The sequence below is a fragment of the Schistocerca piceifrons genome, chromosome 1, assembly GCF_021461385.2.
Source record: "Schistocerca piceifrons isolate TAMUIC-IGC-003096 chromosome 1, iqSchPice1.1, whole genome shotgun sequence".
Taxonomy (NCBI): Eukaryota; Metazoa; Arthropoda; class Insecta; order Orthoptera; family Acrididae; genus Schistocerca; species Schistocerca piceifrons.
In genome coordinates, this window is record NC_060138.1 from 1,141,693,322 (window position 1) to 1,141,765,410 (window position 72,089).

The 72,089-nt window shown below is 41.4% G+C and overlaps 1 protein-coding gene across 1 annotated transcript; it reads right to left on the bottom strand.

Moving 5' to 3' along the window:
• Positions 1 to 10,420: 10,420 nt before the first annotated feature.
• On the bottom strand, positions 10,421 to 56,566 carry LOC124795010 (trypsin-3-like). The gene is made up of 5 exons (XM_047259185.1): positions 56,479 to 56,566; positions 52,171 to 52,259; positions 44,132 to 44,267; positions 38,155 to 38,271; positions 10,421 to 10,697 (listed from the first exon to the last, which is right to left on the bottom strand). Exons 1-5 carry the CDS (start codon positions 56,542 to 56,544, stop codon positions 10,536 to 10,538), a joined length of 570 nt encoding a protein of 189 aa, XP_047115141.1. The 5' UTR covers positions 56,545 to 56,566; the 3' UTR covers positions 10,421 to 10,535.
• Positions 56,567 to 72,089: the final 15,523 nt, after the last annotated feature.

Genomic DNA, 72,089 nt, shown 5'->3' on the forward strand with positions numbered 1-72,089 from the left:
TGGTGTCTCAGAACTAGTGCGAGTAGTCATTGCCACACAGACAAATCCTGCTGGATGCCGTTTTGGACTTGGTTACTCGGGTGCATGATGCACTGGCAACGGAGCCCAATATTGCTGCTGCAGAAACTAATGATACTGTAGCCATGGCAACAACTTCAGCTCCACGGCGATACATTTCTCCTACGCTCACTGCCTCAGACGCCGACCTGCACCACTTAGTTCAGAACTTGGTCGCGCAGAGTGGCACCCTCATGGCCAAAGAGCAACAGGTACCATAGCAGTAGCAGATCCCGCTACCGTCGAACTGGATCGTGGAACCGGCAACGCTGTACCAGATGTTGAAGCAGTGCTCTGCCAGCGTCGTATGAGCCTATAGGTGGCTACTGGTCGAACCATTCCCGCTTCAGCAGCAAGGCGACAGTTTTGGCCTCCCTGCTCATGCCCAAATTCGAGCTGCGAATAGTCCTACGCACACCCTGCTGCAGTGCAGTATTCTGGCTGGCAGTGCGAAGAACCTCGTGGACACATGTTCCAACTGGTCTGTTATCTTCCAACCTACGCTAAGAGTCCAGCAGAAGGCTGAGGCACTGCCTCTGACCGCGACAAACAATTAAACCTGAAACGTCCCCTTAGGAAAATTAATGAATGTGCTGATAAACCTCTACGTTATTTGACTTTCAAACAGCTGAGCAAAACTGAACGTACTCAGACTTTACTCTCTTTACTTATTCTGATCAACACTAAACTGACACACAATATTTTTAACGCAACGCAATCTGACTTTCAAAAATCCCTACAAAAGAATGGCTCCTGACTAACAATAACCTATACCTTTCATGAATCACTTACCTCACAAAAATCTTCGTTACTCGAACTACTGCAATACAGCGAGCGCCAATACTGCCAGTTAAATAAAAGACTCTAACTACTGAAGGCACTAACTACTGATGGGCATAGTTAGCAAATGAAAGATTTTGATAGAGAACAAACAATGTATTTACCTTAATAGTGTTCAAAAGACATAATGTATGTATCAGTTCATGACATCCAGTATTACAAATTTACTGTCTCTGATGGACACACAGGGGATGCGCTCTCAAAATTCCGCCATCTCACTCCCCACATCCACCACTGCTGGCAGCTCACCTCCAGCTGCGCAACGCTACGCGCTGTTCACATCCAACTGCCCAACACTACAATAGTGAATATTCCAACAATGCCAACCAGCCACAGACTGCACACGACATAGTCATTCATTAGTTTTCCTAAGGGGACATTTCAAACCGTAGAAACGTACGGCATACACAATATAAATTTGGACCTCAGAATGCGCCGTGCATTCGTGCGGACATTCACTGCGGCTGACTTCAATGTGCCGATCTTGGGTGCAGATTTCCTCAGACACTACAAGCTGCTATTCGACGTCGCCAAGGCCCAGCTGATTGATTCAACAACGAATCTGGCGATAGTGGGACAGTGGAGGCAGGTCACTTTCTTCTCCATAAAACCAGAGAAGTCCCCTTGACCATACACAGACATCAGGGACATATTTCCGGAGGTCACTCTCCCGCCTTGTCCACCGAGGGACACTAAACATTCGACGGTCCACTAAGTCATAACTACGCCCAGTAAATCCATCTCATGCCATCCATGTCAACTCATGCCCAATAGTCTCGCTCTTGTAACGGCCGCATTTGAGGCTATGTTGCGACTAAGGCATAGTTTGACCATCTGCCTTACACTTAATCCCCAAGAAAGAAAGTTTGTGACGATCATTTGGGGACTATTGTTGCCTTACATTTTAGCCACTCGTTGGCAGGCTCCGTTATATTTAGCAAAACTGAATGTGTGAAGACGTTCAGGCAGATTGCTGTGGCACCTGAAGACTTTCGGAAAATCGGCAACTGTCGTGCTCTTTGAGCTTTACGAGACCATGTATATGACTTTCACTCTTCAGAATTTTGCCCAGACCTGGCAGCATTTTCTCGACGACCTCCTGATGTACAGAAAGTCGCCCAAGGTCCACTGCCACCACTTAACTACCATCTTTCGGCGCGTTATCGAGGCTGCCATTGTAATTAGCCCCTCAACCTGTATATTTCACGTCACACAAATTGAGTTTCTAGGGCATTTAATCACCCTTAGTGGAGCTACACCACTACCAGCCAAGACATAGATGGTCGTGAACATATTGTGCCCCGGTGGCACAAAGACTTATCCCTCTACATTGGTACAATACATTTTCAGTGTTTTTTAAAGTGCTGGAGATATTCTTTAGGCAGGGGAACCTGTTGTCTGGATTTATCCTAAAAAAAACTTACTTTTCCTACCAATGACAACAGGTATTTGACTATGTGTGGCCCGAGGTTGGAATACATCCAGCAAATAATTGAGGATGTAGGTTGCAAGTGTTAATCTTGGATGAAGAGGTTGGCACACGATAGGTGCACTAAGTGTTAACACATAGAGACAGAGATAAAAAAGGCATCATGAACTACAGTCTCAATTCATTTACACATCATCTGACGTTTAATGTCCGAAGTTCCATTGGCCTGATGAGAAGTACTCTCTGCAAGCAGCCACCACAGCGATTCAGTCTCCGCAGCGGAGGCCTGTTTATACTTCCTCAATTACTCCTCTCTACTTTGTTTATATTTCTGATACCTTATTCAGTTTGTTTACATAGTATGATGTGGACAGGGACTTTTCCTGTTATGAGAGGTCACAAGGAGAACTTCGTACTGTCCTCAAACAGCTGAAGCCGACTGGTTTGTGGCTACTGCTCAAGGCTGTGGCGACATCAGGGCGCCCATGGCGGAAATTTTGCAGCCGTGTCAGACCAATCAAGATACTTTCTTCAGTCGCATAATCACAATGGAAGAGTGCTGGGTGCATCATATGACACCGATCCAAAGCAGCGAAGCAGATAGTGAAACACGTGGATTCATGTTAATATACAGTATAATTAGCATATTAAACGTCTGTAGAATAATGCAAAGCCCCAGAGAATAAATAGTTACGAAAGAAAATGAACAATCTGACTGTGAGTAAATATTCTAATTATTTAGTTCCTTCGGAATCTATTGATTTTGATTATTCATCAAATTCTTCGAATTTGTAGCAGTATAATGTACAGTTTTACGTAATTGCTAGTTTTGCTTCGTTTCATGAAGATGTTGGCACAGGAGAATGTCTTTCATGTAATGGGAAATAAATGTGGAAGATTCTTTTCCCTTTATTCAATTTTTTCTGAGGATTAGTTGTGACATTGTCCAGAAGAACTCGTGAAACTAGTTTTGTCGGTGCATATGTTGTCAGCACCATTGTGGTTTAATGAACAACGCTGTTCTTAATTATAAGTGCCTTTCAATTATCGTGAAGTACATATCTGGCGTAGCGTTTGACAGCTCAGATTCTAGAAATCCAACTGTACAAAAGCGTGGCTACATACGACGAAGGCAGATATATATCGTAATGGCAGTACAATAAACTGGTACAATTAGTCATTGTAATACTGGCACATATATCTATATATATTAAGAACAGGAAGTTTTTGGAGGACGCTGCTATTTCTTATAATGGGGATAACCATAAAGTTTAAATTATCACCTTGAAAAAAAAAATAAAGGCACATAATTCAATTTTTCTTTGCTTACAGGTACATGTCTGGAGTCCTGGTAGACACTGAAATCCCTGCAGCAAAGTACCGGAATATGCCCCTACAAGAGCCAAAACATCATGGTGCATCTCATTGATGAAGTAAAGTTTGGTGCAGGAATTTGTTTTCTGCATCTAAAGGGGAACAACGCTACTAAAATCAGTGCTGATATGGCGGAAGTGTACAACAACTATGCATTTTCAGAGACACAATTAGATTAGATTAGATTTACTTTCATTCCAATTGATCCGTAGTGAGGAGGTCCTCCTGGATGTGGAACATGTCAGAAAAACAACAATACATGACAAATATTTACAACTAAAACAAATAAGCTAATGTACCATTCCACAGGTCCCAAGTGGAATGATCGTCATTTTTAATGAACACTAAGAGTCATTTTACAAATACTAATGCACTGAATTTAAAATAAAAAACGTTTTTTATTTATTTATAAGGTAATAAACATGTAATACAACTACTGTAATAGTTATTTACAATGAACACATTACTGCACTGAAATGGTGCAGAAGTTAGATTATACTTACACACACACACACACACACACACACACACACACAAATTTTCAGTGAACACATTACTGCACTGAAATTGTGCAGAAGTTATGTTGTACTTATATACAAATCAGTTGGTTTTACTAAGAAATTCATCAATGGAGTAGAAGGAGTTGGCCACCAATAAATCCTTTAGGCTTCTCTTAAACTGAATTTAATTGGTTGTTAAGCTTTTTATGGCTGCTGGCAAGTTATTGAAAATGTGTGTTCCTGAATAATGCACACCTTTTTGTACAAGACTAAGTGACTTTAAATTCTTGTGAAGATTATTCTTATTTCTAGTATTGATTCCATGAATTGAGCTGTTGGTTTGAAAAAGTGATATATTTTTAATGACAAATTTCATTAAGGAACAAATATACTGGGAAGCTGTAGTTAGTATCCCTAGTTCCCTAAACAGGCTTCTGCAGGATGTTCTTGAGTTCACACCACATATAATTCTTACTGCACGTTTTTGTGCCCGGAAAACTTTAGCTTGGCTTGATGAATTACCCCAAAAAATAATCCCATATGACATTATGGAATGAAAGTAAGCATAGTATGCCAGCTTTTTCATTTTTATATCCCCTACGTCTGACAAAATTCGCATTGCAAACAGAGATTTGTTAAGACGCTTCAGCAGTTCTGTGGTGTGCTCCTCCCAATTGAATTTATTATCAAGCTGTAATCCCAAGAATTTAACACTGTCCACTTCTTCTATCTTCTTGTCATCATATGTTAGACATATACTCTTGGGACACCCCTTACAAGTTCTGAACTGCATGTAGTGTGTTTTTTCAAAGTTTAGTGACAAAGAATTGGCTAGGAACCAGTGATTAATGTCCACAAATATTTTATTGGCTGATCTTTCTAAGACTACACTTGATTTGCTATTTATTGCAATGTTTGTATCATCGGCAAACAAAACAAACTTGGCATCTGGTAATGTTACTGATGAAAGGTCATTGATATACACAAGAAAAAGTAAGGGCCCCAAAATGGAACCTTGTGGGACCCCACATGTAATTAGTTCCCAGTTGGATGATGCCTGATAGACATGTATCAAGCTCTTTCCTAATAACACCCTTTGTTTCCTGCCAGAGATATAAGATTTGAACCATTTTGCAGCATTTCCTGTTACACTATAATATTCTAGTTTACTTAAAAGGATATTGTGATTTACACAGTCAAATGCCTTTGATAGATCACAAAATATACCAGTTGCCTGCAATTTTTTGTCTAATGAATTAAGCACATTTTCACTGTAAGTGAAGATAGCCTTCTCAATATCAGAACCTTTTAGAAATCCAAACTGTGACTTTGACAGTATGTTATTTGAGATAAGATGGTTATAAAGACGACGGTACATTACTTTTTCGAAAATTTTTGAGAATGCTGGTAACAGTGAAATTGGACGGAAATTTGATGCTATTTCTTTATCTCCCTTCTTAAACAGTGGCTTAACTTCAGCATATTTCAGCCATTCAGGAAATATTCCACTGATAAACGACTGGTTACACAGATAGCTTAATATGTTACTTAGCTCAGAATCACATTCTTTAATTAACTTTGTTGATATTTCATCATACCCACTAGATGTTTTTGATTTTAAAGATTTTATGATGGACATTATTTCTGTTGGGGTAGTGAGGGTCAAATTCATATTATGGAAATTACTTGAAATGTCTGGTCTAAGGTAATCCATAGCAGCATCTACCGAACCTGACAACCCCATCTTTTCAGTAACAGTTATAAAATGTTTGTTAAAAAGTTCTGCAACACTATACACATCTGTCACCAATGTATCATTTACTCTTAATGCTATTTGTTCCTCTTCATGTCTGGTCCTACCAGTCTCCTCCTTCACTATATCCCATATTGTCTTTATTTTGTTATCTGATATGACTATCTTTTCCTTGTAATATATTTGCTTTGACATCCATATTACAGTCTTTAATATTTTGCAGTATTTCTTATAATGTGCTATAGCATCAACATTGGAAATGTTTCGGATTGACAGATACAGTTTTCTTTTTGTTTTACAAGATACCCTTATTCCTCGAGTAATCCATGGCTTCTTTGTAGATTTTCCTCTAACCTTGGTAAGTTTTGGGGGAAAGCAGTGTTCAAATAAGGTAAGCACTTTATTAGCAAAAATGTTATATTTTTCATTCATGCCATGAGCACTGTAAACATCAGTCCAGTGAATGTCTCTGAGGAGTGTCCTAAAATAATCAATTTTTGGCTTACTGATTACCCTCTTGAGCTCAGATTTAACAGATTTTATATCCTGTTCAGTATTAACATTTAACAGAAGGAACTGCATGTCATGGTCTGAGAGGCCATTGGCTATTGGTTTTGTAATATAATTTTGTTCATTGGACTTTTCTATAAAGATATTATCAATGGCTGTTTGTGAGCAAGTGGCTATCCTAGTGGGGAACTTTACTGTGGGAATTAAGTTGAATGATAGTGTTACTAACTCAAATAAGTTCTTATTCGGAGAGTCTTTAAGGAAATCTACATTGAAATCACCAGCAACCACTATTTCTTTGTTTTTGGTTATTAAATGGGCCAGTACAGCTTCAAGGTGGTTTACAAACAGATTAAAGTTACCTGCAGGTGCTCGATATACACTTAATATTATGAAAGATTTTTTGTGAAAATCTAATTCTGTTGCACATGCTTCCATATGCTGTTCTAGGCAAAATTTATGAATGTCTATGTTCTTAAATTTATGACAGTTCCTGATGAATGTGGCAACTCCTCCTTTCTCCATTTCTGATCTACAAAAGTGAGATGCTAACCTAAACCCTGTAACACTTAAAAGTTCTATACCAGTGGTCACATGATGTTCAGAGAGGCAGATTATGTCAGCTGGGTTTGAAGACTCTAATTCATCTATGCATATAGTTAATTCATTAATTTTATTTCTCAGTCCTCGAATATTTTGATGCAATAAAGATAGCTGACATTTCACATTGTCTGAGTTAAAATTGGGTGGAGTTAAAATATCTGCTGACAGTTGAAAATTCTTAACCAATGGCTGTTTATGCTGATGTAATAAGCTGGAATTATGTTTTTTGATTTCTTTTTCAAACTGAAGGTTTGTCTCAGTTCTAACCTCTCTTAAAATTTGCTTTCTTTCTGTCCTCCCTACCCTAAAAAAGGGTCTTTTCTGAATCCTATAACCACTGGTATTTTACCACTCATGACAGTGCCTCCCCCCTTTAACTTTCCTGCTATTTCCCCAGCCAATTTACCCTTCCCCTTCCTGTTGAGGTGAAGGCCATGCCTAGTATAATCCCACCTACTGAGAGAATCAACATGAACCACACCAATGTGTGACCCCGCACCCGACATGAGCAGCCGTTCCAGCTCCAAATTAACTCTCTTGACAGAAGAGTTCAAATGAGGTCGGTCATGGCGCCCAAGAACAGATACAAACTCAACACTAGTATGCTTCGATGCTGATGCAATCTTTGCCAGGTCACACTCTATACTGTACCCAGGATTTCTGTCAATACTGTTACCTGCCCCACCCACTATAACCACGGTGTCTTCCTTAGTGAAATCTTTGCAAAGTGATCCTAAATCCTCTGTCACCTGCTCCAGACCAGCACTAGGTTTAAAAAAATTGGTGACCTGGTATTCTGATCCTAGTTCATCCTGCAAGAGTTGGCCAACACCTCTTCCATGGGAACTACCTAACAACAACACTTTCTTTCTCTTTTCTGATTTCCCTACATTCTTACTTTTCAATCTGCTGCTGAAAGTTTGTTGTGCCCTGTCTACACCTGCAACTGCTTGAGGCTCACCAGCTTCTAACTGAAGCAACAGGTCAAATCTATTTTCCACATTCACCATAAAGCTGTCAGACAAAGTTCTAGGCCTGTTCCTCCTGTTGCCTGTTGCCACTTCCCACCTCTCTTTACCCTTCTCCCTCCTTAACCTGTCAAGATCTCCCCTGGCCTTGTCTAATTCAGCCTGAAGGGCAGCAATTTTCCCCTCCTGTTCCAGTATCTCCCTATCTCTACTACAAATCCTACAAAACCACTGATGAGTCTCATTTACTTCCCCTATTCCCACGCCACTACAGTCACCCACATGGAAAAAACTACAGCACCCATCACACCAAAGCCCCGACCTAACAATTCTACGGCAAGTCAAGCACTTTTCACTCATGATAAACGTAATAGTTGATTAAGAATAAGTCAGTTAAATTACAGATAAACACGAAAATATGGTTACACAAATTTGGCCTATACGCAACTGTGTGTAAACAAAAACAAAAGTGCAAAGTTTCTGAAACAACAAGTTAAACTTTACGCTACTTTCCGGAAATGCTAGTTAAATAATGAAGAGGTAAGCTAAGTTAAATTGCTGGAGAGAGCAAGGAACAACTAAGCGAAATTCTATAGATTTGCTGCAGCAGAACGTAAACAAAAAATACGACTGTACGGTCTTTTCGCGTTTTCTGCTATATTACGTAAAGAAAAGTGAAACCTTTAATGGTACACTTAAACGGCACACTAATACACTTATTTACCACGTAATCAGTACTAATCTATATGTTTTATAATCTAAAATAACTTATCTTTACGAGAACACCAAAACTCGCGCTAGTCGCCTGGCTGCAGGGCTGCTTAGATGTGTTATGACCAGTCGAAACTACAATCAGTTGGCCATAACAGTGGGTTGTTTGATTGCTCTGGGAGATGAATCATTAGACTGCAACACACGAAATATTAGTTGACTTTATTACGTGAATGGTAAAAATATTTACTTACCTTAACAAGAGCGTTTGCCACACAAGTGCTTAAATATTTTCAACTGTCTTTGGCTATTAAAGCATCCCTTGATGGGTATGATCACAAACTCTTCTCTTGAAGTACAATGTTCAACGTTTACAGAAGTACTTTTCCATCGGTTACAAGAATAGCGTCTTAGTCCTACTTTATGATGTTGACTGCTTCAGTGGAGGTCACGAAGTGTGGCAGAGCGCTTCCATGCTCAGCTATGTATTGAACTCCGTATGAAGACGCTACCATTGTGAGAGAGAGGGTGTGTCTGTAGCCTCTTCCATTTGTCGTTGCTGATTGCAGTGGTACCCCGTCGACGTCTGTGGTATCGATGTACGTTGCCGACTCTGGCGTGGTACTTCGATCTCTGGTCGATACTACAGTGCAGAAGGTTTCAGTGTGATAAAACAACTCTGAATCACCAAGAGGAAATTGACAGGCCATCTCTCTCTGAAGAACCAGCAACTACATGAGAAATGGAGGCAAATGCTGACCAAAGACTGGATTATCATAAAAGAGGAACTAGTTAAATCAGCCAAGGATCAGTTTTCAAAACCTTGCACAATGGTTTATAGATGATAAAGATCATCGTGGCCCGCATGGTTCTGCAATTGCTCACACCGATTCAAAAATTCTGACAAACCGAGGCAGCAGCAAAAGGATGCAGCAGAGTTGAGACATTCAAGATGCTTTATTTACTTGGAATAGTGCTGGATGTATGATATATCACCGATCCAAAGGAGCAAAGCAAGTAGTAAAACACTTGGATTCATGACCGCCGAGGAAAGATCTGACCCAGTCATCATCAGGCTTGGTGATATTGAGTGTTTTTGGACTATAATATTATGCTTATAAACCGCAACAGGAGAAATATATCGAAATATCCTGAAGACGTTGACGGAGGCATCAAGGAGTATTGTCTATGGGGGGTTCTATATTGGAGGACAACGTTGCAGCTCATTGTACATGCAGCATAGTCACACAATATGGTTCTCTGGACCGTCAAATTTCTGTATTCTGCGAAGTGCATCCTGTGAGTTCTTCCTCCCTCCTCAGACGAAGAAACGATTGTGTGGCAGGTACTCCCACAGTGACAACGAGTTGGTTTTCGAGGCGGAACGTTTCCTGCAGAGCTCAAATGCAGACATCTACAATCAAGGTCTCCGCCACGTCATCCATCGTTACGAAAAATGTGTCGCAGTGAGCTGTGAGTATGTTCAGCGGGACTGACGCCTTCACCACTTTTCATGCTAACAGCTTGTTTTTTTTCCAGGTGATGACTGAAATTTGCTGATTGACCCTCAGAACTGCATCTTTTCACCTTGCTGTATAAGATTAGCATTAAATGACAAGCATTAAAATGTAAAGAATGTCAGACTAATCCATTGCTACTTACGAAGTACAAGATCGCCGATAAACAAATTTTATTGTCACTTGTACATAGTTGTTAACATTGATAAGATATTGTAATAAATTAATTTTGATCAATATTTTAAAAATGTAGCAAATACAAATCCAACGGCGCTAGTGCGGTACCAGTGTGCCGTTGGTGTTGTCGATAATCCAGTCCACGTAGCTGGAGACACGGGTGCCGACTGAGGGGTACGGAGGGGCAGCACACTCGTAGCTCCAAGACACCATCCCCACAATCTTTCCCTCGTAGAGCAGAGGACCCCCTGAATCACCCTGCAAAAATCACTGGATAAAGCCACCTGTTGTATGCGCAGAAAAACAGAGTATGGAAAGCTATATTCAGACCATTCTTAACTACAAATTTTTTCCACTGAAAGATGAGGGTCTACTGTAGTTCATATCCCTAAATATATGGTATCAGCACTTCAATCAAGATACTGATTACAGACTCCATTTTAGACTATTGTTTTATCAAAACAATGTATAACATACGTTCTGGAATCTACTTTGAGCTTACTTCTGCTAAAATGCAATTTTCAAATAAAATTTAATATACTCGCCCCAATTCATTCTGATCCTAACCTGAGTCACCCTACAAAAATGACTGAATAAAGTTAATTGTTGTATGTCCAGAAAATCAGATAGTGAAAACCTATATTCTGACTATTCTTAACATAACACATATTTTTCTAGTCGAAGGAACTGCAATTTATATTCTTAAATACAGGGTGTTTCAGAAGTGATGGTCAATATTCAGGGATATGACGAAACAAAAGAGGTCAAGTAACCATGGGATCTAAAATGCATACGTTAAGAGCTATGAGCAGTTCTTGATCTACGATACGGTGAAACAAATCTCTTCCTCAGCAAGCTCTTTGCTTTCCACATTTTGGGAAGTGGCAGTATGGGCCAAAAGACGAGAAAAAAGTCAGTAAACATGTGCTCTAAAATGGAGAGCTTAAAAGTTATGAGCACTTGTAAGTAGGCTGTTTATGTGTTTGTATGTTGGCAGCGCTATGTTGCGCTCTGCGTCAATAACTCTGACAGCACTCAGTGCACCGTGTAAGAGACTCTGTGGCTGATCAGACTAGCTGTTGGAGGTGAACAGCCAGCAGTGATGGAAGTTGCGAGTGAGTAGTCAGCACTGATGGAGCTTAGAGGTTAATAATTAGCAGTGTTTTAATCAAAATATTGTTACAATCATTTTACACGATGGATTTCTCAAAACATTGTACGATATGCCTTCTAAAATGTACTTTGAGCTTACTTCTCCTAAAATGTAATTTTCAAATAAATTTACGATATTTGCTCCAACTGGTCCTTATTCTATTTTATAAACTTTGAAATTTTTTTCTGCCACGTAGGAAAGAAAAGTCGCAAATCTAACTTTCAAGTAGTTAGCCTTTTAATTACTTTAATACATATCAGTAATGTCTACTGATATACACTTTTCACTGAGTGAAAGTATGTAACAAGAAAAAACCTGGTTATGTATAAGGATTAATCGTACATTTTAAGAGAATCTTTAACAATTTCGTATATATAACATACGTGATTTAATCTAGTTTTCCGACCTGAAAGATGGACAAACATTAAAGACATCGAATGAAACACAGAATTTAAATAATCAATTTCATTCTGAAATTAATTGTGATTTTGTAACTTCTGGACTTCATACAGACACGAACAACAATATTTGTTCTAGTATGTAATGTTGTATTGTTACTGAAGTATTTCATTTTTTGCAGTTGGTTTAATATTTTTATATTTAACATCATTGTATGTTAGTTTCTTATCCATTTTCAAATGATGCTGCTCACAGCGATATTACAGAAATGCATAGAGAGGAAAAGAAAGTATTGTGAAACAAAGCTTTAGATAATTGAAGAAATTATAAAACAATGTCTTCCTTTGGTGAAAAAACTTGATTCTAATATTCAAATGTCGTCAATAGCAAAAAAAAACCTTCAAGCTGTGCACAGGTATACAGGATGTTCCAAAATGTTGCGCACAAAACTGAAATATTCGATAATTCGATATATGGATCGAAGTAGACCACTTTGGAGCACGAACTTGTGGTCGTGAGAGTAATCCTGGGCCAACGAAAGTTTGCAATGTCAGGAACTAGAAAGACAATCTATGCAAAAACGCAGTGTGTTCAGCAAAGATAAAGTACTGCTTACTCAGCAACGTTCTACATTACAGAAGGTGATCAAAAGCAGACCATCAATTTCAGAACGTTGTAGAAAATCCTGGCACACTCTGCTAAGTGCACCAGGAACTGCATGAACTTCACCAGACCCTGCAAGTATCCGGGCGAAAAGTGAGAGTCGGCAAGTGACGTCAGGTAAACGGGGCTTTTGATTTGTCCCCACAAGAAAACATGATAATAAAATAATAGGTGTAAAATCGGGGAAACGAGGTGGTCATGCAATTAGACCTAACGTTTCAGTCCAACACCTGCAAGCCCTAAAGCCTTCCTCACATGTTACACGACCCAATGAAATTAATGTAACCGCCGCCTATATTCGACGTCGTCGCGCAGTAACTACTCACAGACGGCAGATGGCAGCACTAGAAGTGGAGAGTACATAAAGCGTGTCGATGGGACGCGGAAAAAAGTGCAGTCGTTTTCGTAGTGCGCAAACGAAGGCATTTATCTAATGTCCAACAAAATGAGACGATCGTTGTCTTGCGGGCTAACAGCGGGAGCATTTCTAAGACGGTTAATTTTGTAAACTGTTCACGTGGCGCCGTGATTGAACTCAGCATGACAAAATGGCGATCTACAAGACTGGCGTCGAGGCAACGGTGGTGCACCACGTGCCATAGATGACATGGATGAAAGAGGCTAGGAAGATGTGTACAGGCGAATAGAAGTGCAACTGTGAAACGACTGACAGCACAGATGGACCAAGAGGCTACCAAATGTATCTCCTCAACGACCATTCAGCAATCGTAGTTGCGCACGGGAGTCCCCAACAGTAGCCATTTTCATGCACCAGACCTGACTGCTGTTCATCGCCGAAGAAGGCTTGAATTTGGAGGTCAGTGAGACATCTGGGCATCCACTGAGCAGTGACAGGTGCTTTCCAGGTGAATCACTTTTTATGCTCAATCGGACGAATGATCCTTGGCGTTTAAAGCATGAAACGTTTGAAAGTGAACACTCGCAACACTGGTCAGAAGTTTCCATGGCGGAGGAGGGAGCGTTACGGTCTGGGGAATGGTTTCGTTGCATTCCCTGGGTGATCACGTCATTCTTGAAGGCAAAGTGGATCAACACATCTATCCTTGGGGACCATGCTTACCCCTACATGCAGTTCGATTTTCCTCGGCACGACTGCATCTAACAGCAGGAGAATACAACCTGCCATACATCTCGCAGTATATGTGGTCGATTCGAAGGGCACCAGAATGAGTTTACCGCACTCCAACGGCCACCAAACTTCCCAGATTAAAATCCTAATCGAGAATATGCGAGACACTTCGTTCGTGTCCGCAGCTCGTGGTCGTGCGGTAGCGTTCTCGCTTCCCACGCCCGGGTTCCCGGGTTCGATTCCCGGCGGGGCCAGGGATTTTCTCTGCCTCGTGATGACTGGGTGTTGTGTGATGTCCTTAGGGTAGTTAGGTTTAAGTAGTTCTAAGTTCTAGGGGACTGATGACCATAGATGTTAAGTCCCATAGTGCTCAGAGCCATTTGAACCATTTTGAACTTCGTTCGTTCTGTTCGCGCCATGGATCCTCAGCCGAGAAACCAAGTGCAACCGGACACGCCAATGGAGACAGTACGGCTCCACATCGCTGTCGGTATCTTCCAGGACCTGATTGACTGCCTTCCTGTAAGTCTCGAAGCAGTTAGCCTTGCAGGCTTTTCACAGGTGAACACATTAATGTGACTGGACAGTATACGACGAAATGTGTCTGTTTAACTGATGAAGAGGAGAAATAATCAACTCGCCATTTCCTGTTTCAATTGTCTATCTCCGCACGCACCCTTCTGCATTTTGTTTTCGTGGTCTTTGCTCTAAGTGTATCATTGAAGCAAGAGAATAATCATATAGTACGCAAAATGAATGCTAACTGGACGTCGTTTCACAAGAAGGAAGTCCTCTTTCTTGCAAAGGTGAAAATGTAGCACTCTCGTACTGACTGGATCGATTCGCTACAAAGACAGCAGCATGCTGATCGGTTGCTCCAGTTTCCTCATCCAATTACGAATACTCTAGTAGTTATGGAGAACAAGTCATGTGATATTTCAGCACGGATTCTTCCTGTCATGACACAACATTTTCCCGATGACGACCAATAAAAAATAGTATGAAGTACAAAAGCAAAACCTTCAACAGCCAGGATCGATAACTAATTTTATTTACGATGATCAGTTTCGGCAAATCTAAGTTGCCGTCATCGGATCTGTAACGCACGTCGATCGAAAATACAAGCATAAACAGGTGAGATATAATAGGTTGGTGTACAGATTTAAACAACATGGATATATAAAACATACTTTATGCAAGTACACATCAATAAATCTCCATCACATGTGCACTATATTGTGTCAAACCGAAACTGATCATTACATGAACAGGAAGTAAGTGATGCATCGGCATGCCAGCAATACAGCAGCATTTACATAAAGTATCATGTATATTGCACCGACTGCACAAGCTTATATCTACACAGCACATGAAAGACGAGTGAGAATCACAAGTCAGAAGGAAAGATATTACGAACTACAGAAATGCAGTCGTAACGTATAAAGCACAAGCAAAAAGTTGCCTCCAGGGAGTGCACAAAACAATGCGATATACATGAACGACTTTTAATAGTACACCCATTGAACTTTGTACAATACCTTATTAAAAATTAAACATAATTCCTTCTGAAAAATGAACGATTTAGGTTAGTTACAAAAAAATCATCACAAAACAAAGCAGGCTGTCTCCTTCATCTTGAAAACAAAAAAGTGAAAATCTTTATCTCATGATGATCATTATAACTCTTTAATAGTGAGTATGTCCTCCCCACATAAGGATGAGTTCCTCCACTCTGCGAGGCATGCTGTGGGGAGACCATCAAGTTTATCTTGGGGTGAGAGGTCCCGGTCCTCACAGGCAGATTCAGTGAGGTCCTGAAGATTGTCAGGTGGATTCGGACGCTGCGCAATGGCCACGTGCTCAGTTGCATTCGTGTCTGGGGACTGTGCTGGCCAATGCATTGGTTGATGTTTGGTCTTTGAAGGTACCGAGACACTGCTAGAATAAGGCGCGGTCTTTCTTTGTCATCGACTAGGACGATGTTGTCACCGGCTTCACGTCCGTAGGGCCTTTTGGAGTATCGGAGACCAATCAAATTGTCGTAGATGAGAAATTAGAGGGGTCTGCTGTTCCATCATTATTGCTGTCCACAACATCACACTTCTTCCTGCAAACGGGTAGACTTCCTGAACGTATCGGGGTTCTTGGTGTCGTCTAGCCCTTCTCCAAACGCGAACACTTCTAGTGGCCAGACGCAAACCAGTCCTGGTCTCGTCAGCAAACGTGACATTATTCCATTCTGCAAGGCTCCAATGTTGATGTGCAAGAGCCCAGGCCCTTCGAATGCCTAGGTTCCGTTGGTTCAGTGCAAAACTTCTCATTGGTCTTCTGGGATGAAAATCGCCCTGATGCTATCTTCTACGCTCCGTTTGGTATGGGATACGAATCTCTGTTGCCCGGGGGAAATAATATCCACTATTCGTCCAGCTGATGTTGGGCGCCTGCGACCTGACAGTTAGAGGTAACGATCCTGCATTGGTGATGACCGTTGCGAGATATGTCGTTCACATTTCCCGTCTCTCTGTATTTTTTCCGCGTCTTAGACGCACCACTTTGAGTGACACGTAACCGATCGGCAACATGTTGCTGAAAGTAAAGCTACTGTCCTGACTCTATCAAACTGTTGTATTTCATTACGTGGCATGTTACTGCAGTGCTCAACACAAACTGAATGAAGGTGTTGTTGATACTGGAATGGTCGTGGTGTGTCGCTGCGGCAGCGGTATGCTTGCATGACAGGGAACCGGACAAAAAGCATGCCAGTAGTAAACTCCGTCCAGTATTTGGGCTCTAACCAAATAATGCATGAAGTGCCTAGGTCAGTGAGACCTCTAATATAGTAGACTACAAACTTTTGTCGACTAGTGTAGTTGTAAGGCAAGTACAACGTGGGAAATACACCAATCAACCGAAAAATTGTGACCACTGATAACCGCGGCGCTAGATGCTGCTAGTGGTGTTGCGAGCATGTAAGGCGGTGACAAAAGGATGTATGCGGCGCAGGCATGAATGGGGATCACATTAGCGAAGATACGGGCTGCAAGTTGGTAAATTCATTGAGTTAAATGGCTTTGCGAAGGGCAGATTATTATTACGCTGGGCCTGTGAAGAAGTATATGGAAAATGGCGAAACTGGTCCAGTGTTCACGTGCTACCGTCGTGAGCATCTACGTAAAGAGGTAGAAGGACAGTGAAACTACCACTAGGCGCTAAATGGTTGGACATCCACAACTCTTCACAGAACGCGGGGTTCGGAGGCTTATCTTCTCTGTAAAGTAGGGGAGGTGGTGATTTGTGGCACCTCTACCGAAAGAGCAAAATGCTGGTGCACGCACAAATGTTTCGGAGCACACCGTTCATCGTACATTGTTGAACATTGAGCTCTGAAGCAGACCATCACTATCTGTTCAAACGTTGACCCCACGACTCGTCAATTACGATTGCAGTGGGCACCGGACAATCGAGTTTCAACGCCGATCAATGGAAACGTATCGGTTCTTCGGGCGAATTACATTTATGCTACACTGGGTGGTTGGTCGTCTCCACAAACGCCGTCATCGAGGTGAACGACGACTCGAAACGTACAGCGCGCCACAGCTGCGAACCACCTCCATCCCTTCGTGCTTGATGTCTTCCCCGAAGGTGATCCTTTACCAGTATAACTTCCCGTGCTTCAGAGCCAGAACCGTGCTAAAGTCGTTTGAGCAATATTATAGCGACCTCACGTTGACGTCTCAGCGGTCAGATTCGTGTGATGGAAATCCTGTAGAACCCATCTGGGTTGCTATCAGATGCCATCTCCACGTACGCAGATCAGCGGCCCTTCGTTTACGCGAATTACATGACTTGTGCGAAGACATCTAATGTCAGATACCTCCACGAACGGAGCACTAAATCGTCGGATCCCCGAAATCCAGAATCAGTGATGTATTTCGTTCCAAAGATGGAAAAACAAGGTATTAAACAGGTGGTCATAGTGTTTTGGCTCATCAGTGCAAATCGTCACTGAATAAGCTTACAGAAGATAACTCGAGGTTTAGATGCTGAGAATATAGAAAAAATGAAGTACGTGCCAAGGTGTATGTAGGTAACTAAAGGGAACAACTAAAATATTAGCCGGCCGGGGTGGCAGAGCGGTTATAGGCGCTACATTCTGGAACCGCACGACCGCTACGGTCGCAGGTTTGAATCCTGCCTCAGACATGGATGCGCGTGATGTCCTCAGGTTAGTTAGGTTTAAGTAGTTCTAAGTTCTAGGGGACTGATGACTTCAGATGTTAAGTCCCATAGTGCTCAGAGCCATTTGAACTAAAATATTGCATTTTTAAAACGCCGTATAGACTAAAAATCACAGTACAGTAAACAAACAACAGTAGAATACAAGGTCTAGGTGCTAACGTAATATTGTGCTCGATGTCTAAATATGGTATAATAAGCTACTAGTATAAGACCATAAATTAAGCAATGAATAAGTGTATACAAATAATTGTTAATATAGTGATATCAATAGAATACGAAAGTAAGTGTAATTAAATTATACACAGATATGGCCCTACAAGAAAACGGTAGCTAAAGGTCGAGATATAGAATACATATAGAGCCACTAGCACAAAGTAGGATATCGGTAGTGTAAAGGATACTGATAACATGTACACCATTAACGTGTTCAGTTGACATAAAATAAAAAGAAAGAAACACGGAACACTGTAACGTCCTAACGTGACGTGGTGTTCGATATCTACGTTGGATGTAATAAGTATCCAGTATGAACTCACGGAATAAGTAACGAATAAATGTATATAAATAATTTGCAATATCGTTATATATAAGTACAGAGTCATAAACAATGAAACCTAACTAGATGTACCCTAATGTGATAATGTGCAACCCAAAGTCTACACGATTCGTGGTTATAACCCGCTTTACGTGACTTGTGGTCATACCTCAATGTCTGAGTGGTAGTAATTTACATCGCACGACGAACAGCAGTAACTAAGAGTGCACCGGTGGTATAGATACAGTATCTTTGATTAGCAATCAAAACGTCTTTGATCCCGAGTTCGAACCCCACCACCGCTTAAATATTGAATGAAAATCATCAGAAATGGCGACCGAAGACTTCCGGCATAAGAAGTCACCCTCTGTCTGCCAACGACGTTGTGAAAGAGGACAGAGGAGCGGGCAGATGTTCAGGCCATTCTCTCGCCCTTGGAGTTGGAAACTGCCCCTAAAGACGGAAGAATGATCAACGGCGTGAGGATGCAGAGGGCAATGAAAACCACTGCACTGAAGACACATAGTGTGTATCCACAGGATATAGGGCCTGTAACTGAAGAAGTGTCGTGATGATTTCTCCATTGGAAAAGATTCTGGACTAGTCCCCCATTCGGAACTCCAGGAAGGGACTCCCAAGCTGATGTTGACCATCAGTTCACACCATGACTGGGGCGTCACGTCGTGGGCGATGCTTGGATTGGACAGTCTATAATTCGACGGAAAGCAACGAAATTTTTCCCTGGATAGGCTCTGACATCAGTTCACACCATGACTCGGGCGTCACGTCGTGGGCGATACTTGGATTGGACAGTCTATAATTCGACGGAAAGCAAAGAACCTGTAGAAGGGTCTGTTTGACGTGCAGGCAGAAAGGTAAATTTTGCGGTCTTAACTGCTACAGGGGGAACGCTTTGGAGGCCGATGACAGTGCACTTGTCGCAACATATTAGCACCTGGATATAATCACAGAAATGTTTTGGGAAACAGGACGACTCCGCGAAAACGGAGTGCCTCCCAGGAGGCTGCCGTTCCCCGATTTTGAGACAAGCTGAAAGCCATCTGCTGACCAAACCGGACGCCGCCGTGCTCGCCGGTCTCACCACTTTCCTGTGAGGGATCGAATAGCCTTTCACTCACAGAAAAAATCCGAAACTGACCCTATAAATTATAAACTAGTCGTTAAAGAGCTGAAACAAAAATCTTGAAGCAATAAGTATAGCTATCCTGGTTGGGTGCAGACAAGTGTAGAGATTTCGACACCTTCTGTCTTCAGTGCTGTCTTGTCAATGTATACTTTCCCTCATACCTCTCCGTGACTTTAACGTTCCTGTCTGAACAATATGGAAGGAACACTCATTCCAGTCAGAGCAAAATCCTTTCTGTCCCAGGTACATTACTTCGCTACTTTCTCGAAGTCCTTCTGAGTAGCAGGGAACTGACTGTGGAATAGCCTCCTGCATTATATTAGAAAACTGAATAATGTATTCAGCTTCGGATGATAATTATTTGGCATATCTGCTAAAGTAACAATAATAATTAACATTGTTCCTGTGCGCACTCTTTACCCTTGTACTTCCTTTTTTGCAGTCAGATCTTTCTCATTTTCGAGTATTCTTAGCTGGTGCAGTCTCCTTACATTTCCTTTCTCCAGAACTCACTATATCAGGAAACATCCATCTTGGACACACATAAATTCCTTTTTATATTTGTCGCTATCAGTACTATTATTATTATTGTTGTTATTATTAGTGACAGCAGAATTAATAGTAGAGGTACGGACAGTATTGACTTTATTAGTGCATAGTCAGTGCTATTTACTCACATTGTTACTATAGACACTCAAATCGAAATGGTTCAAATGGCTCTGAGCACTATGGGACTTAACTTCTGAGGTCATCAGTCCCCTAGAACTTAGAACTACTTAAATCTAACTAACCTAAGGACATCACACACATCCATGCCGGAGACAGCGTTCGAACTTGCGACCGTAGCGGTTGCGCGGTTCCAGACTGTAGCGCTAGAACCGCTCTGCCACTCCGGCCGGCACACTCAAATCATTTTAACACTATTTGTCAGTTGTTTCTCAAGCAACTATGATGTAACAAAGGCACTGTGTTATACCCTGGCCCAAAATAAGACACGGCTGATGGTCGTAATCAGATCGGGTTAAATTAATAAATACGTAACAATCATGTCATAGCGAAGGACTACACTTGTCTACTGAGAATGTTGAAATCAAAATCTTGATATATGTTCACGGTAACTTAGACAGATAGGAGCACTTCATGGTACGAAAAACACTGCCAAGAGACCACACAAGCAGCCCTCCACATACTGTTGATTAAGAGCCACAGCGGGTCATCGGTACACCCATCACCTTGCATCATTTAAACAGAAGTAAAACTGTGCTTCACTAAATACACACAGACCCCTACTGCTCCGTTCCTTCATGGTTTCACTCACTGAACACGAGCAGCTTTGCCTGCCGCTGTGAACAATGGCCCGTTGCGAGGTGGTTCTCAGATGATTATTGCATGTGGTTCCCTTCGCAATGTTCCGTCTTAAACTGGTCGAGATGAACCTGGGTTCAATGACACGAGCAATTCCTGTCGACTGTAAAAGCGAGTGTCATTGACATGCCGCGACACCTTCATTCCTTGTCAGTTACGACTATTTTACGGCCATTATTCATATGCCATGTAAAACGTGCTGCCAGCAACACACCACTCCTTGCACACACCGTGTCGTCACAGACACGTTCAAATATGAGGACTCGATTCTGTCATTCTGTCACGTCTCCACTTCACTGAAATGAGAGGAGAGTAATTTGCCAACTTGGTACCAGTTAAAGACTGTCGACAGAGCTCCTAAACTACCAATGATCTGTTTGAGGAATATAGATTACTATTTTTCCCGCTAAGTTTAAATGCTGTGACCGAATCCAACGGTATGGTAAGAAGTCAACCGACAGAGACAAGCTGGTATATTTCTACATCGACCCACGAGCTACCACGTGTGTGTTCCTCGCACACATATACTTTTCACAATCAGCCTGCTATTTACTTACTTTACAGGAGTCGTAGCTTACATCCTCGAAACGAGCAGTACAGATCTGCGTAGGGTTATTCCACACTGCCTCGCATTCCTCTTGGTTTACTATTTGAAGGTCCACTTTGCGCAGCTCGATTGGACTCAGCCCGTGGTACTGTGGAAAAGGAAGAGACTTTCCTTATGCTAGTGTTATGGTGATGTGTTCCAATTTTCAAAACTTACAATTTAACGTATTGAAATATGTGATGTGACTCACATCTAATATCTTCGATATTATGTCCCCTAAATTTTAACACGACAATAATAAATAAATAATAAAAAAGATAAATAAATCCCGTCTCAGATTGTTGGATTCTCCATCCTAGGTGGCGGACAGGGGAAAGCCTCCCATATATGAGTGGTACCGAGGAAATAAAATACTCGGGGCGGACCAAATACCAACGCAATTCAAAATTCAGACACGTCTGAGTGGAAATCACCGGTACTCTGGTCAGCATCTGTTAGCTCAGTGAGCCCGGCTGAAAATATGTTTCAAAGGCCTCAACTGCCTTTTGTCCTATCCGGTTCTGGTATTGACCAGACCAAACCAGTAAAACACAAGCAATCATTAACTGTGCAAGCTAATTCAGCTTTTCCCCAGGTGGTACACAATCCATCTATCGACAGAGGGCAACTGGACTTTTGGAGTCTAGGGAGTCCCGGCAATCACAGCAGATAAAATCTGGTAACTTCCCTACAAGCAGAAAACTTTCATTCGAACACTAAACATCAATACACTGATCCAGACAGTAAAATCACATAATCTTACTCAAGAAATCGACCGACAAAAATTTCTCATACCTGCTCTTCAAGAAACACGACTCACTAACAATAAAACCATGGACTACGAAAAATACGGGATCATCAAGAGAAAAACAAGAGAAGGTCGCGAAAGGCGCACCAATCTTCGGAATGGCCTTTCTTGTACACTAATCCATCATCAACTCTGTTAAAGAAATCGCACCCATCAACAATCGACCCATGACCATGAGCATTCAGAGTGCCAATAAAATACACTCCTGGAAATTGAAATAAGAACACCGTGAATTCATTGTCCCAGGAAGGGGAAACTTTATTGGCACATTCCTGGGGTCAGATACATCACATGATCACACTGACAGAACCACAGGCACATAGACACAGGCAACAGAGCATGCACAATGTCGGCACTAGTACAGTGTATATCCACCTTTCGCAGCAATGCAGGCTGCTATTCTCCCATGGAGACGATCGTAGAGATGCTGGATGTAGTCCTGTGGAACGGCTTGCCATGCCATTTCCACCTGGCGCCTCAGTTGGACCAGCGTTCGTGCTGGACGTGCAGACCGCGTGAGACGACGCTTCATCCAGTCCCAAACATGCTCAATGGGGGACAGATCCGGAGATCTTGCTGGCCAGGGTAGTTGACTTACACCTTCTAGAGCACGTTGGGTGGCACGGGATACATGCGGACGTGCATTGTCCTGTTGGAACAGCAAGTTCCCTTGCCGGTCTAGCAATGGTAGAACGATGGGTTCGATGACGGTTTGGATGTACCATGCACTATTCAGTGTCCTCTCGACGATCACCAGTGGTGTACGGCCAGTGTAGGAGATCGCTCCCCACACCATGATGCCGGGTGTTGGCCCTGTGTGCCTCGGTCGTATGCAATCCTGATTGTGGCGCTCACCTGCACGGCGCCAAACACGCATACGACCATCATTGGCACCAAGGCAGAAGCGACTCTCATCGCTGAAGACGACACGTCTCCATTCGTCCCTCCATTCACGCCCGTCGCGACACCACTGGAGGCGGGCTGCACGATGTTGGGGCGTGAGCGGAAGACGGCCTAACGGTGTGCGGGACCGTAGCCCAGCTTCATGGAGACGGTTGCGAATGGTCCTCGCCGATACCCCAGGAGCAACAGTGTCCCTAATTTGCTGGAAAGTGGCGGTGCGGTCCCCTACGGCACTGCGTAGGATCCTACGGTCTTGGCGTGCATCCGTGCGTCGCTGCGGTCCGGTCCCAGGTCGACGGGCACGTGCACCTTCCGCCGACCACTGGCGACAACATCGATATACTGTGGAGACCTCACGCCCCACGTGTTGAGCAATTCGGCGGTACGTCCACCAGGCCTCCCGCATGCCCACTATACGCCCTCGCTCAAAGTCCGTCAACTGCACATACGGTTCACGTCCACGCTGTCGCGGCATGCTACCAGTGTTAAAGACTGCGATGGAGCTCCGTATGCCACGGCAAACTGGCTGACACTGACGGCGGCGGTGCACAAATGCTGCGCAGCTAGCGCCATTCGACGGCCAACACCGCGGTTCCTGGTGTGTCCGCTGTGCCGTGCGTGTGATCATTGCTTGTACAGCCCTCTCGCAGTGTCCGGAGCAAGTATGGTGGGTCTGACACACCGGTGTCAATGTGTTCTTTTTTCCATTTCCAGGAGTGTATATACGATCATTAATACGCATGCGCCCACCAATACCGAAAAGAAGAAAAATCCCGAAACCGTCGAAAAATTTTGGAACAAGCTCGAAAAAACTGTGACCAAAATTAGGCAACACGACGTGAAAATCCTAATGAGAGACTTTAGCGCTCAACTCGGTACAAAACACTAACACTAATGGCACACGTCTGACTGACATATGCCAACAATTCAGCTTCAAAGTTATGTCCACTAACTTCAGAAAACCCCCACAAAAACAGAAAACATGACGACCCCCAATCCAACATGTTGCTGAGTATAACATCGACCATGTTGCCATCTCCTGCCCCTACTACAGAATCATCCACGACATTCAAGCCAGAAGAGGTGCGAACATCGACTCGGACAACCACCTCCCTTCTCCGAAGAGAGTACAACATAAAAAACCACATATCCAAAAGTTCGACGCATCTAGAATTCAAGAAATAAAGGTCACAGAAGAATGGAAAAAACCGACAAACAACTGGACCGACTTTTGTAGCAAAATAATCAGAAAAGCCGAATAATTAATACCACTTAAGAAAAAGCCAAAACACCTATGGTGGGATTCCAGCTGCGACCAAACCATCATCAATCGCCGAATCGCCTTTCAAAAATATAACAGCAACAAATCGCCGGAAACCCTACAACACTTCCTCGATATCCACAAAGAGACGAACAGAACTATCAGGAAAACCAAACGCAACTACATCGCTGAACAGCTCAAATCAGTTGAGGACAGCTTCAGAAATTACAGAAGCATAAATTTCTATAGAGCTTTCGCTAACAGAATTAAAGGTTACACAACACAAAATTTGACCTTCAAGAAAAAAGACGGTAAACTCGCACTCACCAACCAAGAAAACTACAAAGAACCATCCGTAAGATTCCCACACACACACACACCCCAAGTCACACGAAACACGATAGCGATCCACCGACACAAGAAGAAATCCGACACCACATCACAAAACTGAAAAACGGAAAGACGTCAGGAGAAGATGGAATCACCGCAGAACTACTGAAAAATCTCGGAATACGATCATTACAGAAAATCACACAGATCATTCAAGACATATGGCGAAGTGATGAACTCCCAGACGACTGGAAATGCGCTCTCATCTCACCACTTCACAAAAAAAGAAGACAAATCTGATGTGAATAGCTACAGAGGAATCTCCCTCCTTTCCATTCCTTACAAAGTCCTCTCCGCTTGCCTCTTACTGCGCGCACAGGAACAACTCGAAACCCTAATAGCAGGTGAATACCAAGCAGGGTTCGGAACACACACGTCAGGCACCGAACAAATTTTCAACCTCAAGTCTACGCTGAAAATTCGAGCTATACGAATTCTCCCAACGATTTACACATTTGTCGACTTCAAGGAAGCTTACGAATCTGTCGACCGACAATCCCCGTTTAATATACTCGAAGAAAACAATATGGATCCAAAAACACAACGGCTCATCCAACAAACCCTAACAGACACAACTTCCAAAGTCAAATTCAACGGGGAAATCTCACAACGTTTTTCCATCCGGACTGGCGCCCGGCAGGGCGATGGCCTCTCCCCACTACTTTTCAACATCTTTTTAGACAAAATCACCAAATAATGGAAACAAGAACTGAAAAATCGAAACATCTGGAGACCCATCAGGCTAGGAAAAGAAAAGGATAACATTGACGTCACATGCCTAGCCTTCGCTGATGACTCACGATCCTTTCTGGTGATGAACAAACAGCACTCCATCAGATTGAAGCCCTCAAAGATTGTGCTGAGAAAGTTGAACAAATTTCTTTTTCTAAAATCGAATTCATGGCTACAAAACACATCAAAAAACAAAATGTAATCACAAAATATGGCACAGTAAACAAGGTTAACCACTTCAAATACTTAGTAGAAATTATTGAGACTATAGGTACAGAAAGATTAGCACAAAAAACGCGGGAATTCAAAATGTGGAAAGCGTATGGGAACAATAAAAAATGCATAAACATCAACACGAAAGTTCGACACTACACGACTGTTATCAAACCTGAAACACTCTACGCCAGCGAGACACTAAACATTAATTACAAAGGAGACTTCGAAAATATCAAAAAGTCTTAAAGAAAATCATTCGTAAAATCCTTCACTCAGAACCCACAGATGAAGGACATCGTCTACAATCACACACAGTCACAGAAAAATATTCCAACATCGAAACCGATTTCCGCAAACGACGATTGAAATCCTACTGACACATCATGAGACTAGATGGCAACCGACTAGCAAAGAAAATTTTGAGTACTTACAGAGATAACAGTCTGGATAATGTTGTTGTTGTGGTCTTCAGTCCTGAGACTGGTTTGATGCAGCTCTCCATGCTACTCTATCCTGTGCAAGCTTTTTCATCTCCCAATACCTACTGCAACCTACATCCTTCTGAATCTGCTTAGTGTATTCATCTCTTGGTCTCCCCCTACGATTTTTACCCTCCACGCTGCCCTCCAATACTAAATTGGTGATCCCTTGATGCCTCAGAACATGTCCTACCAACCGATCCCTTCTTCTGGTCAAGTTGTGCCACAAACTTCTCTTCTCCCCAATCCTATTCAATACGTCCTCATTAGTTATGTGATCTACCCATCTAATCTTCAGCATTCTTCTGTAGCACCACATTTCGAAAGCTTCTATTCTCTTCTTGTCCAAACTATTTATCGTCCATGTTTCACTTCCATACATGGCTACACTCCATACGAATACTTTCAGAAATGACTTCCTGACACTTAAATCAATACTGGATGTTAACAAATTTCTCTTCTTCAGAAACGCTTTCCTTGCCATTGCCAGCCTACATTTTATATCCTCTCTACTTCGACCATCATCAGTTATTTTGCTCCCCAAATAGCAAAACTCCTTTACTACTTTAAGTGCCTCATTTCCTAATCTAATTCCCCCAGCATCACCCGACTTAATTAGACTACATTCCATTATCCTTGTTTTGCTTTTGTTGATGTTCATCTTATATCCTCCTTTCAAGACACTGTCCATTCCATTCAACTGCTCTTCCAAGTCCTTTGCTGTCTCTGACAGAATTACAATGTCATCGTCGAACCTCAAAGTTTTTATTTCTTCTCCATGAATTTTAATACCTACTCCGAATTTTTCTTTTGTTTCCTTTACTGCTTGCTCAATATACAGATTGAACAACATCGGGGACAGGCTACAACCCTGTCTTACTCCCTTCCCAACCACTGCTTCCCTTTCATGTCCCTCGACTCTTATAACTGCCATCTGGTTTCTGTACAAATTGTAAATAGCCTTTCGCTCCCTGTATTTTACCCCTGCCACCTTTAGAATTTGAAAGAGAGTATTCCAGTCAACATTGTCAAAAGCTTTCTCTAAGTCTACAAGTGCTAGAAACGTAGGTTTGCCTTTCCTTAATCTTTCTTCTAAGATAAGTCGTAAGGTCAGTATTGCCTCACGTGTTCCAGTGTTTCTACGGAATCCAAACTGATCTTCCCCGAGGTTGGCTTCTACTAGTTTTTCCATTCGTCTGTAAAGAATTCGTGTTAGTATTTTGCAGCTGTGACTTATTAAGCTGATAGTTCGGTAATTTTCACATCTGTCAACACCTGCTTTCTTTGGGATTGGAATTATTATATTCTTCTTGAAGTCTGAGGGTATTTCGCCTGTTTCATACATCTTGCTCACCAGATGGTAGAGTTTTGTCAGGACTGGCTCTCCCACGGCCGTCAGTAGTTCCAATGGAATATTGTCTACTCCGGAGGCCTTGTTTCGACTCAGGTCTTTCAGTGCTCTGTCAAACTCTTCACGCAGTATCGTATCTCCAATTTCATCTTCATCTACATCCTTTTCCATTTCCATAATATTGTCCTCAAGTACATCGCCCTTGTATAGACCCTCTATATACTCCTTCCACCTTTCTGCTTTCCCTTCTTTGCTTAGAACTGGGTTTCCATCTGAACTCTTGATATTCATACAAGTCGTTCTCTTATCTCCAAAGCTCTCTTTAATTTTCCTGTAGGCGGTATCTATCTTACCCCTAGTGAGATAGGCCTCTACATCCTTACATTTGTCCTCTAGCCATTCCTGCTTAGCCATTTTGCACTTCCTGTCGATCTCATTTTTGAGACGTTTGTATTCCTTTTTGCCTGTTTCACTTACTGCATTTTTATATTTTCTCCTTTCATCAATTAAATTCAATATTTCTTCTGTTACCCAAGGATTTCTACTAGCCCTCGTCTTTATACCTACTTGATCCTCTGCTGCCTTCACTACTTCATCCCTCAAAGCTACCCATTCTTCTTCTACTGTATTTATTTCCCCCATTCCTGTCAATTGCTCCCTTATGCTCTCCCTGAATCTCTGTACAACCTCTGGTTCTTTTAGTTTATCCAGGTCCCATCTCCTTAAATTCCCACCTTTTTGCAGTTTCTTCAGTTTTAATCTACAGGTCATAACCAATAGATTGTGGTCAGAGTCCATATCTGCCCCTGGAAATGTCTTACAATTTAAAACCTGGTTCCTAAATCTCTGTCTTACCATTATATAATCTATCTGATAAAACAGATCCAAATTGATTTAAAAAATTCCAAAATTTCGCTGACAGACAGCGAAGATTGAAACGTCTTCAGACATAAATTTCAAGTGACGACAAACCCAAGGTACCTGGAAGAAAGTGATCAGATGAACGTCAAGCCAAGCATAGCGAGATGATGAAACAGTTCTGGAAGAACAAGAAGAATAAGACACAGGTCATTATTTGCTTTATGTGATCCTCTATGTGTCTAAAAAATGTAAATAAATAAATAAATAATAACGGACATTAAGAATTACAGTCTAATTTAAATTAGTTGTCATTTGACATTTCAAGGCTCTCCATAGCGACAGAAAATAGCCCTGAAGGTCTCATTATAGTTTTCATTATAAAACTATTTTCTTTCTTATCTTTTGATACGTAAATTAACTTTCTTGGTGTGAACTATTAACTTTCAGTATAGTTTTGTTGATCCACCATTAGTTATAAGTATTTTTCTTTTACTTAAACTATCTCTATCTTTAAAAATATTCTGCCTCAGTTGTGTATGTTTTGTGTGCCTTTTGAGAGGAAGTGTTACAAGCGCGTATGCACTTTTATCTTCAAAGACAGTTGGATCTTAATGCTTGATACGGTCGCGTGCGTAAATCACGGCATCCGCCATTAATTTCTGGACACCGACCAATAGAACTAAAGAATTAAAGCTGTTTTTTCACTAATGATCTAAGCTTCGCGACGAGGGCAAATGGAATGTGACAGCAATTCAGGTTATGTTTACATCGTAGTGGGAGTCATGTTACCAAACTTTCACGAGCAATAACTTGGTTGTTAATGATTACAGGTATACGTGAACAGATGTATAATGTAATCCTACAGTTGTAACTCTTCAGGCTTTCCCGGCGATCTAATGACATCTTGGGTTGTCGGGTGTTCTGCCGGATATCAGCGTCGTACTTGCACGATATTTCGGTCACGTAGCTCGAGACCTTCATCAGGTCGCACCTGATGAAGGTCTCGAGCTACGTGACCGAAATATCGTGCAAGTACGACGCTGACATCCGGCAGAACACCCGACAACCCAAGATGTAATCCTACAGTGTTTACGGGTTTAGTAACAGAACTGTGTGTGATTTACATGATTTAGTGACTAGCTTGAATCACATTTTCCTCATCCACATAATTCGGAAGTAAAATGGATTCTTCTGGGACGAAATAATCAGACAGAAACTCAGGTTAGGTTGTTTCTAACAAAACTTCATGTAAACACACAGTCTATAATTTCACAAAGTACACCCCTAAGAACCCCTTTGTCCACAAGCCACGCCTGTCTAAATGGGATTGAGGCCACGGCGCGCCATTCTACCTTCCAAGTGATCCTCTGAGCCGGCCGGGGTAGCCGAGCGGTTCTAGGCGCTACACTCTGGAACCGCGCTGCTGCTAAGGTCGCAGGTTCGAATCCTGCCTCGGGCATGGATGTGTGTGATGTCCTTAGGTTAGTTAGGTTTAAGTAGTTCTAAGTTCTAGGGGACTGATCACCTTAGAAGTTAAGTCCCAAAGTGCTCAGAGCCATTTGAACCATTTTGATCCTCTGACATTGATGCTATGGCGTGAGTGGAAGACGTGCTAGACCTGTGCATGCCCGTAGTCCCACTGCTAATAATCGGTTCGCCACAGTTCGTGTTGATAAGCCCTATTATCTGTGCTGTTGTAACTGTATGATCTGTCACTGCTGGCCTTACAATGTGACGATCATGTCAGGCGTCTGTGCCACGTGGACGCCATAATCTCATCTACGGATGTGAGTATGTTCATGTGACCACTGATGCTAGCGTCGTCCAACTTCGGTGGTAATACTCCGAAAGGAGCATCACGACACTCGGAAGGCCAACATTTGACCACTTTCAAATTTGCTCATTTGGCTGTATGAAGCACGAGTGCCTCTCGGTGGCATGGTTGTATGCTTATCTCACACCCCTACACCATACTGAGCCTTCTGGCTGTCAGCGTTCTTATTAAACGGCAGACACAGATGGCGCTCTGGTAACTATGCCACTACACTATCTGTTGCCGGACGACGTCGAAACCATTGTCAGTGCATCTACTATATCCCAGGCGGCAAATTCTGTCATTGGATCAAAATCGATGTCGTCTTCCAGGTGCACTAACATTATTTTCCAACAGTGATGGGAAAAAATCGCAAACCATGAAGTAATTAACGTAGAGTAATGAAATTTCGGGAATAAATTTGTCTAGGTAATATACCTAAGTCATTAACATTGCAAGATCACAGGTTAATGTAAGCACGAGATAAGCCGTTACAAATGTGAAGTGCCGGTATATTAATAACTGATGTAACCAACAGACTGTTGATTGCAAACATACAAACGTACATGCATTGTATTGTCAGTTTCTAAGGCGCAGTCTTGGACTGTGCGGCTGGACCCGGCGGAGGTTCGAGTCCTCCCTCGGGCATGGGCGTGTGTGTTTGTCCTTAGGATAATTTAGGTTAAGTAGTGTGTAACCTTAGGGACCAATGACCTTAGCAGTTAAGTTCCATAGGATTTCACACACATTTGAACTTTTTTTTGTTGTCATTTTGTGGGATGGGGTTCCATGCATTCTGCACTTGGTCGGTCAATGCAGAAGCGGTTATTCCTGTTTGTGGATGACGCTGGTGTTGTTGTCTGATGATGTCTCACTTGTGCTCTATTGGAAACAGATCTGCTGATCGAGCAGACCAAGGCGACAGGCCGACACTCTGTAGCGCATGTTTGGCGACAACAGCGGTACATGGGCGAGCGTTATCCTGGAATGCTGTGCATGAATGGCAGTACAACAGGTCGATTCACCAGACTAACATACAAATTTGCACTAAATGTGCGTGGGCTAACCAAGAGAATGCTCCTACAGAGGGGCAGGGCGTATGACGTCTCTGCACGATGTCAGGAATCGTCTGGAAGCGCTCGTATTCACTGAATCATTTATTTTTGCAACTTTTAGAAAGGATGGTGCACTTTTGGCCGTAGTTTCCTCCTGTCATGGTCACGGACAGACTCTCAGTGTCGGACGCTGCGCCAGTCCTTGTCGTTGTGTTCAAGCGAGACGTCGTTCCTCTTGCGTCAATACGGACGCACAGCCCAGCCTCGTAGAGTATGGATAGCTGCTACTGGCTGAGGGAGTGTACTCGACCCCACTTCGTGCCTGTTCTTCAGTGGACGGCCCCAACCACAGTGTGGTGTAGGCGGCAGGCGTTGAACCCAGTACTGCAGGACTGGTAGGCCAGTCACCTGAATGCGCTTTGGCATACAGGACGGTGATACGCCAGGAACCCTGGTTGTCGTCTTCCATCCCACACTTGGAGGGTACAGTACCTGCTACTGCACTGCTGCTGGCAGTTCATCAGTAGTAGTTGGTGTGACACAGCATGAAGTTCGTCAGTGGAGTTCAGCTCTGCGGCACTACACGCATCTACATCTACATCTACATCTACATCTACATCCATACTCCGTAAGCCACCTGACCGTGTGTGGCGGAGGGTACCTTGAGTACCTCTATCGGTTCTCCCTTCTATTCCAGTCTCGTATTGTTCGTGGAAAGAAGGATTGTCGGTATGCTTCTGTGTGGGCTCTTATCTCTCTGATTTTATCCTCATGGTCTCTTCACGAGATATACGTAGGAGGGAGCAATATACTGCTTGACTCTTCGGTGAAGGTATGTTCTCGAAACTTTACCAAAAGCCCGTGCTGAGCTACTGAGCGTCTCTCCTGCAGAGTCTTCCACTGGAGTTTATCTGTCATCTCCGTAACGCTTTCGCGATTACTAAATGATCATGTAACAAAGCGCGCTGCTCTCCGTTGGATCTTCTCTATCTCTTCTATCAACCCTATCTGGTACGGATCCCACACTGCTGAGCAGTATTCAAGCAGTGCGTGAACAAGCGTACTGTAACCTACTTCCTTTGTTTTCGGATTGCATTTCCTTTGGATTCTTCCAATGAATCTCAGTCTGGCATCTGCTTTACCAACGATCAACTTTATATGATCATTCCATTTTAAATCACTCCTAATGCGTACTCCCAGATAATTTATTGAATTAACTGCTTCCAGTTGCTGACCTGCTGTATTGTAGCTAAATGATAAAGGATCTTTCTTTCTATGTATTCGCAGCACATTACACTTGTCTACATTGAGATTCAGTTGCCATTCCCTGCACCATGCGTCAATTCGCTGCAGATCCTCCTGCATTTCAGTACAATTTTCCATTGTTACAACCTCTCGATACACCACAGCATCTTCTGCAAAAAGCCTCAGTGAACTTCCGATGTCATCCATCAGGTTATTTATGTATATTGTGAATAGCAACGGTCCTATGACACTCCCCTGCGGCACACCTGAAATCACTCTTACTACGGAAGACTTCTCTCCATTGAGAATGACATGCTGCGTTCTGTTATCTAGGAACTCTTCTTCCAGTCACACAATTGGTCTGATAGTCAATATGCTCTTACTTTGTTCATTAAACGACTGTGGGGAACTGTATCGAACGCCTTGCGGAAGTCAAGAAACGCGGCATCTACCTGTGAACCCGTGTCTATGGCCCTCTGAGTCTCGTGGTCGAATAGCGCGAGCTGGGTTTCACACGACCGTCTTTTTCGAAACCCATGCTGATTCCTACAGAGCAGATTTCTAGTCTCCAGAAAAGTCATTATACTCGAACATAATAGGTGTTCCAAAATTCTACAACTGATCGACGTTAGAGATATAGGTCTATAGTTTTGCACATCTGTTCGACGCCCCTTCTTGAAAACGGGGATGACCTGTGCCCTTTTCCAATCCTTTGGAACGTTACGCTCTTCTAGAGACCTACGCATGGCTGGTACTGTACTTGTTGATCTAAACTATTCATTTAAGTGGTGTATATGATAAAATGCTGGTAGCCGCATCAATACGCACACTAGCGAACACATTAGACGACGCAAGAGTAGAGGTAGAGACATTACATGAGCCAATACACCATGCTGATCATGGGCACTTGAGTTCAACATTAGTAAGCCCACAGAAAATTCTCGTAGCATTACAACAAGCACAAAGAGACTTTTTCGAGAAGTTGCAGCATATCGTACCAATAACACGTAGGAATAAGCTGTATTTTATCGTATATTTATTGTGGAAGTAACCACTGAATTAAATTTCCAGTAATAGGAAATGATTGCACAATACCAATGTTACACGGTACATCCATATCCAATAAAGTGGAGTACAATTCAGAAATGGGTACAGTTCAAACACCAGAAATGTTATCGGTTTCTAAGAAAAGAGATGCTCATGTTGTCATGTCCGTAGCAGATTTCAACGATTGCTTTCAGGAAAGAATTATTATTTATGTTCAGCAAGGGCGATACAAACGAACCAAAAGTCATGTGAAATGCCATTGTTTTTAGGAAAGCTAGAGGCGGCAGAGTGGGAGATAAAAGTTTCAGCGCCACAAACCGAATTCCAAAGAATCGGAGACCACTGGCTTTATTCCATGTTTGCGTCAGAGACAGTAATGATTACTTGTTACGAAAATTGAAGACCTACAGGAATTATGCGACTAGAATTGCAAGGTAACGGATTGATAATAAATGGGACTAGATGCGAGGTAGCAGGAAGACAGTTTCACCTTCCAGCTACCATTATGGGTACAACACTAATTAACGTGTCCAGAAAAACGTTCTATTCGCCAGAGAGAGCCCTTCAGATTACATCCCACCAAAACCTAACGTTTATCGACAACTCGTTGGATTCAACTTTATTACAGACGATGGACATCTTGACAAATTCCGGGAGTCAGCAAATCTGAGGAAACCAAATATTGCAGCATGTGAAACGGTATCATGAAAAGCATAGGCATAAGACAGTTATTTACAGTTTTTCAACCATGAGCGTAATCCGGGTTCTGATATTTATTTGTTCAATGTACTTCTGTCTCAAACGTAAGATGGTACACTCAAGTGAAACTGGAAACCACCAAATTCCAGTAAAATGGATGCAACCTAGTCATAAGATGGATGCAGAAAACACAACACTGTAATTAGATAAACATAGTAGAATCAACTAAGATTCAATATTCCATTGCAACTTAGCACAAAGAGAAATGTAAATTAAAGTCTAAGAATTTATAGGCTAATTAAGAACAATCGAAGTTGAAAATTCGAGACGAATTTCAAAAAAGGGGGAGGGATGTGTTACGACACAGGGTAATACGGGTTCCAAATTATAAAATTTTTAACGGAGTTCAACCACCTCGAAGTAAGATAGGCTGGTTACGCCACAATTAGCGGCGGATCAGGAAGCACTGTGTTGCAAGACAGACGAGCAGCTCAGTCTGCAACTCTGCAGTAGCTGAGTGAGAGACAGAGCACATGCAGCGGGAAATACACCACTGGCCATTAAAATTGCTACACCAAGAAGAAATGCAGATGATAAACGGGTATTCATTGGACAAATATATTATACTAGAACTGACATGTGATTACATTTTCACGCAATTTGGGTGCATAGATCCTGAGAAATCAGTACACAGAACAACTACCTCTGGCCGTAATAACGGCCTTGATACGCCTGGGCATTGAGTCAAACAGAGCTTCGATGGCGTGTACAGGTGCGATACCACAGTTCATCAAGAGTAGTGACTGGCGTATTGTGACGAGCCAGTTGCTCGGCCACCACTGACCAGACGCTTTCAATTGGTGAGAGATCTGGAGAATGTGCTGGCCAGGTCAGCAGTCGAACATTTTTTGTATCCAGAAAGGCCCGTACAGGACCTGCAATATGCGGTCGTGCATTATCCTACTGAAATGTAGAGTTTCGCAGGGTAGAGCCACGGGTCGTAACATATCTGAAATGTAACGTCCACTGTTCAGAGTGCCGTCAATGCGAACAAGAGATGACCGAGACGTATAACCAATGGCACCCCAAACCGTCACGGCGGCTGATACGCCAGTATGGCAATGACGAATACACGCTCCCAATGTGCGTTCACCGCGATGTCGCCATACACGGATGCGACCATCATGATGCTGTAAACAGAACTTGGATTCATCCGAAAAAATGACGTTTTGCCATTCGTGCACCCAGGTTCGTCGTTGAGTACACCATCGCAGGCGCTCCTGCCTGTGATGCAGCGTCAAGGGCAATCGCAGCCATGATCTCCGAGCTGATAGTCCATGCTGCTACATAGGTCGTCGAACTGTTCGTGAAGATGGTTGTTGTCTTGCAAACGTCCCCATCTGTTGACTCAGGGATCGAGACGTGGCTGCACGATCCGTTACAACCACGTGGATAAGATGCATGTCATCTCGACTGCTAGTGATACGAGGCCGTTGGGATCCAGCACGGCGTTCCGTATTACCCTCCTGAACCAACCGATTCCATATTCTGCTAACGGTCATTGGATCTAGACCAACGCGAGCAGCAATGTCGCGATACGATAAACTGCAATCGCAATAGGCTACAATCCGACCTTTATCACAGTCGGAAACGTGATGGTACGCATTTCTCCTCCTTACACGAGGCATCACAACAACGTTTCACCAGGCAACGTCGGTCAACTGCTGTTTGTGTATGAGAAATCGTTTGGAAACTTTCCTGATGTCAGCACGTTGTAGGTGTCGCCACCAGTGCCAATCTTGTGTGAATGCTCTGAAAAGCTAATCATTTGCATATCACAGCATCTTTTTCCTGTCGGTTAAATTTCGCGTCTGTAGCACGTCATCTTCGTGGCGTAACAATTTTAATGGCCAGTAGTGTAGAAAAGGACAGCGACTAAGCAAAATAACACGCACGCTCTTTCGCGAGGCGGGATGTTGCAAGAAGCAGTAGACATGGCTAGGAGAAACATTAGAGACCAGTTTAACTAGCTGCTAAGAGAGAATTAAAGCTAGGTTTGCAGAAAAGGAGGCCACAGGCGGTCATCGCTAGAAAACCTCACGTCACAAAACTACTGAGAGCTCTTTAAATACTGGAGCTCCAGCTCCAAGTAGAGGAGATCGGTTCAAGTCAATGGGAACGATGGAGTCCGGGTACGACATTCCGTCCCGTGACCATGTTGTTTCAGTAAGTCTTATCTCAGATCAACCAGCACAGTACCAGGCAGCCGTGGAGTGCCGCAGAGGTGAATTCCACTGACGAACTTCATGCTGTACCACAGCTGACGGGAGAGTTGATGCACTGCCAGCAGCAGTGCAGTATCAGGTGCAGTACTCTCTGAGTGTGGGACGGAAGATGGTGACTAGGTTTCCTGGCGGACCACCGTCTGGTACGCCTAACCGCTTCTGCGTGTGGGGCCTACCAAGCCGGCTGTACAAGTCTGAACGCTTGCCACCTACACCACATCGCGGATGGGGTGGTCCAAGGACTGGTGCAGACACTGAGAGTCTGTCCGTGACCAGGGCAGGAGGCAACTATGGCCAACAGTGCACCACTCTTTGTAAAGTTATCACAATAAACGATTCACTGAATAATCATGTTTTCTTAGCGGTAGCCGGCCTGGGTGACCGAGCGGTTCTAGGCGCTACAGTCTGGAACCACGTGACCGCTACGGTCGCAGGTTCGAATCCTGCCTCGGGCATGGGTGTGTGTGATGTCATTAGGTTAGTTAGATTTAAGTAGTTCTAAGTTCTCGGGGGACTGATGACCTAAGAAGTTAAGTCCCATAGTGCTCAGAGCCATTTGAACCATTTTTTCTTAGCGCCACTAGCGCTTCCAGACGATCCCTGACATCATGCAGAGGCGTCATCCGCTCGTTCCCTCTCTACCTTACTTCTGAAAGACTCCCATTAAGTTCCCCAGGTATCTCCGCTACACTTTCGTATGGTCTATACGAAACTGATACAGTTATAGCCACACGCCACCGACTTAAACCGAAGACTGCCGTCATGACTACTTGACAAGGACTGCAGACACTGCAGCAGTAGTCTACATTGGGTTGCTCTTCCAGTACATCTGTTCCCAGTCGGCTTTCCTGCTATTGGTTTCTCGTGATCCTCCCAGTTCATACTGCTTCTTACTCTTAGCCACAAATAGGTAAATGATGTGATGAGCTCCTTAAGTCCATCACCAATCTTGTAATCGAATACCACTAAGTTGTTTTCCATTCTTATGATCAGTATCTTATGTTCATCTGCATTTATTAGATCTGTGATTTGTTGCACCACATGGACATCCTGTTCTCTGCACTTTCCTACTGTTGATCAATTACGTTATCGTCAGTAGAGAATCTGATGGTCCTGACTTCTATTAGTCAAACATATTTCGAACCAAAACCGTATCTAAGAAGAACTCAGAGTGATGGTATCTTCGTTATTAGCCGAGAATGTAGAACAATATCGAACAACTATTACAGATCCAGCAAAGAAGCATCTACTTGTTCACCTGCATCTACTGTTTGCAAGAATAATAGCGCTGTCTAAGTTGCCACACCTTCAAAGTGGGAATCTACACGTTGAAAGTACTGCCTTTTATAAGAAGTTTACTGCAGAAATTAAAAATTAGGGGGACAGTTCTTACCCAGAGGTCTCCCCAACCGATGACGGTGACGTTGGCGCCATCTGGAACCTGCTCCCCCTGTTCTGGCAGCTGTATTGGCGCCACTGTGATGCCATCAATTGGAAAAGCAGGCGACACCTGCAGAGGCACGAACATAACATGTTCTATATAAAGTTATTTTGTATACACAGCTATGTAATCCGTAGAGCAGACGATGCTGAGGGAATTAGACACTAAACGTAATAGAAGAGTTTTGCTAACTAACAAATTTAAGTGTTAGGAACTCTTTTATTAAAGAAAATTATTGTTACATATATAATTATTATAAAGTTGTTGTCGAGGTTTGGGTGATAAGTTCAGAACAAGCAGTGCTGAAAATAGATTGCGTATGGTGTATCAGTTGTGCCGCAAGTGTAAGACTATGTTTTTTGCTATACGTTAAACTCTTTAACTTATTTCATCATTCACACGTGACGGTTGTTAGTTATTTGTGAGAAGTTTATATTTCCGTGGCTTTTAGAAAGTTAGCTGACACGTTACTTTTAGCAGTGTGTGATGCAATGTGCTGCAGTGAACCGGAAAGCCTCTTTATATTAATTTCTGGTGAGCTAGCAGCACTAAAATGAAACTAAAAAGATATCGTTGGAAGGTTTTATTACCGCTTTTCAATGACTACAGAGTAAAGTGCTTCCTGACTTTTGGCACCTATGTGTAATGTTCGCTTTGCACTGGAGCACGCTTTATTCAGATCAGACATACTGCTAGCTTTGTTACACACATACATCGCCGTTGCTGACGTAGTGTTCTTATCAAAACTGTTTCAATTTATCTTTATTAATGTGAGACCATCACACACTTCTGAATTCAGCTTTCCTGAATAAAATACATGTTTTGCATGCACAATAAAAAATGTTTGTTTTCAATTATTCGAGTTTCCAGTTTTATTGATTTCTTTGCAAATGTCGTCATATTTTGCAGTTATCTACAACTGATAGGAAACTAGGTAAAATCTAACAATTATACAGCCATGTTGAGCAGAGGATGAAAATAGAGCGATGTGCAACTACCCATTAGTCGTGTTAGTGATCCAAAAATTCACTAGGTTGGACATTTGCGTGACCCTCTGCTATTTCAACTCCAAATTTTATCACTAGTTTTATCAATCGAAAGAAAGAGGGCACTTTTCAACCGTTTATAGACTTGATCATGGCCTCAATTGGTTTTCGCTGCGTATGAAACTTAGATAAGACATCGAAATATTATTTAAAACAGGCACAATTCATGGTTGCAGGTTGCTAAATGATAAGACAGAAAAGAACAATAAAAGTTTCTTCAAACATTTCTCCAGTGTGGAATGCTTATTTCATTAACATAAAGAGTCAAAAAAATTTTTTTTCTTAATATTACTGATCATTGGAGGGCAGCGTGGAGTGTAAAAATCGTATAGGGAGACCAAGAGATGAATACACTAAGCAGATTCAGAAGGATGTGGGTTGCAGTAAGTACTGGGAGATGAAGAAGCTTGCACAGGATAGGGTAGCATGGAGAGCTGCATCAAACCAGTCTCAGGACTGAAGACCAGAACAACAACAACATTACTGATCATTTGTATTACATAATGTGTGCCATGAAATAAATATGCTTCTATAAAAAGGACTGTATTTTCATTGATGTATTACCTTAGCAACTTCAAAAAGTTTATCTTAGCAGTTATGAGTCCTTGAAATGCAAGTATCTACATGTGAATGTGGTAAGTGATATTTGTGGGTTTATTGCCGTGCTCTGGATGCCAGACAAGTAAATTTCCAGCAAATATGTAAGTAAAGGCACCAAATAAATAATTTAAACATACAACTTCCCTAACCTATGCGTTGAAATAATGAATATTCCCGTACATAATCTCACTGGCGCACTCAGTATCTTCACACTTCAGATTAACGTAAGCGTAACGCAATGTACCAGATTATGACAGAAAGCTGCCGTAACACATTGTGCTAAGAAATATTAGTAGAAAATAACTAAAGCAGTAGAAATTATTTCATAAAACAGCTATATATTTCTTTGTCTGATACTGAACAGTGTCTTTGAAGGGAACTTCAGTGACATAGCAAGTGCTGAACTTGATAAAATAGTAACAATGCAGCAGCGCCACAAATGAGTGTTCTGCCGGCAGGAGAAGAGCTGCCACAAACGCGTTTCCTAGTATGCCAAATAAAAGCAGTCTCGTAGCGGAGGCGCAGTTGGTGTGATTACCTGTGCTATGCTGTTATGTCGATTAGGAAACTTGCTAGTGTAGCTGCTAGCTATTCAGACTTTCGCAATGTACACAACAGACGAAAGAGTGAATCTGGTCTTCGTTTGTTTCAAATGTCATCAAACTGTTAGCCCTGCAGTGCGATTGAATGATGGAAGCTGTCCTGAACGTTTTTACGGTCTGTCTGCAAATATTATAAAATATTTCAAGACGAATGATACTTGAAGAATAAAATACACCAACGACAAAGAACAGAAACTGACGAGAGAAATTCAACGACCGCTTTTGCTGCTGTACCACCATCTCAAGTTTTCACTATTAGACAGCGTAAATGTTGGGGCGGGATCATGAAAAGGAGTGTTCTGTGAATTGTACATTCAACCGCATTTCATCTTTCCCACATCTCCCTCTATCAAGAGCTTCATATGACTGACTTTTGGAATTGGTTACAATTCTCCTAATGGTGCCTACGATAATTGCACAGTGATGCAGCGTTTCTATGTAAGAATTTGTTTACAGGCTGTAACGTCTCATTTATTTAACCAAACATTTTTTGGAAGGGAAAACCTCTAATGTAAGAAACTAGCACTCGGAGTATTAAAAATCGAAGTCAGTGCCCACAAAGCGTGAATATTGTATATAGTTGGGATTAGTGTGCAATATTCGTATTTTCTGTTCTGTATTTATTGGCGTTTGGAGTGACATCTAGTGGCAATGATGGGAGCTAAGAGCACATCGTGGACAGAGGAGGCTGTATCTGGTGGCAAAAGCAGTAAAGTAAACAACCACCACAACTCCAGAGAGCGGCGACTATAGACCAGAATACTACGTAAATCATAAAATTAAGTTAGTCACAAGTGGTGCGCTATTAGTCTGACATAATGAAATGTATTGCCGTAAAAGGGTCGAAGCGTCGTTCAGTTTAGCCTACTTAAAACGCCCCCTAGACAGTCAATGCTATTCTACGTTACCTCCTGACGCGCAATAATACTGGACGTATAGGAGTGAAATTGAGAGGTTGTGATATATTACTGAGAACATCAAAAATGTTTGCTCTGCCCAGAGATATTGTCCGTCTGTGGGCAGTGTTGACATGATCCTTGACAGTCTCTCATGTGCAACATAGACCAAAGAGGGTTAGGTTAGGTTATATTTTTCGTTGAGTGAAGAATGAGTTCAAAACGAGACAAAAGAGCGTTATATTAGAGTATATAAGAATGTAGAAACCATTGCTGGCCTTGCGGGATGTTAGGGCAAATGGTTACAAAAACATGTTTGTTTTAAGAATGATGAACCGTATGATTTGTTGCTTAGAAAATGTAGGGAACGGCTACGGAGGAAGATGCTTTTCAAAAAATTTATTTAGTTCAAAGTTATGAATGAAAGTATATATAGATATTTATATGTGTGTATACATTACTACCCAAATATAATCCTTTAATTCACATACTGTTGCACAACACGTTTACATAACTATTACTCAAATAGTGTACCGTGAAACTACACTTATAAACTTCAAGTCTTCAAAGGATCTGCCAGTGGCAAGGTAATGTAGCGTAATAGATAAGAGATAACTTGATAAAACTGTGTGTCATTGTATTATTTTGTTTTTTGATGATGGGGATACGGGCGCCCACAGAAATTTACCTGGTGGAGGGAGGGGAAGACAAGCACGTGCCTATGTATGGGGTCGCCAGTGTATGGGAAGAACCATTTCCAGTAATTTATCAAATGTTGGGCCATCAGCTCACAAAAATTTATGTCTTTTTAATCAAATTCAGTTCTCTCAACAAATTTTCGTGAGTGATTTCTGACGCTCCGTGAAGCAATTTTTCATCTACATTCTTTTCGTTTAGCAACAAAGTAAGGTAATTATCACAGCAGTAACGTCTTTGTCGCCCAATATCCGGAACCACAGCATTATAGAACCACAGTATTATTGAAAATATAACTGACACCATTATTGAATAGTCTAGTCTTCAATAATATGCCACAATATGTTTGATCGTCTTGAGACCGATTTAAAGTTGAGAGAGTTGCCTGTTGACTAATGTCTAGAGAATAAGTATTTTCAGTGAAGAACCTCACGTGCGAAGCATTTTGGTATCATATGCAAAATAAAACGTTTCCTCTGTCCCAAATTTGAGTGGGTAGCATCTAAGCTGATCAGCTCGTGTAGTGTGCGTTTGGGGTTAGATCTGTGTAGACAGATTGTGATTGAACTGGAATAGTAAATCTTTGTTTGGTAGCGAAAAAGTGACCCCTTCGATTAAAGGTCATTTTTGTTGTATTATTTTGTAAGGCAGCCGCAAAGTAAAGTCAGTAGGTAGAAGGGGAAATAGGAGTATTTTATACCTCTGAGAGCTACATCACAAATTTACTTGAAACAAGTAATAAATGTATTTTTTATGTTTAAAGAAGTTGAATTTATAATAAGAAAGCAACAATGAATATTTTTATCCCTGAATTCCTTAGCAATGAGAGTCGATAGTTATCCTTTTGGCTCAGTCTGACGTTTCAATATTAAATAAACAGAATTTTCATTACGAGCCTATGTAGGATTCAATATTAAAGAACTGCATTAAATTTACCCATTGTAAAGTTGTTTAATTTAAAAGAAAATAAAAATCTTAAAAGCAAAAGCTTGATAGCCAAGAATATGACTTCATATTTACGAAATGTTTATTAATGAAATGCAGGGTAACGATTGATAAAAAAATAAAATCTCTGGTAAAGAATCTCTCAACGTATTTTACGGTTCTAAAAAATCTCCCAACGTATTTTACAGTTCTAACAGCAGAATCACATCAGTATTAACTTCTATAAAAAATATTGGTATGCGTTTTTACCAAGCTGGATGAGTTTAGTTTTAAGAAACTGCAGAAAAGTAAAGAAAGATAGCGATCGTTGGTGTGGTATTTTAATAACAATTACAATATTGTTACCGTTCGACGCATTAATATCGCAGGCGTGTATGATAGGAATAAAACTACGTGATGCACGTACGTCGACGATTAAGGAGAAAACTAGTTAGCAGTGTTTATTAATAACCAGAAGTTAGCTCTCTTGACTAGTTTCTGTGACATATGAAGGCGATGTTTGCAATGATAGTGATATGTACCTTTTGTTTAACATTCAGCTGCTGAACATCCACAAATTTAGTCTTCGTGGCGTGTTCGGTTAACGTTTCGCACTAAAGAAATAAAAATAGTAAGCAGAAAAACCACGGTCAAATCAATTCACACAGTACTCACTGTTGGTCCGCTGAAAATCCGCGCTGTATGAGAGGAATGGATGGACAACATTCGGGTGGTCTGTCAACGTGTGGAACTGGATGTAGACCCTCTTGAGTTTCTGTATGTGTGTTACCTTTTCTCTCTCAGTAGGTTCAAGTATCTTGCCTAGGTGCTTGACGTACGCGAGTCTCTCGATTGAACCATACTGAACTGAAGTTTTTGGAAGGAAAACTGTAGTAATGAGGATACTATCACTATCAGTATCAATATTATGGTACATTTTCAACCTTCTTTGTGACAGTCTTCTACATCTTCCTGACTTGTGGAATCCTGTCACTGTCCTTCTGTCGCTTGTCTCCAGTGCAGGACCACAATCACCTTCTTAGCCTCGATTCTTCTCCATCTCATTTGTTTACTGAATCTTTGAGTCTGTATAGTTTAAATGCTGTCGAATAGTACTGAGTTCCTTCGACATAAATCCATATTTCAGAATAGTTTGAATACTGACCTTGAGCACGGCGATGTCGTTGATCCAGGAATCATTGGGATCATAATCCCGATGAGAAGTGATGTCTGTCACCGAGTGTTTGGTTCCTCCGTCGGTCACGATGTTGGTACCAGCTAGCACGTCGTATGTGTTGGGACTACAGCGGACAAAAACAAGAGTGAGTCACATCTTTGGAGAAGAGAAGTAGCTGTAACTTTACACGGAGGTGTTTGCAGGTGGACAGCGCTAAGGGAGATGTGTCGTCGGCTTATATAGGGCGGGGACCCGATCTCTGACGACAAGCTTTCAGAGGTGATAGTATGGGCCAAACCAAGAAAAAAATTGCCTAGTGCACATGGGCACTAAAATGTATAAAAGCTATGAGCACTTGTTTATCTTCGATACGGTGAAACACATCACTTCTCCTCCAAGCTCTTAGCTTCTCGTGTTTTAGGAGGAGGTGGTATGGACCAAAACAAGAAAGAATATCCGGTAAACATGGGTTCTAAAACGAGTACCTTACGGGTTGTGAGCACTTATACAGTAGAACAGATATGTTTCATACTAGCGAAGACGTAAAGGTGCTCATAGCCCTTAAGTTATTTTTCTTTTTTTGGTCCACACTATCACCTCTGAGATTCTGTCAGTGGATTTCTGGTTGACCTAGTATAATTTGAAAGATATTATTTAAATATTTTATACATGTAATAACTAAAACTAAAACTGTCCTTCACTCAGCGGTTCGTTTGAAGACCACAGACGTTTACTATGTGTGATCAAACTGAAGGTGCTACACTCTAACCTTGGTGCGATTACTGACATTTATCTTTCCATTTAGAAGGGCGACCAACAGTTCAGATTGGACCCCATGCGAGGCTGTCAGATGGCAATTTCCTTTACTGCAGGTGGAGTTACGTTCTGTCAGAAACACCGGTGCATTCTTGGAAGGAGCGCTTTTTATTTTGTACTCTATGGTGAATACACAAGAAAATGGATAAGACACTAGTAAAAATTAGAACAATATTTCGTACGGTTAAAAACTAGTACGACAATATTCTTCTCTCTGATGTCCCTTGACAACTCTACACCTGCAAAACATCACACAGACCTGCAAAAATCCAGTCTCATGTATCTACGAAACCATTGTCGCCTCAGACAAGCTTACGCACATCTGAAAATTTACACTCTGCAATTTTTTAAAATTGCTCCTAACTTATTTTACATTCTAAGTTCAGAAAAGTAAGGGGCTTCTCTCTATCGAGAAAGGGCTTTTCTGCAAAGTGGAGATAAAGATCTAGGAAATTCATACAAAACGCCTACATACAAAAAAGTATTCAAAAAGATATGGTTTAAAAACGCACTGGTTTGATGCGACGCGCCACGAGTTCCTCTTCTGTGCCAACCCCTTCATTTCAGAGTAGCAACTGCAACCTACATCCTCAATTATTTGCTGCACGTATTCCAATATTTGTCTTCCTCTACAGTTTTTACCTTCTATAGTTCCCTCTAGTACCAAGGACGGTATCCCTTACGTCTTAATATATACCCTATCATCCTGTCAGTTCTTCTTCTTCTTCTTCTTCTTCTTCTCAGTGTTTCCCATATATTCTTTTCCTCTCCAATTCTGAACAGAATCTCCTCATTACTTATCAGTCCACTTGATCTTCAACATTCTTCTGTAGCACCAAATCTCAGACGCTTCTGCTCTCTTCTGTTCCGGTTTTCCCACAACCCATGTTCCACTGCCATATAAAGCTGTACTCCAGACGTATATTCTCAGAAATATCTTCCTGAAATTACGGCTTATGTTTGATACAAGCATACTTATCTTGGCGAGGAATGAGCTTTTTGCCAGTGTTATCCTACTTTTTATGTCCTCCATGCTCCGTCCGTCACGAGTTATTTTGTTGGCTAGGCAGCAGAATTCCTTAACTTCGTTCACTTCATCATCCATAATACTGATATTAAGTGTCCCGTTGTTCTTATTTCGACGAAAGTAAATAAAAGGACTTGTAAATGAAATATGAGTCTGATTGCATATTTAAATTTCATTTCCGGTATGTATGAAAGTGTGGCGAATTTTATGCGGTGGATAACAGGGAGAATGCCGGAACACTAAACTTCTTTTTCCGAAAATGTTCACTGAGCAACATCGTATCGCAGTTTCTCCTTTAAATAGTTTCACGAACGCCGAAGTGACAGATATCGAAGTAGCCTCTGCAAGCTAATCTTTGTAGAATGTGATTGAGGGACTTCACCTGTTCAGCGTAAAATGTATAGGTAAAAACACTTTCAGCCCCGGTATTTTGAATGTATTTTACTTATGTGATCAGTTTCGGCGTTTCATTATGTTATCTTCAGGCCCCCTGACCAAAGAGTCTTCAGTTGGCGGACGAAAGGATCGTGTTGTTGAAAATGGAAGTCTACGGGTACGAGTTATTTAATGTTGGCCGCTCTTTCGACTGTAAGTGCGGTTAGATTGCTCCTACACATTGGTCACGGGGCCTGAGGATGGCGTAGTAAAATGCCGAAACTGCTAGCATTAATAAATTAGATTCAACATATTGTCGCAGAAAATGTTGAGTTGCACGGTCACCGTTGTATAGTGGTTGCGATACTAGACTTTTGCATGCAGGGTCGTGAGTTCAAAACTCCCCTGAACTGTAAAACTTTAATTTCCATATTCGGTTCGAGTACATTCTAGAAGTATCCACAAATGTCTAGAATCATTGTGCTGGAATGTTCTGCAACTGTATATATACCGTATGTGTTCTGGCCGGAGGCAGTTCGCTCCGCGTTCTTGTACGTGCAAGTGCTGAACAAACCTTCGTTAAGTGAAGTTAGTGTTCGTCGTTACACCTTCTTCTATGTGACAATATAGGGAAGATGAAGGTGTGTTTAAGTTCACATTTGCCGGCCGAAGTGGCCGAGCGGTTCTAGGCGCTACAGTCTGGATCCGCGCGACCGCTACGGTCGCAGGTTCGAATCCTGCCTCGGGCATGGATGTATGTGATGTTCGTAGGTTAGTTAGTTTTAAGTAGTTCTAAGTTCTAGGGGACTGATGACCTCAGATGTTAAGTCCCATACTGCTTAGAGCCATTTGAACCATTTTTTAAGTTCACATTTGATGTCTGGAAAAGGTGAATATGGGATGCAAAAGCCAGTGAAATCGCTCAACAGGGGGAAAGTCACTGGACACGAAGGGATAACAATACGATTCTACGAAGAGTATGAGAAAGAGCCCGTTCCTCCTCTAGCAGCATTGCAGCAGTCTGCTGTAGGCCAGTGGAGGAGGGAAGCGTTCCTAGTTTCAGGAAAACTTTATGTGTTCGGTCGGTTACATGCCGATAAGTCTAAATATAAAATTTTCTATGATAGTAAAAATTGGCAAAGGATCATATAACACAGGAAATTCAATAAAAGTCCATGCAAATGTACGTCTCTTTTGATCCTAGCACATGTAGTATGTCTGAAATACACTGAAATTCCAAAGAATCTGGTACAGAAGTGCTTATTCAAATAAAGAAATATGTAAACAGTCAGAATACGGCGCTGCGGTCGGCAACGCCTACATAATGCAACAAATGTCTGGCACAGTTGCTAGATCGGTTACTGCTGCCACAATGGCAGGTTATCAAGATTTAAGTGAGTTCGAACGTGGTGTTGCAGTCGGCGAACGAGCGATGGGACACAGCATTGCCGAGGTAGCGATGATGTAGGGATTTTCCCGTACGACCATTTCACAAGTGTATCGTGAATATCAGGAATCCGGTAAAACAACAAATCTCAGACATCGCTGCGGCCTGAAATAGATCCTATACGTACAGCACCAACGACGGATGAAGAGAGTCGTTCAATGTCACAGAAGTGCTACCTCTCCGGAAATTGCTGCAGATTTCAATGTTGGGCCATCAACAAGTGTCAGCGTGCGAAACATTCAACGAAACATCATTGACATGGGCTTTAGGAGCCGAAGGGCCACTCGTGTAACCTTGATGGCTGTACGACACAAGGCTTTACGCTTCACATGGGTCCGTCAACTCCAATATTGGACTTTTGATGGCTGGAAATACGTAGCGTGGTCGGACGATTCTCGTTTCAAATTGTATCCAGCGAATGGACGTGTACGGGTATGGAGACACTCTCATAAGTCCATGGACCCTGCATGTCAGCAGAGGACTGTTCAAGCTGGTGGAGGCTCTGTAATGGTGTGGAGCGCGTGCAGGTGGAGTGGTGTGGGGCCCCTGATACGTCTAGATACGACTCTGACAGGTGACACTTACCTAAGCATCCTGTCTGATAAACTACATCCATTCATGTCCATTGTGCAATCCGACGGACGTGGGTAACAACGGCAGGACAATGCGACACCCCACACGTCCAGAATTGCTACAGAGTGGCTCCAGGAACACTCTTCTGAGTTTAAACACTCCCGCTGGCCACAAAACTCCCCAGACATGAACATTATGGAGCTTATCTGGGATGCCTTGCAACGTACTATTCAGAAGAGATCTCCACCTCCTCGTACTCTGACGGATATATGGACAGCTCTGCAGGATTCATGATATCAGTTCCTTCCAGCACTTCTTCAGACATTAGTGGCGACCTTGCCACGTCATGTTGCGGCACTTCTGCTTGCTCGCGGGGACCCTACACGATATTAGACAGATCTAACAGTTTCTTTGTCTTTTCAGTGTAGATGACACTGAGCCACTTCTGTATAAATTGTTTCAACAGCCCCTGCCTGTGGGTTTCATGTCATTCGCAACGACTTCAAATACCATGATCATGTTCTCTCGCTTCCTATGCACCAACTATTAGTGCTACAGAAAAATGAACAGGAGCTTTTTGTAGAAAATTTAATGTAGTTAAAATTTGTACGTGGGTACGTTTTATTCTAGAGGCCGTAGATTTCGAATTGTTCAAGGAAAGCTTAAAAAGTCATGTTCAGACGCTTTTCTTATTGAATAACTCGAAAACCGTGGTCTCCAGCGACAACGTGTCCCAGCACATAATTTAACTACATTAAATTTCCTACAAAAAAGTCCGTTCCTTGAACGTGAATTTTGAAGGCATTATGGATTACATAAAGCACATAGGTAGGTGGAACTGAATCACACTGTGTGATACCCTGTTATACACGAAGTATTTCAGCAGCCGAGCAGGCACGGCAGCATGGCAAAACAATCAGGTTACTAGTAACCCTTAGAATAGCTATTTCTGGTTATATAACGTCTGTGTGACTGTAGTATACATTGCTAATAAATAACACGAAAATAGTGAGTACAATACTATTCTTACTTGATCTCTGAACAAATTTTCCACACTCTTTCCGAGCGCTGTCTTTTACGTTTTGATCTGTATACACAGCACTGGCTATACCAAGGTACATGGAAACATGGACACCATTTCCACCAGTTTTCTGCCTTCTGCGATAGTAACCGACACTTTTGTACCAGACATTGTCAGTGAATGGCTCGGTAACGGCAGTGTGTACTGTGAGCTGCGACTGTTGCTCGATTCCTCTGCGAGGAGTGTAGTCACACGGCTTGTGTGCTCCAACCCGTCGCCGGAAGCAGCAGACTCTCCTAAGACCGTCCCCACACGGACCGTGCTTTTGAACGTCAACGTTGAGCGTGCCGAGTTGAACGTGTCGCTGAAAGCTTAGAAAAGGTGCGACCTGTGCCTATGGTACGTGGGCCCCAACGTGGTATACGCGATCACAATGCGCTCCAGTGGCAGTTGTCAGCTGCATCTGACTCGTAAATCACACTGTTTACGAAATTGACGGGCGTAAAATTCCTATATTAGCTCTCTTAAAACGTACATTTCCTCCCTTGTCCATAAGTTAGCGAGGCTGCTCGGTTCTGTAGTACACATAAAAAAAACTTCAATATCCGTGAACATGTTACAACGCCGCAAATAAAGTACGAAATCCAGTCATTGAGGACGTCGGCTTATGAAAGTTACATTAGAAATAGTGCTACACAACTTTACAATAGTTCTCCACATGAGGTTAAAATTATTTGAACATTCTCACTGTTTACTAAAACCCTACGGTCATTCCTACTTTGTACTTACTCAGTAGCAGAATCTTTACAACACATTAAATACAAAAACTGAAAGAAGAAAGGACAAAATATCTTACTGCAAGTATTACAGGCTGCACTGTAGAACGAGCCAGTAGAAGAAACTCACTCCTCAAAACAGCGGACTTATATTTACATAACGTCGAATATTGTAGTATACACTTCTACTAAACTAATATGTAAGTATCAGAACCCATTAAAAACACGAAGGTTGGTAAAACATAAAAAGGTTGGACGTAATGGGATGCTACTAACCAACAAATTACATTTTGTCTTACGATCTGTCACGCCACTCCTTGCGCTAACCTGGTCACAAGCGCTCGATGATTATACGTAGCATCTTACAGTTCCTGACAGCTTTACTGGTAACTATGTTATTAACTAAAATTTGATTATAACAAATTGTACCAGGAACAATGTGCCTTTGATGAATACTCAATGTGCCGTTGCCTTCAAACGCCACTCTCTCTTAACATGCAAGTTACAATAATTCTTTAACAACGATTATGATGTTTCTCGTCTCCACGAATCATATAATTAATGTCGGGTTTTCCGGAGATGTTCAGTTTGCTGATGCTCAGAAACGGCATGCCACTGATTTGGTTCAGCAATTTGGGAAAATAAAAATAATGTTGGAAAAAGGGAGAACGTGACACAATAAAATACATCGGACTACCATGGAGGCCTCATCTACTGACCATTCAACAGGAAGCAAACTACAGACTAAAATCACTGACAGTACTAACTGACCGAACATGGGGAATGCAGCCTTCCATAATCCTCCATGCCCATAAAGCCCTACTCCGACGCATCAAATAGTTCAAATGGCTCTAAGCACTATGAGACTCAACATCTGAGGTCAGCAGTCCACTAGACTTAGAACTACTTAAACCTAACTAACCTGAGGACATCACACACATCCATGCCCGAGGCAGGATTCGAACCTGCGACGGTAGCAGCAGCGTCGTTCCGGACTGAAGCGCCTAGAACCGCTCGGCCACAGCTGCCGGCCCTCCGACGCATTCTCTGCTTTGCCAATGTGGCACGCACTTCTTATCCTCCCTCCTTTTATCATGCCCTACAAATCGTCAAGCGCCCAGCCTTTCGGATCCTATATTACCCGTAAACTCGACGCTGCTGCCCACACCTCCTAGTTTTCCCATTGATCACTGATCCTGGTACTCTATCGCACCTCTGCCACCACATTCCCCCAACACAATACCTCCGCACCGTCCACATTCTGTCCCAACGAAACTTTAACCACCTCCGCTTACCCGTCCGCGAAATCCGCGCTGATATATACCCGTCTACCACAGCGAGGAGATCGCTCATACCCACCCCTCAACAGGGCTCGCTTGCCCTCCAATCTTCTCCACTCACTTCCTAAGTCTTGGTTCAGAAACACATTCCTCTCCACTCTTCGCTCACCCCTTCTTTAATCAACACCTACAGATCCTCTCCTAAGCTGTAAATGCTACGTTCCCCTAGCACCCTTTCCCTGGCAGTCTGTTTCCGGTGATATCTTCATTCATCCATGTATCTATTTTAATAAGCTACAGAACGGCCTTTCCGTTTTACTTTATGCAATTGTCTATCCGTTTCTATACATTCGTGTGGAACACTCTTTTTCCATTCATTGTGTCTACATTTTAATTCATCGCCCAGTCAACCTTTTATATTTTAACAAACGGAACTGATGTTCTGTCTTTTTATTTTTGTCAAACGCCTTATCCAGTGTTTATATTAATTCTTTTAAAAAAATTTCCTCTCGTATGGCTGAAGAGCGGCAAATCGTATCTGCTGACAGCCCACCCCATACCCATATAGGACGGGGGGATGAAATAGTAACAACGAAGAAAAAAGAAAACAAATTGTGACTGTGAGGCGAACAACTTCCTGCCTCTAGTGGGCGATACTCTCTGGAAATATGGCCCTAATCGCTATATTTTACGTAGTTATGGAGGTACTCACACTTCGACGCAGTGGGCTGCTGTGACCACCCAGTACTGGTTCAGGATGGAGGCGCCACACTGGTGATATCCATTGGCCCGCAGCGACACCTGAGACAGACAGTATTACATCCTCCCACTTGCTTCAAACGGGAAAAAAGACGTATAATAGAAATGAAAGTCCCATAATCCAAATGTCTACAGCTTTGTCGCTCTGAGTAGGTTTCTTGTGTAGGTAGTTTATCATTGCCTACAAAACCAAGAGGTGTACTCTGCAAGGCACGTTACACTATATGGCAGAGGGAACTTCCTGTGCAACCATCAATTCCCCCCCCCCCCTCCACGCCTGTTCCATTCGCGAATGGGACGAATGACTGGCAATAAACCTTCCAGCGGGCCCCTACTCCCGAAATTACCCTTATGTCTGTCGATTTCGCCTCCTTAACAACTGTTTGTTGAGTCTATAGAATTCTGAACTGAATCACAATATGCTCCAGCACTCGTTACCTCTTATTTAGTTCACTATAGAGTAGTTTTGAACTACCAGCTACATTTTATAAGTAATGCAGAGATTGGTGTTTCTGTGCATTGTTTGATGCAACAGCAATGAAAATTACGTCAGATGTAGTTGGGAGCTTGAGGAAGAATCACGTGGTTTTGTTTTTTCGGTGTGTACTCTGACACAAAATTGGCGAGAGTTAGAAATGTACCCTGCAGGGGTGTCGGGTACTGTGACTGTTGAAGACCAGAGGTCATACATCAAGTTCGAAAATTTACGCGTCAAAAACCCGACAGAAATCCACAGTGCGTTAAGTGTGGTTTGTGGTAAATTTACAATAGCCCGTAGTACAGTTTCACGTTGAGTTAATAGTTTTCATGGTTATCGTATGAGCATAGAAGATAATCCAAGACCAGGAAGGCCAATAACGTCAACAGGTGAAAGAAATGTGAAACTCGTGGCAGATGCTCTTGAAGAAGATCGCAGTGTGACGTGTGTGGATCTCTCTGAAGCCGCGGGAATTCCCCCAACATCGGTGCTCCGTATGCTGACAAATGATTTGAAGAAGAGAAAAATTTCTGCGGGATGGGTCCCACATTGTTTGACTGCTGAAGAAAAGCAGAAACGCCCGGACATTGCAGCCTTGCTCAAACAACGATTAGACAATGAAGTTCAAGGATTCTCTGTCGCTATTGATGAAATGTGGAAATCACAGTCCAATAAGTGGAGTAATTCAGATTATCGTCGAGCGTTCGATCAAGACTCAAGCAAATGATTACTTTTGCTTATGAACACCAAGGAATCATCATGGTAAATAGAGTTCCATGTGGAGCAAGTGTCCTAGGATTGTATTAACACAAATTCATGAAAACCTACACAGAAAAATCCACAAAGCCCGACCTCAGTTCCTCGAGGCTTGGCTACTCATTCTCCTCGACAATGCTCGCCCGCATATCGGCAATATTGTAGCCCAAAAACTGCGAGAATACGGATGCGAAGTGTTGCCGTGTCCTCCCTGCAGCCCGGACATGAGTCCAACAGTCTTCGTCTTTCTCCGGATGTTGCGAAAACCTATGCGTGACCTTATCTTGTTTTGCTAGACTTTGCACCAGCGTTACCCGAGGCGTTCGACAGATGAACAGACGTGGTGTCCTGGATGGAATAATAGAGTTACCGAGACATCGCATCTCATTCACAGAGAAGCAGGAGACTATACTGAAGCACTGTAAGGAGATACTGAAAAAAATATACTTGTAAGTAAAAAACATAGTGTGAATTATTTATGGAATGTCCATCGTACCGGGTGATCAAAAAGTCAGTATAAATTTGAAAACTTAATAAACCACGGAATAATGTAGATGGAGAGGTAAAAACTGACACGCACGCTTGGAATGACATGGGGTTTTATTAGAACAAAAAAAAAAGTTCGCAAAATGTCTGACAGATGGCGCTGGACAGCAAAACTTCAGTGACTGCGCATGACAATCGTGTATAAAAGGATCTGTAATGAGAGAGAGAATCAGATGTGCCAGCAGTCGCAGCATGTTGACGTTAGCTGAAAAGGCGCTTTTAGTGAAGCTGTATTATCAGACGCGTGAAAGATGTCTTGCGCGCGTCGTTTGGTGATGATCGTGTGCTGAGCCGCCACTTTCGTCATGCTTGGCCTCCCAGGTCCCAGACCTCAGTTCGTGCGATTATCGGCTTTGGGGTTACCTGAAGTCGCAGACCGACATCTCTGGGGATACTAGGATACGCCAATGCCTCACCATAACTCCGGACATGCTTTACAGTGCTGTTCACAACGTTATTCCTCGACTACAGCTATTGTTGAGGAATGATGGTGGACATATTGAGCATTTCCTGTAAAGAACATAATCTTTGCTTTGTCTTACTTTGTTATGCTAATTACTGCTATTCTGATCAGATGAAGCGCCATCTGTCGGAAATTTTTTGAACTTCTGTATTTTTTTTCTTCTAATAAAACCCCATGTTATTCCAAGCATGTGTGTCAATTTGTACCTCTCTATCTACATTATTCCGTGATTTATTCAGTTTTAAGATTTATCCTGACTTTTTGATCACCCAGCATATAGAATGCTTCCTGGAAGTTAACGAACACGGCATCAACTAGGGAGGGCGCATGTGACCACTGTACCCTTTATTTCATGGACGAACAATGACAGGTTTCGTAGAATCTCTACTTGTGGAATCCGTGTTGATTTTTATGGAGAAGATTTTTATCCTCCAAAATTATCATAAGTCATAAGTATGCACATATTCCATAATTCTGCTACAGACTGGCATCAGTGATGCAGGGCTATAATTATATGTACCTGTCTGACCACACTTCTCGAAATGGGAACGATTTTTGCAGATAGGTTAGTAAAATTCTATTTTCTATTTCACCCAATTCTCCTTGTGTAGCTCTCCTTGCGCTCATTTTGGCTTCGTTCAGCTTCTGTTTGCCAACTGGTCTATTCGCTTCAATCTGTGATGAAGCTATGTCAAATGAACTAATATGGCTCTTCCCTATCCCTCACACACTTGCTTGGCACGTGCTGGTGGAAGACGTATTGCACAATTCTCACCAATTTAATATAGTTTTGCTTCAAATCTTCGTCCTCAGAGCTGGATATCTCATGCTGGATGCTCAAATTCTCTGCAATTTGTTCGTCAAAACTCTTGCTATGCGAAATTGTTTTTGCACCTTTCTTAAATTTATAAAACCTGAGTCATTGATGCTATCACGGCCTTACGATTTCAGATGCCCTCCTCTATGTTAACCAATTCTCTGCGCGCTCGGAGTCTCTCTCTGGTATCATATATAATCTTAGGACTCTCCTATTCAATAGCTGGCAAATTTTCTCCCAAGCACTCTGCCACTATAGCTCCTGAGGTAGGTTTTCCACCCACCTGTTATGAGGCGTAAGACGTGCTTATGTGTCCCTCGTATGACTGTGGTGCGCGTCTGTTGTGTGTAGCTTAAATATGTTCTAATTATGGAAAACAAAGAAGGGGGAGGCTTAATATCGGTGCCGGTTCATATCCTGCTCCTCTCGAATAACGCTAACGAAGGTCCTGTGCTTAATATCTCCATCCAATGGACGGGTTGTCATGAACACTTCCACATATCCTAACTCCATCAGATTCGTTGGGCAGTCTAACAGTGCATCATTTGACACAGTTTCTTAATTCATTCCACGTTCTTTACGTATTTCTTCTCTTCTTAACTGTCCCCAGGAGACAATAGCTCCTAGACCTGAGACCTCTAGAAGTGACAGAAGCTCTCTCTAAAACTGTATATGTGAGAAAATTCTATAAGCAAGGAAAAATCCCTAGTCCCTTGAATTCCCTCTCACCAGTGTGTGAATGTTTTGTCGATGGTGTGTAGTTATTTTGTTACAGAGCGTATGGACATTGCGACTAATATTGTCGTTTTAAAGAGTTGTCCTTTACAAGATATATAGCGACAGATAGCTGAAAAATTTTCTTACTCCTTTCTGAGCAATGGAGAGGTCATCAATGGGTAGGAGTGTTACTGAGAATGTTTATAAATAACTTGTTTGCTAGCAGTCAGGATTTTCTTGGTAGCAGATTAGTTATTTATAGACAAGCCTGTGTTTTCACATTCGCAGACTTTCAAAGAAACGATTTATAATGGACAAAGCCAGATTGTTGCTGTAGAATTACACTGTAGAAAAGTAACCAGCAATAAGCAGCAATTTTATTTTGCAATGGAAACCCCGTCTGCTTCATGTGAATTTTCTCTGTTTAGCGCATGTAGATCACACAGTCAAGCGTTTGCCTGCCTTCTTTGTCATCAGTACTCACCTGATGAGGGAACTCCCCAGGTGCGGCTTCGACGCCGTTGACTATGCGGCCTTGTAGTACTGACATCCTCCACTGCGCTGAGCCACCTGCAACGGATGACACATTTACCATGTGTACCTCATACAATGAAGGTACGGGCATTGTTGACAATCACAGGTACCAGAAATGGGATTTATTTTGTATTATATGAATGTCCACTTGTACCCCGTTAAGTATGTTATGGTAATGAAACAACTTTTTAAAAATATTTCCTCGAAACTTTTCTCAGTGCTCCCCTTGTAACACCATAGCTCTAATGCTGTGCTGATTTTTTTTTTTTTTTTTGCTTTATTTAATGTTACATTGTTGATCGTCTGTAAATGTGTTTGAATCGATAACAAAATTGTGTACTTTTTTCTTTGTCAAACCTTTGATGTCGTGATTTGATTCTATGCTGTGTAGCATATGTCTCGTTTAAATGCTTTGACCCATTTGGAGGGAACAAAGCTTACTGTATATGATTGTAATTTTGTTTGAATAATTTTTTGTAGACATGTTAATATGTGCAAATGTTCTGTGTTATTCAATACGTTTGTTTGCTGTTATGTAAACTGCTGATCCTCACTTAGGAATCTTAGTAGTTTGGTGTATAAGAGGTAGGGTGGTTCCCCTCGGGAACGGAACTGTGTAGCGCGCGCAAATTGTGGTTGGCCTAGGTGGAAAAGGTGGAACTGATAGTCAGTCGGGGACGAGCCACCGGTCGGAGATGAGCTACCAAACTGTGCACTGCTATGCAAAGTGTGCATATTGTGCTGATTCCGAGAGAGGCTTTTCTTGCTTCTTTCTAAGGCCTCAGATGGATGGATAATTAGCTGGAACTATTCTGGAATTTGTATCTGTCGTCGCCACCAAGAAATAACAGAGTCCAGCAATTCAGTCTGCGAATCCACCTACCAACATGCAGTTGCCACCACGTTGCGCAATCACTGTAAAGCAATACTATAATGATGTACAGTGAAGGATCAGCTTAATGGATGTGTTATTGTGCTCAAATATAAGGTAATTTATATCTAAATTTATGTACCAACCTTGATTTTCTCCTCATCATAACACCTCTCAGGTTCCTCTCCGTTTGAGCTAAAGTGATATCTGAGTGTCCTTACTAAAAGAAGTTAAAGCCTAGAGTTTGCTAATTAATGCCTTTTGAACATAGTGAAGAGAAAGTTAAAGTTAATGTGGCAAGAGAGTGAGTTAAAGTTATTGATGCTTGCTGAAATAATTTTCCTAGTAAAACTGCTTATTTAAAGTGCTGTTGCTAACTTCAATATTAAAAGTTCTTAAGACTGAGGCTTATAAGGCAAACGATCACATTATTGTCTGCAGTAAATTCTTAAAGGTGAGTCAGTTCTTGCAATTCGGTCAGTATTGTGTTTCGCTGTAGTAAAAGTGAGAAAGCTGCAGTTGTTGAACATTATATATTCAAGTTTGCTAAGTGTTTGTGTATCTTGTGTATTATAAGTGCATGTTAATAGTAATGTTATAAAGACCATTCACTTTATGTAAGCCTGAAAGTAATAGGGTGTTTCGGTATCTCTTATAATTTTTGCAAATAGTTTGTGCTGCTCCAGTTGTTAGCTTCAATCTTAAAACATATGTGTGTCAGAGTTCATTGCACTCGCGTGTGGCTAAGTCTAGGGTGTGTTTGTCCATTATAGTTACTTATACCTACTTTCATAAACGAGAACATTAATCTTTCTCTTGCCTAATTAGGCTGGCGACCGTTTCCCTTATTCTGTAAACAATATAGCTAGGCAAAATTTTGTTTGTTACTATTCCAATATGTACGTAATTTTGACTTTCATTTCCGATAAGCCACTTCCGTTAGGAACAACACGGTCAACATAACAAAATTCCTCTCAGAGGGTAACAATGCTCTTTTGCTTTATACCATAATTGCTATAACAAAATAATTCTGTTTTGAAGACTGCCTCCAGTTTTGAGGTTGAGGTATAGCAGTAGCAGAGTAGGAGTGTTATACCCTGTGACATATCTGGTATACTTCGATCGTACTGGTGTATCAAAACACTGAAGTCGAATGTCCGAATGTCTTCCCCAGAAAAGTTACGTATGATTCTCTCCCATTCTTTAACTTTACTTAACTAGAGCCTGTCGCTCATAAACTCGACGATACTGGTATTTTATTGTATCTGGTAATGTTCGCTACCATTTACGGCAATATAAATGTCAGTCTTGTTATAGTCACGTGGCTGCTGTGGTCGATACACAACAATCGACTGTTTTTAATCGTTTGAGACTTAAAACAGTCTCTTCCATCGGCCATAAACTGTTACAGCGCAATGATTCTTCTATTTTCACTTTGTATCACATGCGGCTTATCAAACGTCCATTAGATTGACATGCAGATCCAAATGGCTATCTGACTTCATTGTACTCATGTTCTGGTTCTTCGTCTCTACTTTACAGTTTTATATAAAATAATTATTTCTTACAGCTTCTAAATCTGTCTTCTTGTTTCACATAATACGCTATTTGATCAAAAGCATGCAGTCACCCATTAACACTGGGTGTGTCCATCCACCGCCTTCATGAAAGGTTGACTCTGCTGGGGATACTTTTAGTGACATGCCTTATAGTTTGTGGAGGAATGGCAGCCCTTCCATCGGGTTCATATCAGAACCCTGTGCAGGCCATTCAAATCCAGGAATGCCGTTGCCCACCAGTTGTTGCCTCACAGATGCTGCTTCATGACAGGGTCCACCAACATGCTGACGCAACCTTCATGTCTGGACTGGTCCTCTCAAGAGTACGCAGTAAACAGCACTGTAAAACTTGTTCATATCGTTCTGCATTTAGTGTGTGTGCCTCTCTCTCTGTCTCTTCTTCTTATCGCATGCGGGGACCACAGACTAGCCACATAAACACCCCTGTACTGTAACACCACTTCCTCCTACTTCACTGTTAGCACTACACAGGATAGCAGGTACTCGCCAAATGCAAAACCTGCCATCGGATTACCTCAGTGTATGATTTGATATATGAGTCCTAATCAGTTGTTTCCTGTCATCCACTGTACAGCGCGACAGCTCTTTACACCACCTCAGGTTTACGCCAGCCTTGAAACCAGAAATGAGTGGCTTACGAGGAGCTGCTTGACCATTGTATCCCCATCTTCTAAATGTATTATCTGGACTGCTGGTAGCACACTGGAAGACATGAGTGATACCTTCCACTGATTTTATAAGATTTTTGTACGAGCACAATAAGCAAAACTCGACGATCACTGTCCTTCAGCACATGAGGCCTGTGGTTGTGTTCTCTTCACAATCTTGTCACAAACAGTTCACTTAGCCTGCTTTACAGGGGCTGAAATGTCTGTGATTGATCTGTTACTCAAGCAACATCTAGTGATTAGTCTATGTTAAAAGTCACTGTGCTCTTCTGTCTGACACATTCGACTGTTACTGCTTCTCTACTGAGCACACACTAACTCTTGTATCCTTGTATATTGGTTATGCTGGTGGGTGTTTGTTTTAATTATGTATTTTTCCGTATATATGTGGTCATACTGCTGGCATACCCATACGTTGTTTGATTTCATACAAGGATATTTGCGTGTCCTTTGCACCAGCCTACTAAAAATCCTAAGAATGCCCCCCTTCTCAGTGATCTAGATGCACGCGTTTTGCACAGGAAGGTCATGAAAAGTAAACACTCGCCCCATACTCTGGTGAGATTCAACGAGTGGTACAGATTGGAAACTCGCAGTCTGGAAACCAATCCGAATACAGCCACGTCATATCACATAGCTTGTTTGCAGACTCATGTAGTGATGCAATAGATGGAAACTTAAAGTCTAGCAGTTCTACTCGTTTGTTTGACTTCCACTCTACTGTGTAGGGATATGTAACAGGCGGTTGACATGTGTGCAGAGTTGATTTCTGCTGCTCCTCTGATATTTTTTCCATATAAGTGTATCCTCTTATTGCTACCAGATGAGCTTTGCTACTTTTGTTTACCTCTTCCAACACTGATGCATCTCCACAGCCATATCAGGACATCTATAAACTGTGAACTTTGGGTAATTGTTTATCCTAGTAATAAGCTATTCATTAGCTGACAATGTGTCGACTGCACTTAGCATCCTGGAATGTGAGAGTTTCCCTTCCCCATACCTACAGAGTGCACACCCTCAGCAATGTAATTTATAGACAAATAATTTAAATTCTTCCTGCTAAAGAGTCTAACATCTTCGATGCAATTTATATACCGACATTCCACAACAATATTGCAGCAACTCTCAACTGCTGACAGCACTACACACACAACTATGCATGCATATTACCAATCGTGAAGTCGATTTCAACCACCTGTACGTTATTTTTGACAATGCTAAAGCCCCACGAATAACGAAAAACTCTTTACAAAACGATTCTGTAGGGGATGTAAGCACATTTAAATTCTTCCTGCTAAAGAGCATAACATCTTCGATGTAATTTATATACTGACATTCCACAACAATATTGCCTAGACTCCCCAGTAACAATGATAATGACATCGATGTGCTGGAAATATGCAGATAACCTAATTACATCGATATGGGACGCTGTCTAGTACGCTTTGCTCTATATGGCCAAATGGAACAACTGCAAAGTCATCTCTCCATAAGTGCAATCTAGTATATGATATATATGACCTAATGGATGTACTCCACAGTCATCGTTCTGCATTTGCAATCTAGTATATGGTACTTGAAAAGTACCATATACTAGATGGAGGACTGATTTAGTGATTACACAGAAATTGGGAAACAATCTGCTTTGTCATTGGTTGGCATTGAAATTACTGAACAACTGGTAAAATTACTAAAATTGATCATGCTATCAACTGCAGTCCATATTACAATACATTGCCCCATATCAACAGTGTCTCTCCAACCCATCTGCCAACTGGTATGCTGTTGATTACCATGTAATGATTGACTGGCACCATTTGCTTGAGATGGAGAGAGCATTGGCGAACACTGGATATCTGCTGCTTGTTACTGTGGAGCATGGGATTAAATGCAGAGGTTATCACCTTCAGATAGTTGTTTGAAAACGTTCCTCAATCCTTTAGGCTCGTCCTATTTCCATGTGATGTGATGCCCTCCACCTTCTTTTTCCGCTAATAAGATAACAGTATCTCTTTTTATTTCTACTACCTTGTGAATGTTGTAAGCAGTATCTTCCGATGATGGCCAACACCAGAATAGTACTGCAAAATGAGGAAAAAAAGCTCTTTGAAACATCTGCTATCATCTCACTGCGGACGGTGACATTAACTGTATAGGTCATCACCTCCAGATAGCTATTGGAAACGTTTTACAATGCCACAACCTCTTCCAGTTTCCATATGTTGTGAGGTCTTCAACATATTTGTTAATGAGAAACATCACCTCTGTGTTTTATTTATACCATTCTGTGTGTTGTGGGAACTGATTAGTTTACACCATGTGATTTCCACCTTTCTGTGAGTGAAAATGGATTAAAAAGTGTTAATGTCAATTTAATACCTGACTCAGACCTCGAAGTCATGGTAGACAAACAAAGTGTATGATGGTGTACAAAGCTGTAGTCATACACTGCTTAGATGTGTTACAGCTGATAAACAATGTATTAAACTGCTTATGAATGAACAATACAGGACCTGCCAGGTTAGCCGAGAGTATTAATGTGCTGCTTCCTGTACTCGGGTAGGCGCGCTGACCCCGAATCGAATCTCCCTGGTAGATTAATGACGAAGGCCCGGTGTGTCAGCGAGCTTGAATGTGGTTTTTACGCGGTTTTCCACATTCCAGTAGGTGAATACCGGGCTGGTCCCCACGTCCCGCCTCAGTTACTCGACTCACAGACATTTGAAACACGTTCACACTATTTCATGATATGATTTACACTAGATGAAGACAGCTGGGGTACTCTGATTTAGTCCCGGGGGGCGGGGAGGGGGGGGGGTTATGGGGTGGCGGCAAGAAAAGCATCTGGCCACCCCTTCAAATTAACATTGCCGCATCTGATTGTAACCCTGCCAACCCTGCAAAATTGCAAAATCTTTGGGTCAAAGGCAGTAGCAAAAGAAGAAGAAGAATGAACAATACAGGTACACTCTCTTGTAATGATACTTTGTGGAAATGGTTTTCCTCCAGTATAGTTGAAAAATCTTTACACAGGTCTGTGTGAGCAACTTCAACTTCTGGCCGCCTGCTCTAATGGAGGGATACATGTGTATGTAATATGCTTGATGTCAACACGCAAATGTTATTAATTTTTCGATGTCCTGGAAGAGAGGGACGCAGTAAAATCTTGTAGGAGATTCTATTACAAGGAGTGGTATGCAGATATTCTCATCGAATCACGACTGCTTTTATTGTTATTGTCACGATTGCGTGTTTAAAAATAGGTGTTACCAAAGTCCTGTGATATTTCATACTTCATAGCCTCTAATACAAAGTCGACACGACTTGAATTATAGCTCGTTGTGGAAGTAAATTGGCTGAAACAGGCTATGATGCTCAAGTTTCTTATAAAACTAGAACGCAAGAATCTGTCGCTATTGCAAAACATTGTCTGTAATTTGAAAGAAATTTTACATGCCGATCGATAGAGTGCAGTTATGGAGCAAAAATGTCAAATGTAAGCACGCACACGGTATTAGGTTCTGATGTAATGGAAGAGGGAGAGATTCGGTAAAAGCTTACAGGATGTTCTGTTACAAGACAGGCCGTCATGATGTGTTTCGTAAACGTCGGTGTGATATAGCTTCGCAGTGGTAAAATGGGTCTTGCCTTAGTGTAAAAAACAGCAACGTCCTCTTGAATTATAGCTTCTTGTTGTCGAACGTAGGATAATTGTGTTTTTTTTTCGATATGTGAGCAAAATGGTGCGAAAGATTGTATTCTCTAACGTTATTTCACATGTCTGGTATGTTCGTAATACGCCTGCGCATGATAGTTTCATTTACAGACACTGATTTGACAGCGAGAGACGCTCTTAGGTCATCTGATTTGTCCATCAAGCTGAAAGGAATTGCTTGACACAGATGTTTTTTCTTTGGAATTTAAATTCTCGCTTTTCCTTTACTTTGATGATGGTTTCGAAACAACGACGACATTCTGTGGTGATCGGTAGCTTTCATAGCAAAATAGTGGATGTTCCTTTTCCCAATTTTATACAGGTTGGTCATATGTGACTGGCAGCCATGCACTTCGTTGGATGTCGCGGAATTATGAGAGGTTGAATCGTAACATGCAGTCAAACATAAAAACTGTACCGACTTTGCTCATAAATCTATAAGATAATGAACTGGATCTACTTTCGTGGTACGAGGACATTTATTTTGCTTTTACATTCAGATCGCCAAGCGCTTGCTGGAGCGGTGTGGGGATGGTCCAGTGGGTATGCGTGGTCGTCCAACACAGCTGTGAACCAACCAGGGCGTGGCTACATTTTAGACTCATTTATCTCGTTTTGTTCTGCAGGCAGCCGGCGTTACGGCCTTTTGTGTTAGCGAAGAACCACCAAATGGAACATCCAGCCACGTGCCCCATCGGGGATGCATCGTACCGAAGGCTCCACAACCAGATCGATGGAATGATTCTCTGGGAACTGCAGTCGACATAGGCGGTGAGCTGCCTATTTTCCAAGCAGTAAATGTTTGAAAAAGTGATATGGAGAGTTCTCCAGAATTTCGCTGTTGTTGCAGAGGGGTTCTGTCTTTCTGGGAAATATATTTAACAGATTGCACGAAGCGTCCTCTTTTTTCTTTTGTTTATCTGTGACTGATTTCTGCAGATTGGAGTCACTAAATCAATTCCATTTGCTTTTTGTTAGTAATGCCTGCTGTGTGCACGTGACATTTGTTTTAAATTGTAAATTTTACAGTGCTTACTTTAATAAAATATAGTCAATAACGTATTCTCAAATGCTTTTCCGGTCTTAATGGAGTGTATGATCCATTAAAACTTCTCATTTGCCCTCGTAAATGTAACTTTCGTTTTGTTTATATATTTCAAACAGCAAAGTAGAGAAGTATGTGAAAAGGATGCTTTCGTAATCGATTTGAATCCTTTTTCACTGCATTTGTGTTGATAGCTGATGAATCTACAATTCCTGATGCTTGTTTGCTTACTGATACTGATTCGTAATCGTTACATTTTCAACTTTCAAATCATATGTACAACATGTTTAATATTCAAGCCTGCAAAATCTTACCTGTGTTGTCTTTTTCAGCCCATAAACGTGTGCAATGAGAAAAGAAATAAGCAAGGCTTGCTGGCATGATTTCTGGACTTCAAAAACTGAAATATTTTTGGAATGTCGAAGAAATAGAACTGCATGGAGATATAATTCCTTTCAGAAATGAATTCTTGTTTTATTAGGCTATCATTGCGCCAGTTCACACACATTCCCGCTCTGAAACCTTATCTTTGAAATGTCAGTTACTGTGTGGCCAATAACAGCAAATAACGATAAATTCATTCTTGAAAACATTTCCATCGATTTGCAATTCAATAAATGTCACCAGTGGACAGCCCTGATGATATTAACGAGCATTTAAACAAGTACCACCTATATTATTTAGTCCAAAAGACCACATTGTGAATAAATAAATGGTCTCAATAGCCTAGATCCTGTCAAATGGGTGTTTTTGTATAACAAGTACATAACACAAATTTTTAAGAGTGATAGCCTAAGCTCTGTGACATGTACATTCTTCTTAAATAGAGGTTTAACATACTTTTAATAAAGATTGTGTTAAATGCATATGGTTTTCACGCTTGGTTTTCCCACAAGATCATTGTATCTTTTTAACCATAGCTATTTGCTTCATTTCACAGAATATTTCTTGCCAGGGCCTCTCTATGGCAGTTTTTCAGGAACAGCCTACTTGATTTGAATTTCATTTTGATGTTTCCAAGTTACAGAAGCATAAACCAAACTTTGTGATAAATCAACGGTAATACTAGGATGCCATGTAACTACTGTTGATACTAATTCATTCACCCATTATATAGGAGATCAAATATGGTACAATTTAGGTCTACTTGTCAAATATAATCGTGAACTAAGTATGCGTAATAAGAAATGTTATGTATTTTTGAAGTATTGACGGGAATAACGATCAAGGCCCATCAGAATTTAAAATTTCTTTCAAAATGTCATCTTATAGAGGACTGCATGTGCTATAATGTGGTAACATTCGTTTTTTGCAAAAGTGATCAAGGTGGCACAAAATCTGTGCTAAACTTTTGGTATACTTGAGAAAACTGATCAAGCTTACTCGGTACTGAGGAAGAATGTTCAAGGTTAATTTTCTATTTAGTGCTTTTTTTTCTTCTTTTATGTTTCATCTTATGATGCTGTATCTTCATGTTACTGGCTTTCCAACAGTAGTTGGCAGGCAATCACACAATGTAAACGAAGTTCCAGCTGTTACATTATTTATTAATAAAGCAATGAGCGATATAAAACTGTGCCACTTTGGGAATCCACAGTACACAGGAAAACGGACTTTTTCTCAGTAAGATGAGCACAGACACTCATGTGTTACTATTACCGAGATGTGCATAAATTTATTTCTTAAGTGAAATGGACCCATCAGAAATGTCGGAGCATAAAGATGAACATTCCAGTTCTGTAGAGAGTACAAGTGCAAGGAAATGAAAAGTGTTGGGAAGTATTTATAATTCTTCAAAAAGATTATGGGCCACAGTCACATTACAAGTAACGATTGTAAACGCTTGTGATTAAGATGTTTCCAGAATGCTCCATTTATACAAATGAATAGATTGTTGAAGGAATTCAATCAAATAACGTCCTGCGATACAAAAAACTCATTTGACTGGACTTATCACCGTAAATCCTGTGCTGCGAAGAAGACCAAAGAAAAGTACAGATTAAGCTACATGTCATGATTTTTTCTTTGGCTATAAGATGTGTTTTAATAGAGATGGACAAATACACAATCTTCAGGTATGTCAACCAGCAGTTTTGGCATTGCCTGGCGTCACCAAAAGTTGTCTTATTAGGCTACTACAGGGAAACCCCATGTGAAGACCAGAAAAATCACAACACTAGACCAAACAAACTTAAAGGATAAACCGTATCTAAAATACATCAATATATACAGTCACTGAGAGGCGGAAAATTACATTATAGGATTCGTGGTAGGAAACGGTTATATGGACCTGTAAAAATTAGTATTGTAAGTTACACCAGTCATATGTGGCATACGAACAATATCAACTGACTTTTATGATTAACTGCAACGAAACACATGTTCAGTGTGTGACAAATTGAGAGCCGACTCTTCTACACTTGATTTACAGACAAGTAACGAGAAAAAAATGTACCACAGATACAAGCTTTGAATAAGCAGAAACATCTAACGACTTGAACTACATAAGAGGAAAGCATATAAGTTTCACGAGATTAAACATTCCGAACGTTGAAATCTAGAAAACCTATGCTTGAGAAAGCAATATTTGTGGATTACCAGAAGAATCTTCTGATTCCTAAGATTCCAACCAATCAAGCCTATTACCACGGGCAACTATCATTTTATTCACTCAATATTCATTTGCTTTCTTCTGGGAGATCTGTATTTTTTATGTATGACGACACATTTTCCAACAAAGGAGTTGATAAAGTGTGTTCAATGTTCTGCCATTTCAGTTCGGAAAATTGGCCTGACTCTGTGGGTGAACTCAGTGTATTCTCAGATTCCTGTTCTGGACAGAAAAAAACACCTGAACGTAATGTTTTTGGGCAACGAAGATGGCGGCGTCGACTTCAAGTTTTTGACTTCGTGACAACTCCACTTATTTTTACCTCCATGTGATATACTGTTGTGCTATTGACATCTCTGATTGTTTATTCTAAGTTTTCGTTTTCATAATAATTGAATTGTTTTGATTCATTATTTCGTTTTCTTAACGAATTTTGAACGCTTTTGATTAGTAAAGGAATTGAGCAATTACGATGGTCTTAGTGTGTATTAACTGCTGTAGAAAAGTAATAACGTTAATTATGTCTCTGTAGTAAATATCGTTTTTGAAAATACAAATGTCTTTCACAACAAAGGTAAGACTGATTCTCTCGCAGTCTTCACTTCCTTAACTAGAGCTTGTCACTAATGATCACGATATTTCTAGTACTTTATTGTATGGCGTAATGTTCGCTACTAATTAAGAAATTATAAATGTGAACGCCTGGTATTCTCACAGTTTTACAGACTCCTAGTCTTCTTGGCACTTTATTCTGCGAAACTTATCTAAGAAATTTGGACCTTTTCAGAGGGAGGGAGATAGCGGACCTTGTATGACCCTTGTGACAGACACACACTTTGGGTTCGCCTCTGATTCTTCATGTCCAATACTTAAATTAAAGAAACCTTCATCTATGATACAATAAATAAAGAATTCTCTTCCACTCATATAAACGTGAGTCCTAGTAGATATGTACACATGTAATGAGATTAAAGAGGTGCATATCTCACCTGGAGCGCACCGCACGGACGCTACTATGAGCAACAGAAGTAAAGTTGTCTGCGACATGGTGTTCTTAATTCGCCTACATCGTACACAGCGTATTTATAGCGGCAGCCATCGCAACCAGATGCCAGTCAATGACGATATTATGTCGTTTACAGTCTTATCGCTGTCAGCTGATAGTTGCAAGAGCGTGACAAAGTTCTTGTGCCATCATCCTAATATCTTATTATATCATGTAATAATTAAGTTTTCAAGATGTCATGATAGGTAACATATCAATGTCCATGGGTCGGGAATTGCTCTCATCGTTCTGTTTTGTTATCAGACCAGTCAATCAGCTGGACAGACAGTCAGTGATTTCCCTTTCCATGTTTTCCTGAGATACATCGTATCACCCCTGTAACCGTTCTCCTTCTTCAAGCAGTTATCAACAAACGACGCAGTGCAGGGCTAGTAACGGAGGATAATGCTTTGAGATCTCCAGAAACTGATGCTGCAGAAACTTCGGACCGTCAATAAAACAGCCGCCAGCCAAAGAAGATGAAACAGATGCTCCCAGGTAACACGTCACGAAGTCGCCACGAATGTCTGAATGTTTATTTAAGACCGGGCAGTGTCTGTTGAAGCACAAAAGTCAAAGCAGGTAATGTTCACAGATGCTTTTTGGGGAATCCAGTGCTGATGGCACCCCAAGTATACATCTCATTCTGAAACCATGAATTGTTACAAATTGTTGCTACAATCCAGTTAAAGGGCTCCTTGTTTTTATTTCTCTTGCGCCAATATCTCCAGCTCACAGAGTAACTGCGCATGCTGATCGGCGATAGACAAGTACTATTTCCATTGTCTGCTAGTTTTTTTTCAGTACAGTTTGGTCACAAAATTCTTTGTTTTGAATTTTCCTAATGTATGTAATACTCCATATAGTTATAAATTGTTTTCTGGCGGTTTATAGCAGGGTTTACTTGTGTGTGAAGTTCCCCTGTTACTTCATTGCATTTATTTAAAGATACCGTAAAATTTGTCAGTGGCTGAATTATCGTAGGTTAGTGGGTTGTGGAGTACTTTGTGAGTTTTGTAGCACGTGATTTCGCCATGGTGAATGTAGCGGGGAAGCTAGTGCCGAATCTAGTAATGCAAAAGGAAGTTGTTGTGTAATAGCACCTCTGACGCGTACTGCTTGTAAAACGAAAAGGTATGTATCTTTAATGTATTACTTTGTGCTTAATTTCAGAATATAATTCTAGAGGTAAAATATTAACCTACTTTGTTCCTTTATGAGAAGCTCTTCTCCTTGAATTATTAAGTATATACTTAAAGATTTTCTAACCGCCATAAGGCTCTGCAGATCATCGCTCGATCGGAGCCATAAACCGCCAATAGCTTTATGTAATAATTTACGGGCTTCACCTATCTTCTAGAATACTATTACAGGAATAATAGTTCCATAGAATATTCAGTCTTTTAATGAAACCATAAAACACGAGTGCTCAGGAAAAAAATTTTTTTTGCTTACGTAATAAAATGATCTGAATTGCTGGATTTCGCTTCAGTAATCTGATAACAGTGAATGTTTTATTAAAGAATTAACTTGAAGTCAAGTACTGAACGGATAACCGAAATTTAGTTTTTCTCATTCTGGATGCTCAAATGCTTCATTACAATATTTTTTCGTTATGTGTTTTTATTGGCAGTTCTTCTGGATTATGTACGTTATTTGTCGGACAAATCTAAAGAATTTCATACTACTTGTAACCTCCCCCTCACTTATCGAGCTTAATGACAGTGAAAAATTAAACCACGTGCACCTAATGGAAATTTGGGAAAAGCAATCGTCACCGAAGTTAATTTTTCGGTAAAGAGGGAGGAAAGGGTTGCATCTAAATGAAAGGAAAAATGCAAATGAAATTCGTGGAAATTAATTTTGAAAAGGGGTAAAGTTAATAAAGAAGGTAAATGTGCAGTCGTTACATTAACAATTAATTGGCGTTAATTAGATATTTGAGATTTGGGGAAAATTACGGTCGGCAGTCCAATGGACAACAACTATAATAACTGAAAATGAAAGATTAATGCACATATAATTAGCACTAGAAGCCTGGCAACTGAAGGTTGACACGTGTTGTATGAAAACTGAATGTTTGTCAGAAGTGATTAATTTCGCTACACTCTGACTTAATTTAGCAAAAGAATTAATAAAACCAGAAAATTGAAAGTTAATTTTGTGACTGAAATTAATAGTGAACTTTGCTTCTGAAGCACTACGAAATAAAATAAAATATGGTTAGTCTTGGGCTACCTCAACATTCGTTTCAAAAGCTACTTGAATCAATACAATTTAGAAATAAGAGATTTAACTTTGAACTTGAATAAAATAATTCTGATTAACAAAAGTAAAATTTAGTACGTACCAAGCAGAGCTGCAGTCACAGGTAAGCTAAAATATGGTAACAAAACTCGCACTCTTAATTTGCGCTTGTGTAATCTAAATATTGTAGCCAGCTATGAATACCTTAACTGAACTTTGAAATCAAAGCAGTGAAATGGAATGATATTACTTTAATGCTGGCGTTTGAATTTCAACGAAACTCGAGTTCATTCCAGAAAAGGAAGGCACCCTGCTCGGTAATGCAATTGGGACAATGAGCAACAAAGGTTCATGCTATGTTGCTGTAATTTAGTGAGAAAAATTTAACAATTTGAAAAGCTGAGGTCTGCCATACAGTTCTAAAACTTTACGTGCTTCCAGTCTTCCTTGTTGGTTGATTGAAGGTTTGAAGTCGTCGATCGAGGAGGTGGCGACAGTCACTCATTGTCGGCTGTCGCTGTTGCAGAAGCTGGATGTTGACGCGCCTTCTTCTCGACACTGTCACCAGGCGAAACGGGCTCTTGATGTGCGACAGCTAATGCTTCCCGTCCACGACACCATGTCAGAAACTATCATGGCAAGTCGATCGCAATTACATGCTGCCAAACCCCGAAAGCGCGGCACCTTGTGGGATCGTCACAAAACACACCTGCTCTACTGCCCTACTCCAGTCAGACTCTCTCTGCCCACGCTCCATGCGGCAGAGTTAATACTACCACAGATCCTAACACTTTGGTTCTCCACATGACCTATCGATGTAATCGTTGGATATCATAGTTTTCCCTAGGCCAGACCCAACGTAAAAATACAAATAATATTTACAAAACAAACCAATTATACATCAACATAAATGCATAATTTTATATATATATATATATATATATATATATATATATATATATATATATACAAATAGTAAACCAATTACAATACATAAAGACACAGAAATGTCATATCTTCAGGTAACAAAATAAGGAAAAAAATTTGTAGTACAATAGATGCAAATAGGAGGATATGCATTTCCTGCGTTGCATACTGACGCCACATACAAGAAGCTTTATCAGACATATTGGTTTACAAGATTAATTTTAACAATCTTTCAAAACCTTTTGCGCTCATAGTGTCAAATCATTAATAGTAATAAACACAAGGTAATTTTCTATGCTTTGTCGCTGTATTCATTTCACTGTTTTCACACGCCGAGCATCTGCGCCGCCTGTGTATGTAACCATTACAGACAATTCCGGTCGCATAACCACCGACCAAGATCAATATGATGATTCATTCTTAAACGTTATATGTAAAATAAACTCAAATAAAAATATACACTAAGAGAGGGAAGATCACTTTACCTCTCGCAAAGCTGCAGGATATGTGGTAGAAATAGACTAATAGTGTAGAATGAAGTTTGAATATGGCCCTGTTAGAAGATGTTATTCCAGAACTGGAGAGGCTGTGGAGAAAGAGGGTGGAAAAATGAGAACCATCAGTTGGCAGTACGGCCTTTAGGAAGATAATGCTCCCCATTTGTTTAATTTTCACTGTTGAGAGTAGATCCAGGGATAGTGTCGCTGGAAGTTGTCTTTTATCTGAATATCTTGAAATTGCACCAGTTGTCTTTATTTTCTATGCACAAATTTAGAAAATTAATGGTATTATTTTTCTGGCATTCAGCTGTGAATTTTATTTTCTCGTGTATATTGTTAAACAAATTTA

Excerpts from the sequence above, each read along its gene's own strand:
- LOC124795010 (XM_047259185.1), bottom strand. The coding sequence starts at position 56,544 with ATGTCAGTACTACAAGGCCGCATAGTCAACGGCGTCGAAGCCGCACCT. Across the intron at positions 44,268-52,170 it reads GCAGCCCACTGCGTCGAAGT|TCCCAACACATACGACGTGC; the intron begins GTGAGTACCTCC and ends TGTCCGCTGTAG. Across the intron at positions 38,272-44,131 it reads ACGACATCGCCGTGCTCAAG|GTGTCGCCTGCTTTTCCAAT; the intron begins GTCAGTATTCAA and ends GTGCCTCTGCAG.